Source organism: Mauremys mutica, chromosome 2, assembly GCF_020497125.1.
Source record: "Mauremys mutica isolate MM-2020 ecotype Southern chromosome 2, ASM2049712v1, whole genome shotgun sequence".
NCBI lineage: Eukaryota > Metazoa > Chordata > Testudines > Geoemydidae > Mauremys > Mauremys mutica.
In genome coordinates, this window is record NC_059073.1 from 101,374,895 (window position 1) to 101,446,983 (window position 72,089).

Below are 72,089 nucleotides of genomic sequence, written 5' to 3' on the forward strand. Positions count from 1 at the left end.
TTTATTTAAACAAACTGCAGTCTGTGAGGAGCTGTTCACAAACTGTTCATTGTCATTACTGTTTGTGGTGTGTAGTGATTGCTGACTGAAATCAGTGAGAGTTAGGTGCCTAAATACCTTTGATGATCTGGATTCTAGTCATGCTATTGTCTTCTTTGACTCAATGATCAGATTTTTTTTTAAATCAGAAAATAATAAGTTATGAACAACAGTTCCATTGCCAATGTAGGCCCTATAACCAGGTCATCTTCCTCCCAAGCCCCCTTGGGGTCTGGGGTCATTCAATGAAGCCCTGCCTCAGTGTCCCTTCTTCACAGCTCCTTATATAAACTCCCCCAGTCCTGAGTCCATAAAGCATCCCCCTTCTGGGTCTAGTTTTGCCACATAACATTCAAAACAGTACTGTGGATTCGCTCCTTATCCCAGGAGACAAATCAAACTGTCCAGCTTCACTGACTCATCCCTGCTTTTGGCAGGCCATTGCCAGATCTACTTATATGGAGTCTCTTCTCTGAAGGAGCTCTCTGCAGCCCCCACCCAAGGCCTTCTTGCTTGGGAACTCCGCTGGTGGCTCCGGGCCTTCCTTATTCTAACTTTCACTCCTAGTGTCTCCTAGCTTTAACAACTTCCTGAGCTCAGAGTCTTCCACACAGGAGCGTCTCACCCTCTGGAGCTTCCTTCCCTTGTTTCTTGTTCTCCTGTGGCTCTTCATAGAGGGTGTCTATTATGCCCCATGGAGAGGCTGTTAATAAGGCACAGGTGGGCTAGACCAATTCCCTTTCAAAGGGCCTTGTAGCAGCCCTGATTCTGCTACTTGTTGCACACAGATGGATCCTGGGGCCTGAGCATAGTCTCACTGACTTCAACGTTGCTGCTGTGGCTCCAGAATCAGTGACACAGAACCAAGTGAAAATTGAGACATTAGGGATGAAAAATCATTCATAACATTTGAGAGACTTCTAGGATTAGCAAATATTTTTAATGAATAATCCAGAAATCTGTGAACCACACCAGAATGATCTCACCATGTTTATTTCGGAGACATTTTTCTATTATGCAATCTGTTCTAAACTAAACGTGAATGTCTGTAATATACTAACTCTATTACGTAAGATTCCCTGTACGAGAATGATAAGGAACCTAATTTATCTAAGACAAAATTGGGAAGTTTTTAAGGGTGACCACTGTGAATGAGGATGTGTGGTCTGAGAATACCTTGTATATACTGTGTATAACACGTACACCTTAGGTATGCCCCTGTGTATACACATGCATGCAGAGATCCAAGGAATTTCAATAAACATATAAAAAAGGGGTACACATTTTACTATCTGGAAAAAAGGAAAAATTTAAACTGAAAACCAAAAGCAGTTATACTTAGTCCTTGAAAAGTTTGCTTCTAGAGGACATGGTCAATGACTTCTCTGACAAGCCTTTCTGCAAAATCAGGTGTGTACAGAATTCTTTTGCATGTAGAAGCTCCTTACAGGAGATGAAACAAAATCACCACTCAATCTGAACTCATAATTAGCATACCCAGGAAGTCCAGGGCTTCCTGAATAATTAGCATACAGCTGCTAATCACCCCATAAATTGTTGTTACAACCACACATAGCCCTGCCAATACATTTCACTAGAAAATTACAGCAATTGCATGCTCACTTTTAATTCCTTGATAGGAAGAGGATGATCAAAAATAGATGTAAAAGACAGTGAGGCCTAGGACACAGTAAAATTCTGATGTTTATTGTTAATTTAAGGGTAGATTTAGAGTTATTATTAGCCCTAGGTAAGCTACCCTGTATAGGTGAACTGCAGGAGGAGTTCTAGACAGGAGCTGTGTCTCGGGACAGCCCTTTGAGAACCACAACGCATGCCTCCCCCAAATCATATCTATGTGTATTTTTGTTTTGTACAGCATCGTTCATGCAAAAAGTTAAAAGGCAATGATAAAAAGATAGATAAACTAAGCAGTTTAGGGAGAATAGGTATAGCCTGCTTTACATGAGATTTGATAAGAGATGGTGAATGAATGAGGCAGAGAGATAGAGGAAGGCTATCCCAGATGGCAGGACCTGCATAGGAAAATGCTCTCAGTCAGAACTGGCATGAGTTTAACGGTCAGAGAGGAGGTTGCTGAGTGAAGGGAAGAAGAAGAAGAAGAAAATAGTGGAGGTGGTGACTATTCACTGACTCTATTCATTTCCCTGTTGTACCAACCTGTGCTATTAGGAATGAATGTTAAATGCTCATTAGTACTTCTGGGGCTGCTGCCAGTTTTACTGTTGTTGGCACTGTATCCATTAGTAATAGGAAAGGGAGAACCAGTCCAGAGAACATAAGAATCAACACAAACTTTCATCCAAACCATAAAATGAACCCAAACTTAGCTATTTGTGCTAGTCAAAACCAGGAAAAGAATCCCCCAAAATGGCTGATATACTGGATAGCACACTCTTTTTTTTTTTTGCATGCAGTATTTCCAGCCAGCCATCTTGACTAAAGCAGTTTGAATATACTGAGATGTTTCCTATATAAATAGTCCAAAATTTGCATGAAACCTGAACTGAAACTCCAAACCCTTTTGAGTCACCTATTGCTGGTACTAATGCCACAATTTTTTTTTCTTTTCTTCAAAGCAACATGTCCCCCTGCTTATTTGCACAGCAACTACTAAGGATTAAAACATGTTCCACATTAGACTATTATATTATCTCAGTTTTAAGTTTAAGATTTAGCAATCTGAAAACATTTAGAATCCATAGATCTCAAAGCACTTTGCAAAATTACCCACATTTTAGAGGTAGTGAAACCAGTACACAGAGATGTCTAGTGATTTGCTGTGTAGCTTTCAGCAAGCAATTGCAAACAAAGGAATAGAACTCAGGTCTCATGACAGCCAGTACCATGGATTTAAATCCCCCAGTTCCAGGAAGCACTTAATCACGTGCTTCAGTCTCAAAGTCAATGAGATGAAAGCATATACTTAGAGTTAAGCACAAGCTTAAGTGCTTTCCTGAATAGGGACAACAGAGGCAGTCCTCAATGAGGACAAGATTGAAGTATGTAACTGGGGTGCATGATGTGTCACATTGCATTCTAGATGTGGGAAATGAATTACACTATCAGGAAGCATAACATCTGCCCTATAAGCTGAGCTGTGGCAGCAGTAAATATGATATAGGAGATGCAGGAGGAGTTCAGTATGACCTAATACATTTTTCCATGGTTTATGAGTGTCCAAAACAGCAGATGGCATAAGACAAGCACCTATATAGTCACAAATTATGTAAAGTTGCTTGTTACCTTTAAAATAAATGCAACACTGAAAATAAATTAAGTAGCTTATAAATACCTAAATACAGTCACTTTAATGTGTCTATTGAGAGTAGAAAAGTCTTTAGTAAGCTGCAGTTGTTCAACACCACATCAAACCCCATAAATGCTAGTCAAAGACTTGAGACTCTACCTACACTATGGCTGAAAAGCTCCGGGAACAACATAAATACATAATAAGCATTAAAAAGCAAATAAGCAAGTATGCACAAAGTCACATTGACATTTTACTGATTCCCATCCACTTGGAAGATGAAAGCAATTAGCTTGACACCGTGCCCCCTTCTGATGTCTTTGCACAGGAAGCACTTGCCATGGTGAAACATTTAAAAACAGTGTCAAGATTAGAAGGCCACAGATATGATCTACTGTCCCCACCCCCGCCCCACATTGTGAAACCAATGTAATTCTTTGTAGGGGAGGGGTTTTGATCCAAAATAAGTGTTACAAAGCTTTTTTTCCCCAAAACATATTTATATGAATGCCAGCAACCCACACATGTGCAAGGCTACAATTATAAACTTCTCTGTCTAAACAAAGGAAGGGGAAAAACATCTCTAGCAGGGCCATCATTAGGCATACAAGGGCACCTGAAAAATTGGTTTCAGAGTAGCAGCCGTGTTAGTCTGTATCCGCAAAAAGAACAGGAGTACTTGTAGCACCTTAGAGACTAACAAATTTATTTGAGCATAAGCTTTTGTGGGCTACAGCCCACTTCTTTGGATGCATGTAGTGGAAAATACAGTAGGAAGATATATAAATACACAGAGAACATGAAACAATGGGTGTTACCATACACACTTGTCATAAACAGATAGTTAAGGGTTAAGGGCTCTTTTACCTGTAAAGGGTTAACATGCAGTACCTGATGACCACCTGACCAGAGGACCAATCAGAGACAAGATATTTTCAAATCCCGGTGGAGGGAAGTTTTTTTTCCTGTTCTTTGTTTTTAGAGAGTCTCTCTTGGGAATTAAGAGAGTCCAGACATCTTAATCAAGTCCTCCCAGGTTTCTGCAATAAATTCTTCTATTCAAGCTAGTGAGTATTAGCAAGGAACTAGTATTCTTATACTTTTATTTCTGTATTTGCAATTCTGTGTTTTGCTATAGAATTTCTTTAAGTCTGTACTGTATTGCTTTTACTGAGAAAGAAAGGAGGGGGAATTCTCTCCAGAGATTGATAAGTTTAGACCCTGTATATTGTTCCGTTTTGGGTACAGAGACAGTGACTTTCTTTTTATTCTTTAATAAATTCTTTTCTATTAAGGACTTGGTTGACCATTCCTTGGGTGGATTCTCAGGGAAGGGGAGGGGGAGGTATCCCTCTGTAGTTAAATCCCGGTATCTCTCCTAGGAAAAGGGAGGGAGGAGGAAGCAGGGGGGAATGGTTTATTTCTCCAGGGTGTAAGAACTCCATGGATTTGGGGCTCTTGGGATCCCCAAGGATTTTGGGGAAGGACTGTGTCCCAATCCACATTCCTGATTGGGTGGTGGCAGCTTTTACTAGATCTAAACTAGGATTTTAGTTTAGAGATAAATTTCATGCAGGTCCCCATATTGGAACCTAACAGCTCTAAGTGGGGGTGAGACCTATGACATGGTGGGCAGCGGTGAGGAATTTTTCTGAACCAGAGAGCCATTGCTATTCTCTTCTCCTAAAGCAGGACTGCAGGTTAGGAGGGAGAAATACCCCGAAGGCAAACAGACACAGGTTTTCTAACTGGTATTGTTAGAGGCAGTTTTATTTTCAGCTGGGCTAAGCTGAAAAGAGCTATTCTCTTCTTCTAGAGCAGGAAAGCAACCTGAGAGAAGAGGGGGGGTTACAAGTATTCAGTTTCTAACTGGTATTGTTAGAATGAATCTTCAGCAAGGTTGGCTGGAGGGAATAAAGTTTTCCAGCAGGCTTTGTTGGAAGCAGTTTTTCTGGTTGCTTGGACAGGCAGCTTGAGGAAAAGGGAGTTTTAAAGCAGTTTTTCAGGGTTAGAAGAAATCTTCAGCAAGGTTGGCTGGAGGGAATTAGGTTTTCTGACAAGCCTTTGTTTCAGGAGACCCCATACTGAGAGCTACTTAGCAAGGGCGAGAGACACTGGTTAAACCGGTTTGTCTTGCTCTTGGGAGGAGGAGGAGGGAAGTTTTTTTTTCTTTCTCGGTCAAAAGCACAGTCATCCCCACAGAACACAATTTGCAAAACAATAGATTTGATTTTTCTTTGTTTAGTCGATGATAGACAGGGTTAGGAACTGAAGCAAGCAACACAGACAGTTCACTGACTGCAGAGGGGTGTGGCCAGCACTACCAAACCACCCAGATATATCACTGACTGCAGAGGGGTGTGGCCAGCACCAGAAGACACACAATCATGAGTAATGGTGAAACAATTGACAAACTCGACCTGGCCAGGCTGGAGGCTGAAGAAAAAGAAAAAGAACATCAAAGACGGATGGAACTGCTTAATGCAGAAATGGCCAGGGAGGAACTAAAAGAAAAAGCCAAAGAGGCTGAGCACATGAGACAAATGCAGTTAAAAGACAGAGAAATGGAGAGCCAGAGGGAGGCCCACTGGCAGGCTTTGGAATTAGAAAAGGCTAAGCAGCATGATCCTACCAATCCAACCCCTCTTCCAACTACTGATCAACCTTCTCGGAAAAAATTTCCCGCCTACAGGACAGGTGATGACGTTGAGGCCTTCTTAGAAAACTTTGAAAGGGTCTGCATTGGGTACAGGATCCCGGAAGACCAATACATGGTAGAGCTGAGGTCACAGCTCTGCGGATAATTATTACTGGTGGCAACTGAAATGCCTAGGGACAACATGAATGACTATAGACTGTTCCTAACCAAGGCCAGATACAGAATGGGCATAACCCCTGATCATGCCCGTCAGCGTTTCAGAGCCCAGAAATGGAAACCAGAGGTGTCATTTCCAAAACACGCCTCCTACCTTGAAAAGCATTATTTTTCCTGGTTTTCAGGAGCCAATGTTAAATCCATAGACGACCTAAACCTCCTGATAATGATGGAGCAGTTCTTGGATGGTGTTCCTGAGGACATTACACGCTACATACAAGATGGAAAACCAAAAAATCTCACTGAGGCAGGGGAGATTGGAGCCAAATGGATGGCAGTTGCAGAGAACAAGAAAGCTACTGTCAAGGGGAGCGAATCGCACAGGGTACACACCGACACTAAACCCTACCATCGAGGACCAATCAAGCCCACACCTACAACCCAAGGACAGCCGCAACCTACCTCTTCTGCTACCTCACCAGTCTCCAGTAATCCTCATCGGCCTAGTGACCCGTCAACTGGGCGATGTTTTAAATGTAATGAACTGGGGCATATCAAAGCCAAATGCCCAAAGAACCTAAACCGAGTGCAACTCCTTGCACCTTCACACCAGAGAAACCCAGACCTAGATGTCTCTCAAATACCCTTCCACCGTAGGGAAACTTTGAGAGTGGACGGAAAGGAGGTTATCGCATGGAGAGACACTGGAGCACATGTGTCAGCTATCCACCGAGCCTTCGTGGACCCAAAATTCATCAACCCAGAGGTCAAAATCAAAATTTCTCCATTCCTGTCAAAATCGGTAAGCTTACCTACAGCTGAATTGCCTGAAGACCAGTACAAGGACTGGTCAGGAAAGTGGACTTTTGCTGTCTATGACAATTATTCCATCCCCATGCTACTGGGGGAAGACTTGGCCAACCATGTGGAGCTGGCCAAGAGGGGGGGAGTGGTCACCCGCAGCCAAGCCAAACAAGCAGGCACTCCCATCCCTGTTCCTGAGCCATCCACCAGGACCCCGTCTGTGTTACCACAGACCCAGACAGAGGTGGTGGAACTGGATCCCATGCCAACAACTACAGCAGCCATAGTACATCCAGTCCCAGGACCGGAACTGGAAGAGCAACCAGCGGCAGAACCAGCGCCAGCACTGACGCCAGCGCTTGCAACTCCACCGCCAGGGGGTGCCAGCGGGCCTGAACTGGCAGAAGCAGCAGACAACCCTACCCAAGAGGCTCAGCCTGAGTCTAAAATATCACCTTGTGCACCAGCGGAGAGCAGTCCACAGTCAACGGAAACAACCTCATCACCTACATTGCTTCCAGAGGAACCAAGTCCAAGTCCACAATCTACGGAGGAACTGGTGTCTCCAACCTCAAGGGAACAGTTCCAGACTGAGCAGGAAGCCGATGACAGCCTTAAGAAAGCTTGGGTGGCGGCAGGAAGCAACCCACCGCCTCTCAGCTCTTCTAATCGATCCCAGTTTGTTGTAAAACAAGGACTTTTATATAACAAGATTCTTTCTGGTGGACACCAGAAAGGCCAGAATCCTCAAAAACAGTTGGTAGTTCCAACTAAGTACCGGGACAAGATCTTAAGCTTGGGCCATGACATCCCAGTGGTCATTCTGGGGTGAACATAACCAAGGACAGGTTGGGGAAGTCCTTCCACTGGGAGGGGATGGGCAAGGACGTTGCCAAGTATGTCTGGTCAAATGCATAAAAAGTGTTCTTCAATGTCAAATACCTTGTTGTTTACATACTTAGTAGTACAGTTGAACCCTGTTATGTCGCCGGCCTAGGGGTTTGCCAAAAAGCGTCGAGATAACCGATGATCGAGATAAACCCCTATCCACCCCCCCAGCCCTGAACTCCCCTGCCCTCTCTCCAACACCCCCTCCCTGCCCCCTTACCGCGGTGCCTGCACGTGGCAGGATCCGGCGAAGCGGGATGGGGAAGCGGGGCCGGGCGGCCGTGGACGGGGACCCGGAGCCGGGCAGCCAAAGAAGCGGGACCCGGTAAGCGGGCCGGGCGGCAGGCGAAGCGGGACTGGGTAAGCGGGCCGGGCAGGCGGGCGGCAGGCGAAGCGGGGACCAGGTATGCGGGGTCGGGTGGGCGGGCGGGGACGGGCAGGGACCAGGTATGCGGGGCGGGCGGGCGGCGAAGCGGAGCCGGGCGGATGGGCGGGCGGCGAAGCGGGGACCGGCGCGGAGCCGGGCGGGGCGGGCGGCAGGCGAAGCGGGGACCGGCGAAGCGGAGCCGGGCGGGCGGGCGGCAGGCGAAGCGGGGACCAGGTATGCGGGGCCGGGCGGGGCCGGGCGGCTGGGGACACGGTGGGTCGGGGACGCGGGGAGCCGGGCGGCTGGGGACGCGGGGAGCGGGTGGCTGCGGAACCGCGCGGCTGGAGAGCCGGGGAGCGGGCGGCGGGGGACACGGTGGGTCGGGGACGCGGGGAGCCGGGCTCGAGATATTAGGGTTCGGCGAATCGACATAACGGATGAGAAACCCATAAGACAAAGAGGGAGTTTGGCGGTTCCACTTGTAAAACGTCGACTTAATAGGATTGGCAAGTTAACCGAGGTCGAGATAAATGGGTTCGACTGTATATGTAATAGTGCATGTGTTTTGTTAATCTGTTTATTTTAAAGTTCTAGAAGGAAATCACCGCCAGTGTGGTTCCCCCACTGTCTGCGATTTGGGGGGCGTGTCATAAACAGATAGTTAAGGGTTAAGGTCTCTTTTACCTGTAAAGGGTTAACATGCAGTACCTGATGACCACCTGACCAGAGGACCAATCAGAGACAAGATAATTTCAAATCTCTGTGGAGGGAAGCCTTTGTCTGTGTTCTTTGTTAGAGTGTTCTCTTTTTGGATCTATGAGAGGCCAGTCATGTCTCCAAGTTCTCCTGGAGTAGTTTCTACTATTTAATAGTGAGTATTAATTAGAAAGGCGGATTAGTCTTATAATTTGATTTCTACATTTGCAATTGTGTGTTTGCAGAAGGAAATTCTTTATTCCTGTTTGCTGTTACTTTGCTTTTACTGAGAAAGAAAGGAGGAGGGGGAATGCTCTCCAGGTTTATAGGTTAGACTCTGTGTATTGTTCCATCTTGGATTACAGAGACAAGTTACTTTCTTTTTTATTCTTTAATAAATTCTTTTCTATTAAGGACTTGGTTGGTCTTTCCTTGGGTGGATTCTCAGGGAAAGAGGAGGAGGGAGGTATCCCTCTGTAGTTGGATCCCGGTATCTCTCCTAGGAAAAGGGAGGGGGGGGGAAGCAGGGGGGGGAATGGTTTATTTCTCCTGGGTGTAAGAACTCCATGGATTTGGGGCTCTTGGGATCCCCAGGATTTTGGGGAAGGACTGTGTCCCAATCCACGTACCTGATTGGGTGGTGGCAGCTTTTACCAGATCTAAACTAGAATTTTTAGTTTAGAGGGAAACCAGTGCAGGTCCCCATATTGGAACCCAACAGCTCCAAGTGGGGGTGAGACCTATGACAACACTATAAGGAGAGTGATCATTAAGATGAGCTATTATCAGCAGGAGAGAAAAAGAACTGTTTGTAGTGGTAATGAAAATGGCCCATTTCCAACAATTGACAAGGAGATGTAAAGAACTGTTGTGGGAGGTTGGGGGGAATAAGCATGGGGAAATAGTTTTACTTTGTGTAATGGCCCATCCACGCCCAGTCTTTATTCAAGCTGAAAAATTGGGGCACTCCTGGGTCTTAGTGTCCACCCGCCCACCTCTTCCTATCCCTGTTCTGATCTGACCCTTCCTGTAGGCTCCCACCTCAGCTGGCTCCTGTAGTCTGATGAGTCTTCCTCTGGAGGGGATCTAGTACTTAAAAGTGAAAAAGCCTTCCAGACCTATTAGCACAACATTGAAATGCTTAAAGAGCTATTCAAGCAGTAATGAAGCCATTTGCTAACCCCCTGCTATTTACTCAGAACATAGAATATCAGGGTTGGAAGGGACATCAGGAGGTCATCTAGTGCAACCCCCTGCTCAAAGCAGGGCCAATCCCCAGATAGATTTTTGCCCCAAATGGCCCCCTCAAGGATTGAACTCATAATGCTGGGTTTAGCAGGCCAATGCTCAAACCATTGAGCTATCCCTCTCCCTGTAGGATGTTAGTTTAAAATTTGCTTTAAAAATATTTCATTAGTGTGTTGCTGATGATCATAAAATCACATCTCTAAAAAAACTTTGCACTGATTTTTAGATGCACAATCTGAGTATTCATCTTCAGCCTTAAATTCTTGGATCTTCAGACATATAGTTTTTAAAATAAATCCTTCAAAAGACCACCCTTATCTGAAATACACATGTAAGCCCAGGGTGCCATCAGGCATGTGGTCATCAGTTTAATAACACTGCATAGGGCCCCAAAAATCCTACGGATGGCCCATATCACTAGGGAAATAGATTTCAGTTTTCAAAGAATTATTTTAATCTGAGTAACATTAAGCTTCCACTTTTCAATTGTGGAAAGTGCCTTAATAGTAGTCAATTAAGCTAGATATTTCCAAGAACTGGTTTCCCTGTGAATCTCTATTTATGTCCAAACAGGTGTGCCAACACAAGAGCAAGTTAAGAGTGAAACTGGCAGGAGACACAATGTGCTTTCATTTATACTTATGTGACTGAGAGCAGAGTTTGTTGGACAGGCTTTTATCTCCTGAAGATTATGGGGTAAGTGAAAAACGTGATAAAGAGAAGTGCACTTCAATACATCTATCTCACAGTCCTCAAGAGCATAGCATTTTTGGGGGGGAAGGAGTTTACATCATGAACAGAGCACTGACTGCTACTAACAAGGAGTGTAGCGTAGGAAGGGGTAATTTTCAATAGTTGGACACCCACATAATTTTATTTAAAAAATTACTAACAGTCTACAGAAACAGGAAGTGGTAGGCCAGCTCTTGGCAATAAGAGAAACAATAACTAAGGGATGTAACTCCTACTATTTTAGTCATAAAATGTGTATAAAAGACCTCTCTAGGGAACAAGACAATTAAAATAGAGCAAAATAATTACAATTATAAATAGCAGAATTTGATTTTTTTTAATAATTTCAACAGATATCAAAGGTTATTCTTAACCTTTTTTTTTTTAAGAGTGTTGATTTAAATTTTCACAGTTGCAGCAAAGTGACTAACAATTATTTAACAATAATAGATACTCAAAAAATTGAAGCTATATAAACTTAAAACATACATTGTCAGTATTGCATATCAAATATGCAATATAAATATCCTTAAATCAACAATACCTGTTTTTACTATTCATTCACTGGGCCATTTGGAACAAGCTTGATTCAAAAATCTAAATCACTGCATTTTGACTCTCATAAGTTCTCAGGCAACATTTTTCTTACTTTGCCTATGTCAGCAACCAAGTCATGGGTGGTCTGATCTGACTGGTGGAACAACAGTCCTGCCTACCAGTTAGAGCTGAATCAATCTGGAATGAGGTCCTGGAGTAAAGCCAAAGGTTGGAACTGGGATTCAGAACCAAAGGGTAAGCAAAAAAATCACAGAAGACATAGCCAAGAGTCGGAAGCAAAAGCATTCACCAGAGTCACAATCAGCAGGCATAGCCAAGTATAGGAGCTGGGAGTTAGAAGCCAGGCAGGGGGTGAGTAGCAACAGAACCAAAGGCAGCTGCAGGTGAGGAGCACATAGAACAGCCACTGGGCGGCTGCTGCTGCTGCTCCTGAACTTAAGTAAGTATCAGCCTGCTGACTCTTGCAGCCAATCATTTGCCTCAGTCAATCAGACAGCTACTATCAGGGAGAGCTATGCTCGTTATATTGGCAGGACACCGGCTTTGCTGGAGGCTGGCTCCTGAGCATGTCTACACTGCAATTAAACACTCATGGCTAGGCCATGGCTGCTGACTCCAGCTTGCCAGGTTTGGCTACTGGGCTGTGAAATTGCAGCATAAACATTTGGGCTTTGGTTAGAACCTAAGTTCTTGGATCCTGTCAGGGGAAAAATTAAGAAGAAACTATTAATATCTGGAGTTACAGTAGCATTTCAGTATTCCAATAACATTATTACACAAATATTAAATCTAAGCCATTGGCAGCGATTTTTAGGCTACCTCCATCTCACCAATCCATGTTGAAGTCTTGGGAAGGTTTCTTCTTGAGTCTTTTCTGTTCTTTAGCTGTCTGTGGCAGCTTGCTTATAAAGATGGACAGAGTGATGTAAGTGTAGGCTGATTGTCTGCTACCATGCTCAGAGAGAAAGGGGCACTCACTGTAGCATTTTACACCTTTCTACTTTCTGTTTTCATTAAATAATAGGAAAACACACCTTCTTCAGGCTTGTTTAAATTTAGCTGGCTGATGTCATCTTTTCATGTTTTTGGAGTCTTTTGGTGACACAATCAACACCTGAATATGCAGACTGCTTAATGAGTATGCAACATACTAGTGGAGGCAATTTAGATATTTCTTGATGGGGATGGGACCAGATTTCACTCACTGCTGGACAGTGGAAGGTGCCCAAATTTGAGTTGTGTTGTGACCCGATGTGCAAGGGTGCAATGCCACTCATTGAAATTTGGCCCAGCTACCTCTCCATTTGTACAGAGGGGAGCTCGGGTCAAATATCAGTGACACTGCAGTACTGTGAACCACTCTGGCAGCAGCTGTACTGATTTAGTATGGGACCTCTGCTTAAAAGTGGTTGTATCCCCCCGGGTGACTCCACAGCCTACTGAATTTCAAGCGAGTTCAAAAATCTTGAAGCCCTCCTTCCTCCCCCTCTCATCCCCAGTTGGTGCTACTTCTACACACTTCTCCTTTGGTTTTCTATGGCAGGAAAGCAATAGATAGTTTAGAACTCTTCCTTTTTTATTCAGTCCACATTCTGAATTATTCCTTCAATTTTACTAGAGTTTAACAAGAAACAAAATTTATTTTCAAAAAAGTCCCAAAACTCCTGTTCTTTTATATAACAGTTTTTTTAAGATCTCAAAAGTCTTTTAAAAATTCAGTAATTCAGTTGGATTCTTAGCTTAAATAGTTATTAAAGAAGTTGCTGATTTTTCATAAAATTTTTTGGAGAGATGATTCTTCTTGTCCTCCTGAGCTGGGTGAGGGACTTGCTTGAGAAACCATAGCACAAATTCCAGCCTTCACAGCTTATGGACACCAGTGATGTTATCAGGCTCCCAATTCTGCAGATTTTATTCTGACATTCTTCTATCTCTGCTCCTTGGTCCAATACCTTCCTCATTAGCTCTTCATTTACCAGTCATATACTCACCTACAAAACACCTGCTTACATCTACACACATTCATAGACTTGGGCCTACAATGCAGGTTGGAGGTGGCAGGTGCTTTTTGTTCCTCAAAGAATCTTACTAAATGGGACAAGCCGTGACCTTACCTAAGTCTCATCCTGAAGACCGGTGTGGCGAATAGTCATCAGGCACTCCCTGAAGATCCAGGGTCCATTTAACTCCAAGGTGAATTCTCAGGGTTGGATTTAAGTAACCTATCTGACTGAACTTTGTTTTATCCTTGTAGCTTTACTATTTAGCCATATAAATCAATATAACTAAAGCAATGACAGTGGAAGGACATGTCAATGTCCTTCAATCCTTGCTAGATGGTACCCACTCCACAGGATGACAGGCTTCTTCATACTCCACATCTATTTTGCCAGAAAGGGTAGCACTTAGTTGCAAGATTGAGACTGATATGCACAATTTGAACCTGCATCTATATTTTGAATATCCACAAAGTCCGTACATGTTTTGATCTGGGATTTTGGCATAGCCCAAATTACAGGTAAGGGCCAGTTTATGAAATTTGTATCCAGATCCAGGTTCAATTTCAAACCCCTTCCCACATCAGATAGGATGTTTTGTTCAGGCTCGTATCTAGTATCACATCACATTAACATTTCTCCAGCTAGTCCAGGATTTTACAATCAGATTATCAGGCAAGAGGTTAAAATTTAGCCATAGTGTTGTTACAAAAGTATACTGTGGCAAGAGGCTTTCAGATTACAAAGATTGAAAGTAAGTGGGTAGTCTGCATTTGCAAAACATCATTGTTCTAACTTAAGTTCTCCAGTTTTCAATGTTTATTCTGAACATATTTTGAGTCCAGCAAATCTTTTTTTTCCCCACAAACAAGGAACTCTGCCAAGTCCTGCTGTTTTTCCATAACATTGTTAAAAATACATCTGAAAATATACTATTCATATACTTCTTCCTTGCAGTTGTGGGTACAGCTAATAATGGCTCAGATGAAGATCAAGAAAGTTTTTGAGTAGGATTTTTGTTTGCTAGTAAATACAGTTATATGAAATACCATCTTTATTCAAGTTGAGGAGGAGAAAATTTCCATTGTTATTTCTTTATATTGCTGTAGCACCCAAAATATGCAAGGCACTTTCAAAATACGGAGGAAGCCACCATCTCTGTCCTGCAGAGCGGGTACCCTAAAAAGCATCAGCCCAAATGGGGGGAAATTCTCTGCTTTAGTCACATTGAAAACATAAATGTAATGAACATGCATTTAGGAAGCACGAAGAGGTAATAAAGTATCTAGTTAAGATTTTCAAAGGCAGTTAGAGATTTTAAATGCTTTGGTCTTCAGACGCCCAACTTGAAATACCTCAGTTTTTTACAGTGCTCAGCATCCAAACTCTGGAAAGTAAGCTCCTTAAAATATCCCCAAAATTAAGGGACATAAAATCTCTAGCCACTTTTGAATATCCTGCTCCCTGCTTTTGTGCACTGGATTTTACACCTCTTGGAATAGCCAGTAACTAGATTTTATTTGGAGTCCAAAGTGACCTCTTTCTGGAAAAGACATTGATGTAGCTCATTGAATCCGTTTACTCTATAATAAGCCCACAGGAATTTTCTGTCTCCCTCACTCCTTACTGCATTTCTGGGAGGCCCATTCTGCTCTTCATTTGTTATGGTTTATTATAAAAGGATTGGTGCTTTACGTCTGGGAACAGCAATCCAGCCATCTGTGCCAGACAGGACCAGATAGACCAAACATCAGATTACAGGAATCTTGTCTGTGTAGCTCGGCTCTGATGATCAAGATGCAAAAATAATTGGCCCATATCTACAGACCCATATTTTTTAAAGTCTGGTGATTAATTAACAAGTTGATAATAATAAAACAACAGTACTTAGCACTTATTTTCAAAGCACTGTAAAAAAAACCACAACAAATTAATGCTTCCTAATAAGTGGTAAGCACAGGCTAAAATGTAATTTGAAGAATCAGCACTTAAGGCATGCAATAAAATACAACTCTCTAGTGACTCTCTGGGTAATGCAGCTTTAAAGCATATTGCAGCTGCTTGTGCTTGAGATAAAAATTGACATTTTTTTTTTCTAATTCATTAAGGGCCGTCTGCTCCCACTGAATTTAAAACTCCCACTGACTTCAATGGGAATGGGCTTCGGCCCTCTGTTGGGATAAAAATAACTTCTGCTAATTTAGAATTTTAGCTTCAGAGTAAGTAGGTTAAGGAAGGAATGCCTGAGTGACTTTCAAAATGAGGTTGATTGAATTGACTAGTCCTCTTCTGGTGCATGTGCTGCCTTGATTAAAAATAATTAGGTTTTGCCAAAAATTTTCTCAGTTGTAACCAAGAATACCTAGGAACAAGTGTTCAGTTGGCTTATGGCAGACCCGTGTACAAATCCTATTAACAAATAATAGGATTTCTGGCCTGAATTGCCAATGGCTGTTTTGAAAATGTATGTTCTGAATTCTCACTGCACACCTTGGTTGATTCATTTCTTGTCTTTGTCCTTTTACAACCAAACTCTGTTACATACAACATTTCAGAAGTGACTAAAGTACATCCACTCTGTTTATTTTTCAGATTATAGGATTTAGCAACAACACTTCCGATTCACAGTTCCTGCCTTTGCTAAAGGAAGCATCCATCAATAATTGCGGCATGAGAAGCAGGTGGTTGATTTTTTTTTTTTAAGATACATTTTCTGGTATGAAATGAGATTACAGCTTTTTGTGTCGGATAAAGCAGATCATATGATCTCCTCAGTTTACAAAAAGTATTATTACATCATTTTAGAATCTTCATCTGTGAACAGTTTGTAGATGTGGACCCTTCACTTGCTATCTTTATTTTGAGAATTTGATGCTTTTAACTTTGAAGATGCTTAGATAACTATTTTAAACATTTTTACAATGGAAGCTGGATACCATGTGCTCTAAATATAGTCAACTGTGCATGTAACTTTAGAATGGATAAGATATTGCATGTCAGCCTCAAGAGAACAAAAAAGTACAAAAACTACAGGAAAGAAAAATGGTGTTTTAAAATTATAAATGTGTACTCTCTTTTTAGGGGATTTGTCTGCCAGCCCACCCATTAGTCAAACACATAGGACTTATTCTGCAGGTAGAGGTAGGGTGACCAGACAGCAAGTGTGGAAAATCGAGAGAGGGGTGGGGGATAATAGGAGCCTATATAAAAAAAAAAGACCCAAAAATTGTCAGGACTGTCCCTATAAAATCCGGACATCTGATCACCCTAGGTAGAGGGCCAGGGGCACACACACAATAGAACTGAAGGTATCTAATTCACTGGTGATTTGTCTGCTATCTGTTTCTAGTCAGTAGATGGATTTTCATGGATCACGTGTCATACAAACAGTTAACAAAAAGATAAAATCCCATAACCACTAGCCCTAATTATATTGCCCAGGGTAAGTGAAGCACTTGTGTCAGAGGCCCTTCTTGTGACAGGAGCTGTGCCTCATCAGTTCCCATGGATGTCAGTGAGAGTTGGTGAAGTAGAATGCCTTGCAGGATAGATTCTTCACTTTTATCCGTCACGGTGTGGCAAATACTTTGTACTGGAATAGGACTAGGCAGCATATGTGTTTCCACCTGCTGCTGGCTCTCCAGGGTATTGCAACAGCTGTTGGTCTTGGACCTTTAACAGGGTGTCCACTGCAGGAGGGGATGGTAAGAACAGGAAGGGTTTGATCCAACGTTCCCTGAAATCAATAGGAGGTTTGCCATAGCCTTCAATGCTATGCATCAGGCTTGTGCTCACACTGGTATAGTTTTCAGTAGCATGCCTGTTTTTCTGAGGTCAGCTGTTGTACAGGAGGAATTCTTTGTCTGGGCTGTAAGCCAAAAATCAGTAGTTGGCAAGCAGCAGCAGCAGAGGTGACAGCAGGTTCCTCTGATTTACATCCAGCTGAGGAACCAGAAGAATTGGTGAGATTGGGACCTGTAGGAGAGATTGAGGCCAACTTTCCCTCGGTAATCTTTCCTTTTTTTTTTTAAATTATATTTGTCATTTTTGAAGCTAAGCTTTATTACAGACTATTAGCCTGTGGCAGTGAGCTGAGCAGAAGTGTCTTTGTAAAGATGGGAAACACACATATACTGAAAGAGTGACCATTCAATGAAAAGTCTTTTTAATGTAACTTTAGCCTGGTTATCAAATTTGGAACAATTGTTGAGGTAACTTGAGATGTAGTGAAATGAAGTGTGTGTCAAAATCAATGTACCTCATGCTAGACCCTATTACATTTTTGAACAAATAGGGTTTGAGTTTTTCTTTCCTTCTCATTAACTGAAAAATAATGGCTTCACAGTTAGAAAAGTGCAGAAGGGAAAATTTAAAATGAGTGGCAGTTCACATTGTGCCTAGGTCCAGACCTTAGAAAAATATTCAAAAGCTACCAGAGACATTTATTTAATCTCTCTCATTAGCTTTTATGAACACCTTCTGAGTTTGTGGAATCAATGTAACAGGTTGTAAATGATGCATGAAATTAAAAATTCCAGTTCACCCTATAGAGTTTCTCTGTGTGGCTAGGAGTGTGCTGCTGCAATGTTTGCTAATATTACCTTTGCCAGATACGTTCAGAAAATGAAGATGCCTCAGTCAAAATAAAGGTAGTAAAATATGTTTTGCCAATTGTAATTAGTTGGTGTTACTAATACTGTTATATATAGGATTAAAGAGTTCACAAACACTAACAGAGCCTTAAAACAACCCTGTGAGGCGGGCATCATTATGCCCATTCCACACTCAGGCAAACTGATACATAGAGCAATTACCTGAACTGCCTCAGTCATGCAGAAATCTGATGGCAGAGATGGAAATAAAAATCCAGTATTCCTAACATATGGTACCACACACTAACCACCACCCCATGTATAATTCATTGATGCCTAAAAAACCATGGCAGATAGTACAAACATATAACCAACCGATTCCATGTTTTTCCGTATAGTTGTTAACTCTGATAATTAAAGTAAAAACAAGACTTTAATAAAGTGTCTCATGCAATTTCCAATAAGAATATCTAGAACTACATAGTGAGAGCTGTACTTTCTAAGCAATATAGATCCTGATCCAAAGCCCTGTGAAGGCAGTGCGATTATTTCAGGCCCATAGTCTCCTGTTATGCACTAACATCATTAATGGAGTTGTGAACATAGTGAGACAGCAGAGTCTTATAGTGTTTTAAATGGATTTTATCACTCTAGGTTCATTTGGGGGATTTGCTGATTTTTTCCTCCACTCCCCCCCAGTTAATCACCCTCCAGGCATCTAAGGCTACCTCACTGGTAGGCTAAGCTCTTTCTCGCCAACAAACTCAACCCTCAAAATCCCACTAAGGTAAAGGCTTTCTACCAACAGAATCACATTCAGAAAGGGATAAATAAATGAGATCACAAGATACCAAGTGGGTTTTGAAGCAATGAGAAGCCTTTACAGACTCTGTGTAACTGTCTTAATTTGCTTGTTTATGCAGGAATAAAGCATGCATATAATAAAGGTATCAGGTAACTAAACCCTTCATTGCTAGTCCCTTTTCAACTCCTGCTCCGTTCTTAGAGTACTAGTCACGTCTACACTTATCAGGGATCGACATTGCAGCGATCGATGCACATAGGGTCGATTTAGCGGGTCTAGTGAAGACCTGCTAAATTGACCACAGATCACTCTCCTGTCAACTCCGGTACTCCACTGGAATGAGAAGCGTAAGGTAAGTCAATGGGACAGTGGGACACATAGCTGGAGTCACGTAATTTAGGTCTACTTACTCCCATAGTGTAGACAAAGGCTATATCTCTATGTGGTGCCTAAATTTAGATAAGATCTTTGAATCAGGGACAATGGTCTCAAACTTGGCCCTGGCTTTCATTGGTTTGGGCTGTGGAGGCAGTGCAAAGCAACTAGAAAACTGCCCTAAAATGATAGCCCTGGGGTTTCCCCTGATACAGGGGAATCTTTGAGTGATGCAAAGCATGGGTCACTGAGAACTGGCTATGTGGCTTTGCACCACCCAATGATTCCCCAGTATCAGGAGAAACCCTAGATTACCCTTTTAAGGCAGTTTTCTTGCATTGCCTCAGTGCACTGTTTACACAGAGGATCAATACAGTCCAGCAAGATCTTCCATATCTCATTAAATCAGTCTCTATTATCTTCTATTCTATAGTGTGTTCCATGGATGCTATTTTGATCATAATTTTTAACTAGTTTCACAGCGGGATGCTTTGTTACCCTTCCACTGTCAAAGGACTAGTATAATGCCAGAAACCTATTTGCTCCAGTGTATTTAGACACTGTCAAGTTAATTTTAACGTTTTGTGTTCAGTTGAGATAGGCCAGGTATATTTAAGTGGTCTTTCATTATGCAGTTAGTACCTTCAAAGGGAACTGATTCATGCCAGCATTTGATTAGTTATTTTCCTTATGTTCCTTATGTTCCAGCAGTCTGATAGTATTTGCTGAAATACCCTCTTGCGTAGCAGCACCTGTTGGTAGGTCAGAGTTCTAACCTGCACAGACTGTGAAACAACCAGTGTATTGCATTCGTTTGTAATGTGTTTAAAGCAGAAGTCTCCTGTGGCATTGTAGCCCCTTCTCTGTGGATTGCTAACAGTCTTCTAGCTTATAGGTTTTATTTACTAGTCTGCTCCCACAAGTTCTGAAGAGAATCATATGTTTGTTCAGTAACTTAAGACATTTTACTCTAGATTAGTGCTAGTTTTGTAAAGTTGTCAAAAGCAGGCATCTATTGGGTATGCTCAAAACCTACATTTGGACACACAGTGTTCAATTTTATGCACAATACATATTTTGCATGCAGGTAGCTGTTTCTACATATACACTCTCTACCTGTATAACTTTTTTTCCTGGTGTTTAGCTTTTCTTTTGACATGTATAGATTTCTTTTTCTTTCTAAAATTCCGTCTGATTTCTCCTGTAGTGGCATACGATAAGTATGTTTTTGTCAGCGGGTACAGTACTTGTATTTAATTTACAGTAGGTATGCTATTACATTGACATAAATCTCATTTAGTGACACCTTTCTTAAAGCAGGACTAAAAATGTGAAAGAACCCTGTAGGCTGTTTAAGAATATTTCAAGACTTCATGCCATGAAATCTTTGGGTTCTGATACTTATATGACATGCCTTGTTGCCGCTCAACACTTTTTATATCTACTGTAACCTTTTCTAAAGCACTCCTGCATAACAATGAAGGTGAACATGCACAAGGATATGCAGCTTGTCCAGACATTCAGTGTGCAGGGTTGACATTTTCATCTTCTGGTACAGGAGAAAGCAGGCAAATGATTAAAGCAGCTGCTTTAATTGATTCCCTCTTATCGAATTCTTGTACAACAAAGGCGATTTCTTACTCTGAGCATTTCTCTTTCTTGTACAAGGGGTAGAGCGATTATTAAAATGAATGATCATTGTTTGATAGATGCCATGCTGTGCAGCCTTTTGCTGTGTATATGTCTCATTTACAATACCAGTTCTGAGAAAAAGAAATCAAACAGCAAAATGTAAGCATCGATTCTTCTCAGAAGTAACAATTTGATTGACTGTTAGATCTTTATAGCTCTGCATGTCCTGAAGTACCTAAACAGAAATGAACCACATTGTAATTATGCAAACACATAAATACTGGTGTGACGATGAGGTTCTGGCGGGACCCAACTGAGCAGGGCCGGCTCTACAGTTTTTGCCGCCCCAAGCAGCGCGCCGAATTGCTGCCCTGGGCGGGGGGCGGGGGCAGTCCGTGTGCCCTTAGGGTGGCAGGCGCGTTTCCGCGGCGGTGGCAATTCGGCGGCAGCTTCTATGTTTAGCTGAAGCCGCCCTGTACAGCTAAACATAGAAGCTGCCGCCGAATTGACGCCGCTGCGGAAACGCGCCTGCCGCCCTAAGGGCACACGGACTGCCCCCCCCCACCGCGGTGGCAATTCGGTGTGCTGCTTGGGGGCAAAACAAGGGAGACTGCCGCCCCTTGCAGAATGCCGCCCCAAGCACCAGCTTGGAATGCTGGTGCCTGGAGCCGGCACTGCAACTGAGAGTGCCAATTCAGGACCAACTGCTTAAACAGGGCAGTTACAGCCCTAGGCTGGGGTTTTTCCACCTCTAAGGCAAACCAAACCGGCCAGACAAAAATGACTTCGGTTTCACCCCACTGGCTAACCACAAGTCACACAAGCAATTTCCTTAGACACTCCAGTCTCCCAGTATCACCACCAGTCCCACTCGTCCTGGGGATGAATGGTTATAAAAACCAACACCCCAATAAAAGAAAAAGGTTCTCTCGATCCCAAAGAATCAAGCCCCAGACCCAGGTCAATATACACATCAGATCTTACCCACAAATCACGCTGTTGCCAATCCTTTAGAATCTAAAATCTAAAGGTTTATTCATAAAGGGAAAAAGGTAGAGATGAGAGCTAGAATTGGTTAAATGGAATCAATTACATACAGTAATGGCAAAGTTCTTAGTTCAGGCTTGTAGCAGTGATGGAGTAAACTGCAGTTTCAAATCAAGTCTCTGGAGTACATCCCCCGTTGGGATGGGTCATCAGTCCCTTGTGTAGAGCTTCAGCTTGTAGCAAAGTCCCTCCAGAGGTAAGAAGCAGGACTGAAGACAAGATGGAGATGAGGCATTAGCCTTATATAGACTTTTCCAGGTGTAAGAACCTCTTTGTCCTTACTGTGGAAAATTACAGCAAAATGGAGTCTGGAGTCACATGGGCAAATCCCTGCATACTTTGCTGAGTCACAAGGCGTGTCTGACTTCTCTCCATGGGTCAATTGTGTAGCTGATGGTCCTTAATGGGCCATCAAGCAGGCTAGGCAGAGCTAACACCAACTTGTCTGCGGTGTCACCCAGAAGCAGAGCACAAATACAAAATACAGACAGTATAGAGCCAATACTTATAATTTCAACTACAAAATGATACAGACATACAGACAGCATAATCATAACCAGCAACCCATAACCTGGTCTTAGACACCTTGTATGACCCCCTTTACCTAAGATTTGGTGCCACTACAGGACCTTGGTTGCAAACCATGTTCTATATGGTCCCAGTTTATATCAATAACGTCACAACTGGGACATACTCACTCTGTAGATAGGAACATGTTCCACTTGGGGTAGTTTGTTGGTGCAGTTGCTTCTCTAATTCCACAAAATCTATCTGATCAACCTGGAATATAAATATCAGCAAAGAGACAATACACTTGGTAATAATGAAAGCAGAGCTATGTAACAGGTATATCAGATATAATTTGGAAAATAAAGCACAACAGCCAATCAAGTCACAAAACTGCTGATGGCTGTTAGAGAACAAGAGGGTAAAACAAGTGATCTGTCACTCCTAGGTATTTCTATGGCACCTAAAATGAGCCCCTGAGCGCAGTGTTGTATCTGATTTTAGTTGCAGTACTTCTAGGTTTTTACAGTTTACTTTCTAACAAAACCCCTAAACTGATAAGCCCATACACCAGAAAATGGGGGAGAGACTATAATATATGTCAATAGGATCAGATGTACATACACACAAAAAGACCCATGATGGGTTGTACAGGTCCTTTGGTGTGCCTTGGAATGAACCCTACAGAAATTCTGCACCCTATTCCACTGAAAAACCTCTAAGAAGAAGAACCCCACCGAGCCAGCTATCAGCCTATATTTTTGTGTTCACTGCCAGCAAGAATCCAGTGTGAGTTTGGAGAGACACTCTCACCCATTAAGTGCAGCTGAGCCTACTTAGTCAGCACCTTACAAAGGAGCTGAGTTACTCTGGTTGTGGAAAGAGACAAGAGTTTTGCTAGCCAGAAGACAGAGCAGGTGGCTGCCTTGTTTGCCTAGTCACTATTGCCAATACCAAACATTCAGCTATTGAGTCTGGTTCCCAAAAGTAATGAGAGTTGCTTAAATATAATCTTTATTTGGTTTCTGCTGTGTGAACTTTTAAGGTTCACCTTTTCAAGGTTTTAAAAAAAAATTTTATTTTATTTTTTTCTCCACAATCATGAGGCCTGGAAACTTTTTTTTTTAAATGACAGCTAAGATTTTCATGTAAGCATCTGACTCCAGAAATTGGGGCTTAAAAAAACCAGGTTTTTAAGAACCCCACACAAAATATCATGTGGCTCACAATAAAGTTGCATGACTTTATCTATTTGGTTTGTGTTGTGGAATTTACTGGCTCCAAAGCCATATGGAATTAATACAACTAGATACTTCAGCTTAGTTTGTGGTGTTTTGGTTATACCATACCTCTTGCAGTGAATCTGAACCCAGAAAAAAGTGTAAAGGGGTTATTTTACTCTGGACTTCAGCCCCTATGAACTATCTTTCTCTAGTTACTCAGACCTTGATCATGACACAGTAGTTGTACAGAATGAATTCAGTGGGCATGTACAGGTGTAAAGGATGATAGAATTTAGTTCATTATGATAAACTTCAGAGTGTGGCACTAGCCGTGGAAAGCTTTTCTTGTGCATAGGCATGTTGACATCGATGTAAGGCAAACATTTATTTACTCATTATCCTCTTGCCAGCTGTGGAGCTGATTTAAATCTTTTTAAAAGTTGTTTGTCAATGGAGATTCTTTTGAGCTGTGGTTTTTCTGCACCTGTTCAGAGGAACATCTGCTAGGGAGAAAATATTTGAAGATGTCAGCCTGGCCCCAAATTTGTGTTAAGCATGCAAGTTGTTGAGTCACTTTAATTAGTGACTAGTTAGTATTCTAATAGAGAGACTTATGAATCGCAGAATTATTTTAATTCAAAATTATGCAGGGGCCACAAACAGAATCTTAGATTGCTATACCACTTTACTCCCACAACTTCTCCAGCAATCTTTCAGTGGCATATCCATGCTTTCTTTAGAGAAATTCTTCCCTGGTCTCACACAAGTCATTAATCTTTTAAATGATGGACCTGATTATCCGGTCCAGATGAGAAGCATTGGCATAAATCAGGGAAGTGAGGGGTATCAAGATGTAATTTGCAGCCCCCTTAACCTTACCAAGTGTGGTAAGCTAGTGTAGCCATTTGTAATTAAAGACCAGTCTGGCTGCTTGAGGTATGCCCTCATTTTACAGTCACACACTTGCGGTGGCAGCTGGATGGAGGAAATGGCCACAAGAGGCTACCTCCCGCCTGATCCCCAGTGCAGGGGGAACCCTAGAGCAGCTGTGATGGTGGTTTTCAGACCGGTTTGTAGCACCTGACCCATGTAAAACTGCCTTAGTACACCAGAGAATTGTTGCTGTTCTCATGAAGCAGTTTCTACCACAGCACCATACTAATCTTTTAAAAGTGGGTCAAGACTATTTCACCTACACAGCATGGTAAAGTGCTCCACAGGGATGTGATTTTTAAAGCAAATTAACATGCTGTAAATTAGTTGGTCTATGTGCTTTAACACAGCACTGTTGGAAACAGTACCACATTCAGGTGCACTAGGGAACCTTTAGTGCACACCAGCAAAGCCTATACAGCCCACTTAACATGTTACTGAGCTTTGGAAATCATATCTCCTTACAGCACATTACCCCAGTGAGCAGACATACCTTTGCAGTTGCCCCCAGTTATGCAGGAAGACTAGTCACTTAAAATTGTAGCTCATGAAAAGTCACATAGCAGATGAAGTTCTAACTCTGCCCATGTTATTTGTATGAATTTTCTAACATTAAACACATGATTTGTTAGTGTCTTGAATTACCACCTTGATTCCCACGCTGCCATCCCACATTGTTTATATGTGGCCTAAGGGACAAGGCTGCAGGAGTCCAATACATATTCTGAATGATTTAAAAAAATAATTTTAGACTTAACAGATATTTCCATACACTACTTCAATATATTTGAGCATTTTCTCTTAAAGCATTCATGTGATTGCACCCGTGTTTGCTAGACCCAAATGCACAAGTAGGATAAGAGAGCCAAGTAACATGAAATAAAGGATTGAAGTGCATTTATTTATTTCCAATTTTTCAACTAGAAGGGGCAGCAGATTAAAGTTGTAGCACTGAAACCACCATTGGAAACGGAACAGGTGCATGAGAGAAGCATGAATACAAATAACCTAAAAATTATATTATTTCACGGTTGAGCCTTGCTTTCTCAATTAAATCCATTTAGTAAGATGCAAAGGTAGCCTAGAAGCCCTCCAGATATAAATCCCAAAGGGGAAATAAAGGCCTACATATTTCATTTTAGTCTAGCATTTGTCTGAAATGGAAAAATTCCCCTTTCGGATCCAGGCTGTTCAACTCCCTGGAACATATTTCCCTTTACCTTGGTCTGAAACAGTCTGAATCATGACCTCTAGGGTACACTGCATACCCATCTAGGTGGTAGGCTTCAGAGGTCATGGTAGGACAATGAGAACTAGCATTTGGCTGAAGAGTGTCATGAGGCACACCACTCGCATAGTGTCTCCTGTCGGTTACCCTGGGGATTAGCTCTCAAGGCCAACACTCCTATCCAAAGTTTGCACACCATCACTCCAACTCTCTCCCTCACTGGTCTACAGCTCCTCACTCCAGAGCCCACAGCATCCTATTCATGCTCAGCCCTCTGGCCAGGTCACTCAGTGTTTATCCCTCCTAGGGTAGCAATGATCCTTCACCCTAGCAGTCTTAGGCAGTCTTCCCTTACTCTGTCAGTAACTGGCAGGGTAACCTGGGCCTGCACTCCACTCTGGATTCCAGTCCAGGGACCCTCAGCTCAGCAGTTCTGAGCTTTTCTCTATCTCAGCCCTCTCTGCTCCTTTCCTGGCCTGCTTCCTACCACACCTCATTCCCCTTCTTTTTATGGGTGTACCACTCCAAAACCCTCTTCCCAGAGAGTGGCTGCTTTTCTACACCCTTCCTTCTGCAGCCCCTGTCTGCTCCCAGCTACTTGGCTTTATACAGGCCCCGCCCGTCACTGCCTAGCTGAGCCTGCTTTCAGTTAGTTCCCTGCTCCCTGGCTGCTCCTTCAGGTGCAGCCTATAGTGTAAATTGGCCTGTCTGACCACCCCATTACACATATATGTAATTTTCTTGGTTGGTTATTCTGACTATAGGGTTGGAGGTTAAATGGATGGATTAATAAGGATTTTACTTGAAATATCTGTGAAGAAAACCTAGGCTAGAATTAGATGCTTTTTATATTTCATTTTATTTATTTGCACGCTACAAGACAAATTGTTACCTGTACCCATGCTGCGAAATACTGTACTCTTTGAGTAGTCCCATAGACTTAATCTAGCACTATGTATTTTAAAATACCTAGGAGTATACAAAATCTATTATCTAATATTTCCTGAAAGAACTGCCTCCAGGAAAACACTTTTTTTGTGCAGAGAATAACCAGTTCTGTCTCTGAAATGTTATGTCAACAAATATTGTTTCTTTTATAGAATCTTCTGGTAGTAATGGTTAGTGAGAGATAGGGTGTTTTCCAAATAGTAAAGAAAGTAGAAAAATGAGTGCTTTAGCCAAAGGTTGACAGATGACAGAATCCTTATGATTCCAGATCAACAAAATAGTGTTCAGTGTGATTTGTTAGTGATCTCCTGCCGATAGACATGCTGAGGCAACACTGGAATATTTATTTTCAAAATAGGAGTGCATTAAGCAGTTGTAATATACAATCAGTTTATCAATACAATAATGATGTTTATTATGTCACCTGATTACGTTGAAAATGTAAATGAAATAAAATACTGTATAGCTATCCATCAGTATTACATTCTTAGTGGAACCCAGCAGGACTTGCAAATAAAACATGAAGGCCAATTAATTGGCAACAAATTTAGAAGGCACAAATCCAGTATATCAATTCCACATCCATTTTAATATGACAAAGTAATGTGAAGGTAAAGCTAGTTTAAAAGTGAGGAAACACAAAGGTTGAGTTGAGAGTCATAGAAAAACTCATTAAACACTTCACACGTGGGAGGATCTTGACATGTAGGTTAAAGAGTGAATTTAACATTGGTTCAGTAAAACAGTTAAATATGGTAACATGTAAGTCACAGCATATAAATAAAAATGCATCTAATTATGGTTAACATTTTCAGCACTAGGATTGGGTTTATCAATTCTGGGTGCTCAAAATAAGGCATCCCAACATGATATTCATCAGTGCTAATCCCTCTCAGCTCCCATTGATTTTGATCAGACATGTGGGTGCTCAGCATTGTTGAAAATTGGGCTCAATCTGGGCCTCCCAAAATAGAGACTTCCAAAATCTGTGGGCACTTTGTTGAATTTTGACCTAAGTGTATTCTCTGTTGGAAAGAGTTTCTTGCAACATCAGAAAATTTAAGTAGAGCCTACCAATTTAAATAAAATATGGTAAGAAAACGTCAATAGACATATTAATGACACACTTTAAAGATGCCACTGGCATGACTTCCATCGCAACTGAAAATATGGACACAACCTTGAAAGAGAAGAAAAGGACAACCTAGGAAAACATTACACAGAACAATAGAAAAAGAAGCCAGATCTGAGTATCATGTTGATAGAAGCCTGAACACACCAGCACAAGTCCAAAATAAATGGTGGAAACTTTTGGACATCCTTTGCACTTGACGGTGTGGAAGGATTAAAAAAAGAAAGAAATAGATATCTGAATTAATTAGAAGTATGTTTAGGCCACCTGGTGGAAAAACACACCATTACATGTAACAATAGTGTCAGGTTGTGGGAGGAAATGGAGGTGGGGATAACTCTACCTGCTTTCTACAGAAGGTTTCTAACCACCAGAGGAGTGAACTTCTGGAACAACCTTCCCAGGGAGTAGTGGGGACCAAAAAAACCCTAAGGTGTAAAGACTGAGCTTGATAAGTATACAAAAGGGATGGTATAATGAAGTTGCCTACAATGGCATATGGCCCATCTATGACTGTTATAAGCAAAAATCTCCAATCGCTGGAAATGGGACAGTAGATGGGGATGGCTCTGAGTTACTATGGAGAATTATTTCCCAGGTGTCTCACCCACATGCTCAGGGTCTAACTGGCCACCATATTTGGGGTCGGGAAGGAATTTTCCTCCAGATCAGATGAGGGACCCTATGTGTTTTTTGTCTGTCTCTGTAGCATGGGGCATGGGTGACTTGCTGGATTGAATTAAAGTAAACGATGGATTCTCTGTAACTTGAAATCTTTAAATCATTATTTGAAGACCAGTAACTTAGTCAGAGGTTATGGACCTATTACAGGAATGGATGGATGGATGAGCTTCTGTGACTTGTAATGTGCCTGAGGTAGACTAGAAGATCATGATGGTCCATTGAAGCCTTAAAGTTTATGAGTCTGAGTCTATAAGAAGCCCCAGAGGCAAGCAGTTGGGGAATGCAGGTAATCAAAAGGGGTCGTCCCCGCCAGACATGGCTGAAATAGAGCTTCTCACTTCTTCACACTAGCACCACCACAGATGAAATCCCATGACTAAAAAAAAAAATCACAAGGGTTGACAACGCTGTACTCAGATGTCTGGTAGTGCATTCCATCTACCATGCATTTTAAGGCAAACACTGAAGGTGCTCCAAGCTGTAGGTTCCACAGGCTCTACCCACCAATGGGTTCCTATAAATACTCACATATTTTGAACAACAGAGTTACTTCAGGGTGCTAGAAAGTCAAAAGGAGCATAAACCTCAGACACAAGGACTTCAATAGCCACAACAAAAGATTAAACTGACATTTCCTTCTCGAGGTCTTAGAAGCAATCCAGTACAGTCATATAATGTAACTCCTCCTGCCTGAAGGTTATTGTCTATCCCCATGCTGCAGCTACTACTGGCCCCTGTCAACAACAGGGTCTATGAGTGTGTTTCATTCTCAGCCCTCCACTCTACTGATATAACACCCATACAATTCCCCAAGTCAGATCATAAATACATTATAGAGCTAGTGCAGCCTGAATTATCTGGAGGGTTTGTGAAATATAATCCTCTCTGCCACATCCTCACAACTGCTTATGACATGAAGAGCCAAGATTTATTACTGTCTAGTCCAGTGTACTCCCGCTGCATCAGTGTGATTATATCCTCCTTGATGACTTTGCATGTCTTAATCTTGTGAATGTGGCTACTGTGGAGGTATTGACTTAAGGTAATGACTGGCTAAAGGTAGATCATGTACAAGCATATTTGTAAAATAAATGAAAACCCAACCAAACCTGTATTTCAAAAGATTTTTTTTCACAGCAGGTTTTTAACTGGGCAGGATTTATACACAATCATTATCCAGCAGTGGGGCATATCATTGGATAATCGTTTAAAAACCTATGTTAACAAGCATAATCATCATCCAAGGAACAAATTGTTTAGATTGACATTTGCATTGTTTCATACTTAGAAGCCACAGTCATGGAGCAAGAATCTATTCTGCTAGGTGCTGTACAAATAAACCAAAAATATAATCCTTGGGGAAACAATTGAGTTAGGATTTACCATCAGCCCATGGGTACTAACTTTCCATTTTACTTTACTATTTTATGCCTAAGCCCCCTCATATTAATCATAGTAAGCCTCCCAAACATGAAAACATCTCAGCTGTCTGTGTTCATAAGTTCTAATCAGAAGCAGTTTCCCATTCCTTGTCACTCCTCCAGTTCGTTGTCAAGAGTGAAAATAATAAAGTTATCTGGGTAATAGTTCCACAAGCAGCTATCACCAGACTATATCTGGTTTAAACCAGCAGCAGTAGTTAGTTAAGAACAGTCTCTCAAAAAATACATTAGAGGAGCTTGGGGGGCTACAGAGGGTCACTGCTTCTGCAACCTGAGCTTTAATCAGTTTAGATAATGAAGACAAACTCAGTATTTATAATACATGAAGGAGCCATGAGAATCTATATGTTACTCACACAGATGTTCCACCCATCCATTAATTTAACCACGTCATGTTCCAGAAGATCATTGGCGTAATATCAGAGGGGTCGCCGTGCTAGTCTGGACGTGTAAAAGCGGCAAAGAATCCTGTGGCACCTTATAGACTAACAGACGTATTGGAGCATGGTGAATACCCACTTCGTCGGATGCATAATGTTATGCTTTGCTGGGGTGCTCAGACCCCTATGCCACTGTGTTACCCCTATGCTGCAGCAAGAGAGCTTTGCTAGAGCTTAAACTGCGTGACAGGGAACTGACAGTCTGTCCACCCCACCAGCAAACTGTCAAGACTCGGCCAGTCTTAACCTCACCCTGCAGGTAACATTCAGGCCTGGTCTACACTGTGGGGTTAGGCCTTGTCTTTGTATCTTTGTAAATGTCTTCACTTATGTCGTTGGGTGGGAACTAAACTCAAGTGCCTCTCAATACCAATTTAGTAACACCACCCTCCCCAAGTGGCAGAGTTAGAGTTGATGTAATTAGGTCACGTGGTGTCAGTGTAGACACTGCATTGCTTATATTGACTGTTACTGTTTCAGGAGCCGACCTGCAATGCTCCACACTGACAATACAATTGATACAAGCACTCCTGGTCAGGACATGCATCATTGACAAAAGGAGCCAAGTTTGCGCACACACAAGAGATTTAATAACTGCAGTGGCTGTATATAGATGTAGTTTAGACACAGCCTCAGTGAACCCCAGTTTCTGAAACACCTGGACGGGCATTCTTCTGCAGTATCCACCCTGTATCACTGGACACTCACAAAAAGTATCATGCCCTCTGACCCTCCCACACCACAGGGTCCTAAGTCTCCAGCCCGAGCCCAGAAGTCTACACAACAATGAACCCCATGAGCCTAAGTGGATTTTTTTTTTTGCTATGTAGACAAACTCTAAGAGGGTTTCTCCCCGCAAGAGGACAGACCAAGTATCTACTACTATCTTCTCTGAAGCATTCCATAAGGAATGCACAGCTTTAAATTTTTGTGGGCCCTAGGGTGACCAGATGTCCCAATTTTATAAGGACATTCCTGATTTGGGGGATTTTTCTTCTATAGGCACCTATTACCCCCCACTCCCATCCCGATTTTTTACACTTGCTATCTGGCCACTCTAGTGAGCCCACAGGAACAAAAATGGGCTAGATCACTTGATAAGGCCCCTGGAGATTGAGGGGTACCTGACACTACTGTAACAACTTTACTTTCCTGAATAGTGCATGGTGATATAACCCCTGTGATGAATCTGACCCACTTTCTTTATATTACAGACACCTACTGCACCTTTCTTCTACATTACTGAAGTCATTAGTGTAGCACAATTACTTCAAGGAACCAGAAAAGGATAAAGGCCATAATTAAAACCAGATATAATCTCCCTAACCTACAGCATATGATCAGAGAATAATGCAGGCTTAAAGGGAGCTATACTTGTACTGATATATCCTAATGATTTGTAGACCTTTTAAAAAGAGGATTTACTATATCAAAATTGCATTAAAATGCTGAATTTAAATAACTGTTTTCTCCTTTCGTAGATTCCTATTCAATTAGCGTGTTGTCTAGGCTAGGATAGGCATACTGATTTTGATGTAATCTTAATTCTGTAGGTCACATTATAATCACGTTTACTATTCCTTTAGTTTCAAAGGTCTGCTTTGATAAAAATCTGCACCCTGGCTGTCATTAGTCAGTCATCAAGTTTGCTCTGTATTAGCACTCACGTGGTGCAGTGGCTGATAGAAATACTGTAATGATCAGTGCAGACAGTACCGCTACCAATAGATGGTGCTTTATCTTAGTGTTAAATTTTTGTCTTGTATGTTGTTACGTTCTTGTATCTGATCTGTGGGTTTCAGCAGAAAGTTTAGTCCTGTCTGGGTATGCTGGAGTCATTACATGCAGTGTTTCAATAAATCCCTGTGATTCAATAAGCAATATTACAATACATATCTTGTGATTCAAAAGCAATTTTGAAACAAATTCTCTACTCTCATACATACATTCAGCAAGATATGATTTTATTTATTGGTGGGTTTTTTATACCAACATTACACCACATAACAAGGAAACTCAGAGCATGAAGAACAAATCCCACAGCATATGCAAGTTCAGAAGACAAAAGAGAATCACATATCTGCCAGTCCACAGAACACAAAGATTATAGAATCATAAAAGCGGAGGGCTGGAAGGAACCTCAAGAGATTATCTAATCCAGCCACTCAAATTGAGGCAGGATTAAATATAACTAGACCATCCCTATAGATTTAGGTAACCTGTTCTCAGGGATCATCTCCAAGGATGGGGATTCCACAACCTCCCTAGGTAACCTGTTCTAGGTCTTAACTCAGTGTTTCTCAAACTGGGGTCACCCCTTGTGTAGGGAAAGCCCCTGGCGGGCTGGGCCAGTTTGTTTACCGGCCCCGTCCACAGGTCTGGCTGATCATTGCTCCCACTGGCCGTGGTTTGCTGCTGCAGGCCAATGGGAGCTGCTGGAAGCAGCAGCCAGTAAGTCTCTTGGGCCTGGTCTACACTAGGCGTTTAAACCGGTTTTAGGAGCGTAAAACCGATTTAACGCCACCACCGTCCACACTAGGAGGCACCATATATCGATTTTAATGGCTCTTTAAACCGGTTTCTGTACTCCTCCCTAACGAGAGGAGTAACGCTAGTAGCGGTATTAACATATCGGATTAGGGTTAGTGTGGACGCTGATCGACGGTATTGGCCTCCGGGAGGTATCCCACAGTGCAGCAGTGACCGCTCTGGACCGCAATCTGAACTCGGATGCAGTGCTCAGGTAGACAGGAAAAGCCCCGCAAACTTTTGAATATTTCCTGTTTGCCCAGCGTGGAGCTCCGATCAGCACGGGTGGCGATGCAGTCCGAAATCAAAATAAAAAAAGAGCTCCAGCACGGACCATGCGGATGTGATCGCTGTAAGGGCAGGCAAATCCGTTCTATCAGCGCTCCGTTACAGAAGATGAAATTCAGAATCCTTTTTTTAAAATCTCCAGACAGACGCCATAGCAGGGACTCAGCGCACTGCAGCGTGACAAGCGTAACGGAAAGCCAAAGAATCAAATGGACGCTCATGGACTGGAGGACTGAAGCTATCCCACAGTTCCTGCAGCCTCCGAAAAGTATTTGCATTCTTGGCTGAGCTCCAAATGCTTCTAGGGTCAAACACAGTGTCCGCGGTGGGTCAGGGCATAGCTTGGCAATCTACTCACCCCCCCACCCACCCCCAGAAGCGAAAGGGAAAACAATCCTCTGACTCTTTTACATGTCACCCTATCTTTACTGAATGCTGCAGATAGACGCGATGGTGCAGCACTCAACACCAACATCCTCACTCTCCCCCTGCCATGGGTGGCTGATGGTACAAAAGGACTGGTAACCGTCCTCGTCATCAGCCTATTGGCACATGGGGCAGTAACCATGCTGACTAGCATCCGTCAGGTCGATCAAGGGCTCCTGGCTCTAATTTTTTCTGGTGGATGGTGGATGGTGCAGTATGGCTGGTAACCATCGTCATCATAGCAACAGGGCGCTGAGCTCCATCAGCCCCCACCCTTCATGTGTAAAGAACAGATTCAGTTGCCCCTGGACTAGCAGAGGGATGCTGGGCTTCTCTCCTACACACTGCTTAATGTCCTGTCTGGACTATCATAGCAGCTGGAGGCTGCCTTCCACTCATTTCTCACTAACAAGTCACCATGTCTTTTTATTCCTGCATTCTTTATTACTTCATCACACAAGTGGGGGGACAATGCTACGGTAGCCCAGAAAGGCTGGGGGAAGAACGGAATCAACAGGTGGGGTTGTTACAGGAGCACCCCCTGTGAATAGCATACATATCAAGTTTCTGCAGGATCTGACACAGAGCAGCTGTGCTCTCTGGTTCTATGATACAGTGGTTATCTAGTACACTTACCTATATTCTAGGCAGGACTGATTCTATTTTTAGATACCAAAAAGGAGGGATTGACTCAGGGAGTCATTCCCAATTTTGGCTTTTGCGCCCCTGGCTAAGAGCAGCCAGGGGCACTTATGACAGCAGCAAATGGTACAAAAGGACTGGTAGCCATAATCATCCTCACCAGTTCCAATTTATGGAAGGGTTTGGATGGTGCAGTATGACTGGTAACCATCTCTGCTGTCATGCAAAAGCAAAAGCATGCTTCTGTGTAGCGCTGCTGAATCGCCTCTGTGAGCGGCATCTAGTACACATACGGTGAGAGTCACAAAAGGCAAAACAAGCTCCATGATTGCCATGCTATGGCATCTGCCAGGGCAATCCAGGGGAAAAAGGCGCGAAATGCTTGTCTGCCGTTGCTTTCCCAGAGGAAGGCGTGACTAACGACATTTACCCAGAACCACCCGCGACAATGATTTTTGCCCCATCAGGCACTGGGATCTCAACCCGGAAGTTCCAAGGGGCGGGGGAGGCTGCGGGAACTATGGGATAGCTAGGGAATAGCTACCCACAGTGCAACGCTCCAGAATCCGACGCTAGCCTCGGACCGCGGACGCACACCACCGAATTAATGTGTTTAGTATGGCCGCGCGCACTTGATTTTATAAAATCTGTTTTACAAAACCGGTTTATGCACATTCGGAATAGTCCCGTAGTGTAGACGTACCCTTGGCCTGCGCCACTTCCAGTGGCCCCCATTGGCCTGCAGCGGCGAACTGCAGCCAGTGGGAGCTGCGATTGGCTGGACCTGCAGACAGGGCAGGTAAACAAACTGGCCCGGCCCACCAGGGGCTTTCCCTACACAAGCGGCGACCCCAGTTTGAGAAACACTGGCTTAACTAAATGTATATTTAAGTATTTAGCTTTTGGGTATTATTCTAAACCTGTCAGTACCAATACTAGTGCATGTTTGATTATTTGGAGGGATGTAAAAAGCTTTTTTCCCCTACAGGCAGCAGTATCTCATGGAAAACAGCCATAACCATAAGCCACTCTGCCAGCACACAGCAACTTGCATGCGGAACAGTTGCTTAACACTGAGTAGAAATCACTAGTAGTTCTACAAATGGTGCATGAGATCAAAGTACATTTTCTTCAAATTTCAAATGTACATGACATACATAATTTTACAGCACAGTATTTCCATCTTCCAGATGAATGATCTGCATAGGGGCAGCTGCGGCAGCAACAAGCTTTATTATCCAGTATGGTCTTCCCATCCCTCTGCTGATTTGAATGTAAGTGTGGCTTCCATTGTTTTTGGCCACACCATCCTCAATTTCACTTAACGTAGTTACATAGCTGTGATGCTTTCCTGTCCAGGAAAGGCCAGCTTCTTCCTTCGTTTGGTTACAGACTATAAAGCACAGCATTAATGAGTATCCATAATTCTTTTTGTAGTGTTAATACATACAATTCACAATGATATTAATCACCAATGTGTCACAAGCTTTCATAAAACAACTCATTCATTATACCTTTATAAGACAGTAATATTGTATATGATCAGCTGATTCAATTGCATATCACTTGAGGTTCAAACCCCATGTCTTTATAGCCAAGATAAAGTTTCTCTTCCCTGGTAGGGTGTAGATGCTAAGCTGTCTCCTCTCTGTCTTGTTAGCTTTGTTTATCTAATATATAAATTGACCTTAATTATGTTTGCCTGATTACTTGGTGGATCAGAGAAGCAAGCATTCCTTTCTCTAAGGCAGACCTGTTTACCAACTCCTCTGACATGCCTGGCTTAAACACATCTTAGTCATAATTGCAGAAGATAGACATAACTCTTAATACACACTCAGTACATATGTCACACAAGCATATTAATGATCAGCGAGTTATTAGTTTTCCAGTGATATATTGCATGCCAATTTTTGGAAATATATCATGACAACAATGTATTAAGTATAGTGAGTATGTCAGGCTTGATGAAAGTTCTTGACACAGAGTAGTGAAACACAAATTGGCCTCTGTGTCACAGTGATCATTATCAGCCTCAATATAATTGTGTCAAAGTATTACCGTATAATTAAAGCTAGTATCCCCACTATGGATCCATACTTGTAACACTGGCAAGGTCAAAAGCAGAAAAGATCAGAATTAGAGATAACATTATAGCTATTGAATCCACTCTGAGGTCAAACTGGGGAGTCGGGGGGAAGCAATGGTACTTTATCAAGCTCCCTCCAATAAATTAAGTTCTTCCCAACTAAGAGGTCAAAATGAGACACCACCAATAGAACTTTAGATTGTGCAGATGTTCACAATGTGATCCTGCATGCTCTGCTTATCCCTGTCATTGTGTGTACTCTCCTCTAGGGCGCCTCCTCCTGGATGCTCTGAGGATTGGGTCTTTCCAGGTCTAACCCCCCCTTTTGTTTCATGTTCATGTTCCCTGGTGCCTCTCTCTCAGTCTATGCTACTCAAGATGCTCTTTTCATGGATTGGCCTTCCAGCCAGGTTACTGGGAGGTTTCCCTTTCAAGGGGTTATTAAAGTCCCTCCATCCAAAATGGTAGTCTTCTCCTCCCCCCTCACTTGCAAGATTATGCCTGTTCCCCAATGGATGGCAGGGGAACCCAGGCCCAGCCTCTACTTTGGATTCCAGCTCAGGGACCCTCTAATTAGCCCTCAAGGTCTGCACCATCTTAAATCTTGCTGCCATTTCCCTGAGCCTTTTCCTGCACCCTCTCCCATAGGTGCCTTCCTTCCCTCTCTACTTTTCCACAGCATAGCTAGAGGTTCCCTCATTGCAGCCCTGCCTGTTCCTTCTCAGCTGGGCTCCATCGTAATTCAGCAGTTACTTCTGCCACCTAATTCACCTCAGCTATGGCCCATCTAGTTAATTGGCCCCTTCTCAATCTCATTAACCTCTTCTAGATTAGTGAAGAGTGAACACCCCATCACATGTCCTTTCTCTATGAGGTTGGGATGGTCTCCTGGGCTCCTTGGACTCATCAGTGGGACTTGGATAGAATCATAGAATCATAGAATTCAAGATCGGAAGGGACCATTATGATCATCTAGTCTGACCTTCTGCAAGATGCAGGCCACATAAGCCGATCCACCCACTCCTGAACTAATTCTCTCCCTTGACTCTGCTGTTGAATGCTCCAAATCATAATTTAAAGACTTCAAGTAGCAGATAATCCACCAGCAAACGAACCCTGCCCCATGCTTCGGAGGAAGGTGAAAAACTTCAAGGGTCACTGCCAATCTACCCTGGAGGAAAATTCCTTCCCGACCCCAAATATGGCGATCAGCTGAACCCCCCGCATGCGGGCAAGACTCTCCAGCCAGACCCTCTGGAAAAGGCTAACAATATCCCAACATTGACCCTTTGTACTAATTACCAGTGTGGCACGTTATTGACCTATTGACTAAACCCGTTATCCTATCATACCATCCCCTCCATAAACTTATCCAGCTTAATCTTAAAGTCATGGAGGTCCTTCGCCCCCACTGTTTCCCTCGGTAGGCTGTTCCAGAATTGCACTCCTCTGATGGTTAGAAACCTTCGTCTAATTTCAAGCCTAAATTTCCTGACTGACAATTTATATCCGTTTGTCCTCGTGTCCACATTAGCACTGAGCTGAAATAATTCCTCTCCCTCCCTGGTATTTATCTCTCTGATATATTTAAAGAGTGCAATCATATCTCCTCTTATCCTTCTTTTGGTTAAGGAAAACAAACCGAGCTCCTCAGGCCCTGTCCTCAAGTCTCCTTTCATACGACAGGCCTTCCATTCCTCGGATCATTCTAGTGGCCCTTCTTTGTACCCGTTCCAGTTTGAATTCATCCTTCTTAAACATGGGAGACCAAAACTGCACACAATACTCCAAATGAAGTATCACCAACGCCTTATATAACGGAACTAGCACCTCCTTATCTCTACTAGAAATACCTCGCCTAATGCATCCCAAGACCGCATTAGCTTTTTTAACGGCCACATCACATTGCCTACTCATAGTCATCCTACGATCAACCAGGACACCTAGGTCCTTCTCCTCCTCCGTTACTTCCAACTGGTGCGTCCCCAGCTTATAACTAAAATTCTTGTTAGTCATCCCTAAATGCATAACCTTACACTTCTCATTATTGAATTTCATCCTGTTACTAATACTCCAGTTTACAAGGTCATCCAAATCTCCCTGGAGGATATCCCGATCCTTTTCCGAATTGGCAATACCTCCCAACTTGGTGTCATCCGCAAACTTTATCAGCCCACTCCTACTTTTGGTTCCGAGGTCAGCGATAAATAGATTAAATAAAATCGGACCCAAAACCGAACCTTGAGGAACTCCACTGGTAACCCCCGTCCAACCCGACAGATCACCCTTCAGTACGACCCTCTGCAGTCTCCCCTTTAACCAGCTCCTTATCCACCTCTGGATTTTCATTTCGATCCCCATCTTTTCCAATTTAACCAGTAATTCCTCATGTGGTACCGTATCAAACGCCTTACTGAAATCAAGATATATTAGATCCACCGCATTTCCCTTGTCTAAAAAATCTGTTACTTTCTCAAAGAAGGAGATCAGGTTGGTTTGGCATGATCTACCTTTCGTAAAACCATGCTGTAATTTGTCCCAGTTGCCATCGGCCTCAAGGTCCGCAACCACTCTCTCCTTTAAAATTTTTTCCATGACTTTGCATACTACAGATGTTAAACTAACAGGCCTGTAGTTACCCGGGTCACTTTTTTTCCCCTTCTTGAATATAGGAACTATATTAGCTAATCTCTAGTCAAACGGTACAACCCCCGAGTTTAGAGATTTATTAAAAATCATCACTAACAGCCTTGCAATTTCACTCGCCAATGCCCTTAATATTCTAGGATGAAGATTATCCGGGCCCCCTGATTTACTTCCGTTAAGCCGTTCAAGTTTGGCTTCTACCTCAGATACCGTAATGTCTACCCCCATATCTTCATTCCCATCAGTCCCTCTACCACTATTCCTTAGCCCTTCATTAGCCTCATTAAAGACCGAGGCAAAATATTCGTTTAGATATTGTGCCATGCCAAGATTATCCCTAATCTCCACTCCGTTTAAAGTTTTAAGCAGTCCCACTTCTTCCTTCTTGGTTTTCTTCCTATTTATATGGCTAAAAAACCTTTTGCTATTGGTTTTAATCCCCTTCGCTAGGTCCATCTCCACCCGGCTCTTTGCCTTCTTCACTGCTTCCCTACACCCTCTGACCTCAATAAGGTAGGTTTCTTTGCTGATCCCTCCCATTTTCCAGTCCTTGTACGCTTTCTGTTTTTTCTTAATCACCCCTCTGAGATGCTTGCTCATCCAGCTCGGTCTAAAACTGCTACCTACGAACTGTTTTCCCTTTCTCAGGATACAGGCCTCTGACAGCTCCTGCAACTTCAACCTGAAGTAACCCCAGGCGTCTTCCGCCTTTAGATCCCTAAATATGTTAGTCCAGTCCACTTCCCTAACTAGTCGCCGTAATTTAGTAAAGTTAGCCCTTTTGAAATTGTAAACCTTAGTCTCAGATGCAATTTTGTTTATCCTTCCATTTATTTTGAAACGAATTAGCTCATGATCACTCGAGCCAAGGTTGTCCCCTACAACTATTTCCTCAACAAGGTCCTCGTTACTCACCAAAATCAGATCTAAAATGGCATCCCCCCTCGTCGGCTCAGCAACTACTTGATGAAGGAATTCATTAGCTATCACGTCTAGGAAAAGCTGAGCCCTATTATTATTACTAGCATTTGTTTCCCAATCTATAACCGGGAAGTTAAAGTCTCCCATGATCATACAGTTCCTATTAGTATTTACCTCCTTAAAAACATTAAAGAGCTCTCTATCCAGGCTAGATCCCAGCGGTCTATAGCACACCCCAATCACTATTCCAGGGGACGCTCTAGTAGTTTTCTTCCCCAATGTCACCATTGCCCAAACAGACTCCGTATTATCCATTGCATTGCTAGTTGGATTCCCTTATAAGAATTTGTATAAATAGGCCCTCTGCTAATATGCTTAAGATGTTAATATATACTTTCTGAAATAGTACAAGTTATTTGCTTAAACCTAATCAAGAAAATAATTATTTGAGTCATAGTCTATGAGAAAATAAATTAAGCAAATATGCTCAGAGTGAATAATTTTAATCAACACTAATCATACTGGAAGTGCTGATGGTGAAGCACCATGAAAGATTCCTAAATCCTCATAGCCCTTGCCCCTCTGGTATGAGCAAGGATTTTAATGAATACTTTAAACACCCACAACAGTTAAAAAAGGAACTGGAGTTTTTTAAAAAATTCTCATCTCTGACTATAATGAGCCAATCCTTTTTGAAGAGGAGAATCCTTTTGATCTTCAGGAAAAATATGTGTTCTCTTTGATCATATAGGACATGCTCTTGGCCATTTTTTTTACATTTATAGCTATACACACAACTCCATAGGTGTGCATAGTACTTTACAACTATAAAGATAAATAGACACAGTGTTAGCATTGACGAGTTTTAGGGCTTCTCCAAATGTGCCAAATAGACATTCTTGGAGATTTAAGTCCTGTGCTTACCAACATGTAAAAGAGGGACAGAGCTCTTTTGCTAACTCGTTATGTTAGGATGAGTTAGAACCCTGTATATCGAGACTGTTAAATTTAGCTGACTCATTGAGGCAGGTGAAGATTGTCAACACCAACCAGAATATAAGCATGGTGAGAATGGTTATCTAGGGAGAGGGAAGTTTTGTAATTTTTGTAGTTTTCCTGATTTGCTCATGGAACAAGGGCTGCTGTTTTTTATGACAATAGGATAATTCCCAAAACTGGATCAATTGAAGGATAACTCTAAAACCAGATGGAAATGGCACTGATGGCAAAAATTACATGTTTGTACAAATTTGTGAGCTCAGTGTTGTCTCACTACACTGGTGTTTTTCCTAAAGCCTGGCTTGAGTGCATTGTAATTACCTAAGTATCTCAGCTTTCCACTTAAAAATGAAGCAAGTTTCTAGCCTTCGTGGTGTGACAGGTTCTCCGGGGTGCAATCTGGAATTGGGATATCCCTGAGCCCTCTGGCTTACCAACCTGGGCTTCCTTTTACATTGTGATGCTGTTGCTAAGCGACGAACCTCTGGCAGGTACTGCACTCAAACAGATATCCACAGACAGGGACACACCCGGCTGAGTTACATGAATGCTTTTGCCAGCCACTCATGAACTAACAATAGAGACGCTCCAGCAAATTCCCTCCCAACTCCCCAGCCCAGGACCTCAGAGCTGTACTGTCTTGCCCTGGTCAGACACCTGACCAGTGTAAGTTGATTACCCAGTCCGCCCTTCCTTCAATGTGGAGAGGAATGCACCAACTCTGTTCCTAAGCAGATTTCTCAAACACGTCAGCCAAAACATACAGTTTTAGGTAAAATATAAAACAGATGTATTAATTACAGAAGATAGATTTTAAGTAATTATAAGTAATAAGCATACAGATCAGAGTTGATTACCTAAGAAATAAAAGAAAAATCACAATCTGAGTTCTATAAACTAGACAAGATTTGAATCAAGCAGTGTCTTACCCTCCTTCAGCCTGGGACCACCTCCCCAGGTTAGTCTTTGTCCTCCAGATGTGTTTCCAGGTGTTGAGTTGTGGGGGGAATGAGGCCAAGTGAGGATGTCACTTCCCCTTTTTTACATCTTCTTCCAGCTTGCTGGAAAAATTCTTTGCTATGATGTGAGTCAAGCAGTCTCCACTATCTATGTGCTAACTCTGAGAAGTCTCCATTATATACAGATCCTGTGACAGTCCTTAGGAGTGTGCCATAAGCAGCATCTGGCTGCTCCATTGTTGCACCTGAAAGGCTCATTGTGGTTGTTCCCAACTTCAAAATACTTGCTCATAGCAAAACTACATAACTTCCCATCCAATGATAGCACATACAATCCAACAGGATATTAATGTTCAACAGATCAAGACTTTTAAAATGATCTCTCGCAAGGCATACTTTGTACAAAACATATCATAATTATATCACCATGGTAAATATGGGGGTGCCAGGGTAATGCTTTGGAGTACAGAGTGCCAAACATGGTTTCAAAGAAAAATTTGAAGACATGAACATTAAAAGCTACAGTTCAAGAAAGCAAATAAAAATAACCAAACGTTTTTTTTTCCTTAAAATCTCAGTGTTTAAACCAGTCTCATGATTTTTAAATGCTTGGAGTTGGTGATACTGGAATTTCATAATGCTATTACTCACAAATAGTTGAAAATTCACTCACACAGTTCCTAAATACTCTGAATGCCTCAGTAAGAGAAAACCTTTGGAAAATGAAGCAGGATTGGCTAGCTTTCAGTAACAATGTTCAAGTATGGATTAGTACTGGTAATGTAATGATATAGGCAAGGAATTGACTACAAGTCACTTTTATATAAATATGACATAAATAGCAACCCTGCAGATTATTACTGAAAATTTATTCAACCGGCTCTTCATTTTCAGGACATACCTGTACTAAAAAGAGCAATGTTTAGTTTTTATTTTTCCCTGTAATCATCACTCCAAATCCTTGATCACCTTTGCTACTGATGGTCCACAAAAAGGTCCTGATCCTTCCAAGAGACTTATGCGCATGTCATAAGTGGTACAACTTGCAGTTCATAAATAAAAGCATATGAATAAGTTTTGATGGAATGGAACTTTAGTGACACAGTTTTGCTCCAGCAGGAAACAAGTGCCTTTGATAGAAGAGAGGACATTATACCTCTCTGAAGCCTTTCTATCCCTGGTCTCATCTGATGACAGTTTGCCCCAACTGCAACTACAGATCACCTGTTGGTATTATGTATCAGAGGGGTAGCCGTGTTAGTCTGGATCTGTAAAAGCAGCAAAGAGTCCTGTGGCACCTTATAGACTAACAGACGTATTGGAGCATGAGCTTTCATGGGTGAATACCCACTTCGTTGGATGCAGGACTCTTTGCTTTTGTTGGTATTATGGCATTCTTGTGACAGAATTCGTAGTACCCATGGAAAATGAGGTCTACACCTGGGCATTATCAGTGTATTGCTAGCAGCAGCAACTGTGACATCACACCATCTCTCCAAGCAATCTCAGGAAGATATTAAAGAGTAGGCATGATAGGATGGATCCTAGAGGAATTCAGAAGGTGAGAGTTTGGGGAAAGATGAATAGTTGCTCATCACCTTCTAGGTTTGTTAGAAAGTAATGATTGCAGCCAATGTAGTCTTGCACCCTCTCCTCTACATACATCAGCTGCACACAAAGTTTAACTTACCAAAAACTGCAGAGAGGCCAGATAGTTTGAATATTGGAATATGACTTCTGTCTTTGGCATGAAGAAGTCACTTTCTGCTGTGATTAGAGTTTTCTCCATTCTCCGCCCCAGTCCACAGCCTGATTGTGGCAGCCCCACATGGAGTTTGAGTGACACTACTTTCTCAAGTATCAGAGGGGTAGCCGTGTTAGTCTGGATCTGTAAAAGCAGCAGAGTCCTGTGGCACCTTATAGACTAACAGACGTATTGGAGCATGAGCTTTCGTGGGTGAATACCCACTTCGTCAGATGCATGTAGTGGAAATTTCCAGGGGCAGGTATATATATGCAAGCAAGAAGCAGGCTAGAGATAACGAGGTTAGTTCAATCAGGGAGGATGAGGCCCTCTTCTAGCAGTTGAGGTGTGAAAACCAAGGGAGGAGAAACTGCTTTTGTAGTTGGCAAGCCATTCACAGTCTTTGTTTAATCCTGAGCTGATGGTGTCAAATTTGCAGATGAACTGAAGCTCAGCAGTTTCTCTTTGAAGTCTGGTCCTGAAGTTTTTTTGCTGCAGGATGGCCACCTTTAAATCTGCTATTGTGTGTCCAGGGAGATTGAAGTGTTCTCCTACAGGTTTTTGTATATTGCCATTCCTAATATCTTACTTGTGTCCATTTATCCTTTTACGTAGGGACTGTCCAGTTTGGCCGATGTACATAGCAGAGGGGCATTGCTGGCATATGATGGCGTATATTACATTGGTGGACGTGCAGGTCTACATTGGTGGATGTGCTGGTGAATGAACCAGTGATGGTGTGGCTGATCTGGTTAGGTCCTGTGATGGTGTCGCTGGTGTAGATATGTGAGCAGAGTTCTCAGTGATTCTGCCTGTTGAAGAGGGGGCAATAGTGGTCATCTTTTTCTGTGTAAAGAGAATAAGAAGCAAGTATTGTGTCAATAATGTTCATTAAAATTTAGTGTACTTGTTAGTTCAACAGTATCAACACTAAATGAAAATCATTAAGTACCTTAATACGTGATAGTTTTACGCTTAATGTGGACACAAATAATAGTAACAGTTGATGAGAGAGAGAGAATTAACATCATTAATTTTAAAAATAACTGCAGTGAAAGAAATAAAATAACAGAGAGACATACAAAGCAATATCAATCAAAAGCTGTGCTAATTACATTGACAATAAAGCAGAGCAATAGTGAAGAAAAATGCATGATTTTAAAGCTATAAATCATTACTGCAGGCAGCTTTCATGGTAGGACAAATTGTTCCTCACATAATAAAAGATAGCTTTATCTTTATAGCAAAATACATTTGTAATAACTGAAAGTACCTTAGAGGAGATCACATAACTCTAACCAAGAAGTGAGAGAGTCCTGTAGTAAGGGCCCAATCCTGCAACCACTGGAAGATTTGCCATTGATTTCAATAGGAATTGGAACTGGTCCAAGGTTTGCTAATGGAAGAGCTCACAGAAAAGTAAAGGCACTATGCATTTGGCACAATAGTTAAAATAAATAATGTACCATCCTAATTGCCAAAAGTGAAAAGTTGAAAGCTGAATCTTAATTAATATGAATCCTTCTTCAAACACCTGCATTAGTTACCAGCAATAAAAACCAGACAGCCACAAATGGCCCTGCATTGCTTGTGCATCCAAAACTCCCAATGACATCAATACAAATTTTAGGTTCAGAAAGAATGATTATAAATATCTAAACAGGGACCTAGACTTCATAGTTCATAAAATTCTAGTGCTGTCTCTAAAGATCTTACTAAGCATGTATGTGTTCTTACATTATCGGTGGCATAGGCAGTGACGCTGTAGTTAGGGTTCTTGACACTTCCCATATAAGACTTGGTTTTCAGTTGCTTATAACTTTAGCTGTTTGAGCTTTTCTGTGATGTCTGCCTTAGGCTGATTTTTTAGGAAATTTTTCAGCAAATGTGGTTCAGCCATTTCTCATGAAGACATTAAGGAAAAATACATTCTCCCCATGTTAAAGAAATCCTGACAACCATCTCATTGTAGCTCTGGTAACTCCTATGCTTTGGCAAGTTTTGAAATTTGACAAGGGGCTTGTCCTGGTTCTCAAGGATGTCCCTTTCATTGTCCCTCTTAAAATCCGTCCAAATGTGGCCAAGTTATAAACCCCTAAAAATCTGAGGTCACATATGTTTAGTAGAGACTTAGAATTCAGCAGCTAAATTACCTGAAGAGTCCATCTGTACTGAGCATGTTTCATCCCAGGACTGCAGGGGCTGAGCAGGACTTTCCCTACAACTGGTCTTCTCAATTGCTGTGGGCTACAACCACAGCATCTAAAAGAAAGGAGACTGTCTCTCATGTGCTCTCCATGTTCCCACTGTTGGGGTCTGGACAGCAAGAAGGGGGAGGAAGCACCTGGCTCAAATGCAGAGGGATGCGGAGCTGGGCCTGGGTAGAGGGGTGTCAAGAAAGGAGACTAGGAGAAGGAACCAGGAATGGTTTGGTGAACTGGAATGAGGATTCAGAGAGGAAGCCGAGATTGGGAATAAGATGAAAAACTTAAAATGGCTGAGGATTGGCTAGAAGACCAGCAGTAGCAGGGGTCAGGCATGGGGGGAACAGGGGTAGAAGGCTCTACAATCACTAGAGAACACTCCCCTCAGGATCCTGAAATAGAATCCAGTCTGAACATTCTTTGCATTTCAGGCTCTTGGGGGGAGTGTGGTCTGGGGCACAGACCCTTCTACCTCTGCCCCTCTCCCCTGCCTCCAGCTCCTCATCCCAGTCTCTGTGTGAAGGCAGTCCCAGTCCTTGCCTACCTGGGCTCTTCATTCAATCTCCATTTTCCTTGTACCCACTCCCTACCCCCACACCTCTTCAGGCTTCTTGTCCCATTCCCCCCTCACTCCCTTTGGGGCCTCCTTCCCTCATCTCTCTCCCACAAACTCCCACTCCTAGTTTCCCCCCAGGATCCTTGGTCCAGCCTAGTCCTGGCATCCCCAGGTACAGGTCTTGTCCCCTCTGCATTGAAGTCAAGTTGCTTTCTCCTCCTGACTGACTGACCACCAGCAGGGAGTCATTGTGAGCACAAAAGAGACAGTTTCCCCACCACAATTCCTGTATCAAGTGCCACAATGGCTCCAAGATGGGAGCTGTAATTGGTGAGAAAATCATGCTCAGCCCCTGGGATGGAGCATGCTCAGTGCAGACAATATATTCAGAGAATTTGTTAAACTCTAACATATATCTACAGACCATGTGCAAACAGATTTTTCATGAGGATCAGAACTTGACCAATTTTTTTAGAGGGGGGGCATCATGGGAACAGCAAAAGACCCATCCCTGATACTAGGGTGACCTCTCCCACACCACCAAATTTTAGATCCCTTCTCCAAAGCATGAAGGGGGCAGAGATTTTCAACAAAACTGCTATACAATTTTTTTGTAAAAACAGGGGCAAATATGTATTTTCCCTATTCTCATTAACAGAAATGGTTGAACCATTTTTCTGCTAAAACTTCCCCTAAAAAACTCGCCTAAGGTATGCATCCAGCATGGAAAATTTCAGTCCAAATAACTGAAGTCTCAATATGTCTCTTCCTTCTCCTGAACAGCTCTGTGTGACAAGTCACTCTGTTCAATTGTTCCAGCCCACTCAGTATCAGTTTCTTAGTCACAGGAGTAAATTCCAAAAAAGGGATCAAGTCCTAGGAACAGACTAAAGCTCATCTACCCTGCTCATCACAGGATAGTTTACTGGATACTTTCACTTTTGCTTGAATATCTGTAAAAATGGGTGGGAGGAATCTGGAGTAAATTGATCACACTTGTGTAACTGCCGTGTAATTGCATTGATTTCAAACAGGGACGGATAATGGGAATTGTCAGACCACCTTATCTGTAGATAGTGCTACCAGCCTCCCCTACAATTAGTGTATGTGAGAAAGATTTAATAGGAAATACAATTCTTTAATGTTGTTTCCCTTTCATTATGTGGGGTTTTATCTATTACTGTTGGATTTATCATGGCATTTTCTTCTCATATTCCAGCTTCTTTTATAATTTGGCCAAGTTTCATGTTCAATATTTTTTTGCTTATAATATATACTTTTGTGAGGAAATTAAGAGCCTTTTAGGTTTTGAAAGCCATGTAAATAAGAACAAATGTTCCCAATATTGGTAGCCATTTAAAAGAGAGAAGGGCAGGGCAAAGATGGAGCTATGGCCAAGCTCAGGGTGGAATGGACACTGTTTCTTTTCAAAAGGCGTAAAAACTGTCATTCTGTCTTGTACTAACCCAGAGCTCTTGAACAAATTCTGATTGAGTCACCCAAAATTTTGCCTAAGATTCCCACTGCACTGCTGCCTCTATGTGCAGCCTACAAAACTAGTAACTTAAAAGCCAAAAATCTGACCTTTTATCAAGATGTGTCTTGTATTTTCCCAGACTAGAAACTCAAACATTACATGCATCCGATGAAGTGGGCTGTAGCCCACGAAAGCTTATGCTCAAATAAATTTGTTAGTCTCTAAGGTGCCACAAGTACTCTTGTTCTTTTTGCGGATACAGACTAACACGGCTGCTACTCTGAAACCACAAACTCTTCTGGTTTTCCTCCCTCTAAGCATTTTTTAGTACCTGTTAAATCAGAAATTTCTTGTCCATGGACTCTGTGTGTGTGCACATACACATTAGAGAGAGAGAGAGAGAGAGAGAGAGATGAAAGAAAAGCAGTAACAGATTGTGTTTTAGCAGGTATCTTGTGGGATGACAGATTGTGAACGTGTTCCTGCCCAGCAGTACCCAACAAAAAGAGTCTATTTATATGTTATCTTAGGAGGACACACAGAAATTATCCACCAGGACGTATGCAGTAACCTTTCAATGTGTAGTTTGAAGGACAATTTTATTTTATCTTTCCATACAAAACATGAGATTAAATAAAAATAAACTAGTGGCATGTATTTTGTGATGCATATTGCACACACTACACAGCTTCACAGGCTTGTAAAAACACCATGATAAGATGATTCATAGATTCCAAAGCCAGAAGGGACCATTGCGATCATCTGCTCACCTCCTGTATAACACAGGCCACAGAACTTCCCCAAAATAATTCCTAGAGCATTATTGTGATGGCGTGCTCCACTCACTACAGTGGCACCTCCTGTTAGCCATCCTCAGGATGAGCTCTGTCATTGGGTGTGCCCTCTTCAGGTGGTGTCTCTCCTGTCATCTTCTCACCCTGTGGACTTGCCTAACTCCAGGAAATGCAGCGTCCTCTTCATGACCCAGCCACCTGGCCAGGTCACCATGTTCATAGGTGCTGGATCTAAGGGTGTTATGGGTGCTGCTGCACCCCATGGCTTGAAGTTGTTTCCATTATAGACAGGTTTTATAGTTTGGTTAAATGGCTCTCAGCACCCCTGCCCATGTTCCTCCCTTCTAGGGTTTACCCAAAGTCTTTCTATGCAAACAGTCCCAGGCAGTCCTTCTTCTGTGCTGTTCTGGTGATGCCACTTCCCCAGTGGCCAGTAGGGGAACCCAGCCTGTCGACTATTCTGAGTTCGAGTTCAGGGACCCGCACTTCTGGGCTGTACCCTCTCAGCCCTCAATACTTCTTCCCTGGACTGCTTCCTACTCTTCCTGGTCATCCCCCCACACCCATTCCAAACCCATTCCCCCTTCCTCTTCCCAGAGAGTGGCTGCTGCCTGCTTTCCTGCAGCCTTCCTCAGCAGCCTAATTAGTTGATTGGGTCCACCTGGCCTAACTCAGCTCTTGCAGGTCCAGTGTCAGGTGCACATTCCATCTCACCTATCTTTTAGGAAAACATCCAATCTTGATTTTAAAATGGTCAGTGATGGCGAATCCACCACAACCCTTGGTAAATTATTCCAGTGGTTAATTACTCACACAGTTAAAAATGTGCAGCTTATTTCCAGTCAAATTCAAGCCATTGGATCATTTTATCGCTTTCTCTGCTGGAGAAAATGAACTCTTATGGAAAGTGTTTTTTGTTTTTTTTTACTTTCCATGAATCCCAGGAAAAGCCAAAAATGCTGTTATGCACAGAGAACACACATTCAAGTTGCTAAAATATCAACCATACAACCTCTCTCTTGTTAAAGGTAGACAACCATGGGGCTTAATCATGCATTCCCTATACCTCTGGGACTCCCATTATAGTCAGTAGTGGCTGTGGGTATGCAAGGAATGTGGGATCAGGTTAGAGAAAAAAGTTGAGATAACAGGTGTCTGATGACTGTGTATGGTATCTTAAATAGTACTGTTATAATCTCAAGATACAATTTTCAACTCTGCACAGAATACATATGAGAAAGCGGATAAGTGAAACAGATGATAGTTGTATTTTTCCTCCTCTCAGATAACAGGAACTCAGTAAATCTGTGGAATGGTCAAAGCTGATGAAGTAAGGATATTGGTGTCACTCAGAAAACAAATAGACGTGATAAAAAAAAGGATGGAGTCTAATATATTATTGGCAGAAAATGATCTTCACTCACATTTTCCATTTATCAGATGATTCCAGTCATCATTCTAATAATCCAGGCAGAACTCTGCAAATGATGAAGAAATTATATAATAGAAAAGTCAGTGAACAAAATGAAAAAAAAAGTCTTTGGATCATGGATGAATATAATTGATTCTCCATAACTTTAATAAAATAAAATAAAACATTGCACTTACAAAGCAGTTTCCATCCAAAGATCTCAACACCATTTGCTAAGACTACAAGGGATTTTGTACACAAACACTTAGTTCACGGCAAACTGAGGTGTCAATCTACACTGCATTAGCCTCCTGTGCACTAAGTTCATGTGTCTCTAGTGCTTTTAAATCAACCCAGCTTTGAAATGGGTGTAGGTTAAAACACAGCAGGTAACTTTTAGTGTGGGGCAGCAGGGTTCACATGGATATTTAGTACTCACTGGGCTACTGTCTGGTAGATTTACACTCCCGCTTGCTGCAACTTAAAGTTTGTGTAGAAAAGTCCATAGTGTCATTATACACATTTTTTAAAATTGGGAACCTTCAGTTAATGGGATACAGCATCAATAAGATTTTTGGTTCAGGAAAGAATGTAAACATGTCTTAAAGTTAAACACATGCTTAAGTGCCTTCTTGAGTAAGGATGACTTCCTGAATTGGAACCATATAAAACAGGAACATAAATGAAGGGAAATCAATCATCTTGAAAACTACTACTTGGATTCACCACTTCTTTCACATTACTGATTTCTATCCCTCCTGTCTCTGACTCTTACATACTTTTGATCAGAGTGATATCATTGTGGGAGGTCAGGACTTAGCCTTGTCCAGGGATGGGTGGGGAGACTTTTAATAGGACTGAATAATAAACATGCATGTGCACTAAAGACTAAGTGGATAATCTAGCTGTGATGCTTAAGAATGAAAAAAAAAGGACAGCTGATTTCATTTCTATTCCACTGTTCGAAAGAGAGTTCACCTGACTGCTTATCTTCAGTCCAGTGTGTCAAAGTCAGGAAAATTTCCTCCTTGTTATTTTCTCTTGCTCACTGAATTTTCCAATAAAAATAAAATGGTTAAATTGTAAAATAAGTGAATTACATATTTACAAGATTTGAATAAAAGTGTGCTCCATGTTAAGCAATATTTCTTTTGTTACTATTATTTTGACCACAAGCTGCCTGGTATAACTGACCAAGGCTTATTTAGAGTCCTGCTCTGTATTTACTTCTGCAAACAAAAAAAATGAGGAGGTGGTGTGGTATTTTTCTTAATTGCAATACCATAGTTCCTCAGTGATTTGAGCTCTTAAATTTAAACATAAGGCATGGGACTGAATAAGGATTATTCTTAAGAAAAATGTTGCTTAAGAGGTTATTGTTATCCAGGCCAAAATGTGGTCTTTGCTTATGACTGTTATAAGCTATATCCACACTACACACCATTGGCGGTGGCATATAGTCTACATATAGCCACATACTGCAATGAAAAGCAGGTTGCATCCACACTGTGGTGTGTAGCTAAATGTGTCAGTGAAAGGCTCTGCCAGGGGGAAGGCAGCTGGGAAAGGCTTGAGCAGCTCCCTGCTGCCAGAGCCTTTCACTGCAGGGGGAGGTGGTGAGGGGGAGGGCAGCAGGGAAAGCCTCCCACCCACCAGAGCCTTTCCCCGTTATTGGAGTCTTTTCCTGCAGGGGGGGAAATTTTGATGAGTGGAGAGGCAGCAGGGCACTATACTGCTAAAAACAGCTTTGTAGACATGGGAGCATGGCTGGGGTGAATAGAGAGCCGTGCAGGCTATGCACTGGAATATATACCCACACTGTTCAGTCATATCTTTACTGTAAGCTGTGCCTCACGATCTACACCACTATTGATGCCACACATGTATGTACTCTACACACTACCAAAAGATGTGTGCAGTGTAGATGTACACATAGACTCACGATGGATTGCATGTTGACTGTATTCTCTACAAAATTAATGTTAAAATACATTTAAATTTGGACAGATGGAAAAATAATGTTAGGTTAAACAAGGCTAATATGGGACTATGAAAGATTAAATGAGAAGTATACACCTTTTTCAAGAGTACTATCCTCACCAAGACAATCTAAGAAGACCAAAGAAACTGAAGTCAGGTACCAAAATCTATAGCAGGGGTCAGCAACCTTTCAGAAGTGGTGTGCCGAGTCTTCCTTTATTCACTCTAATTTAAGGTTTCGCGTGCCAGTAATACATTTTAACGTTTTTAGAAGGTCTCTTTCTATAAGTCTATAATATATAACTAAACTATTGTTGTATGTAAAGTAAATAAGATTTTTAAAATGTTTAAGAAGCTTCATTTAAAATTAAATTAAAATGCAGAGCCCCCTGGACCAGTGGCCAGGACCCGGGCAGTGTGAGTGCCACTGAAAATCAGCTTGTGTGCCGCCTTTGGCACGTGTGCCATAGGTTGCCTACCCCTGATCTATAGGGAGTGATTGTACTCAAGGTACGCCAGTGTTAGACAGTCTCAGCAGTGTTAGTGTAGGAGAGGAAGAGGCTCATTGCCCAAATGCATTAAGTAACCTGGGGATAAAATAGTTGAGATCTGGCAGAGCATCCAGAGAGCTCTTCAGATGTATGCAGCGTGACATAGTGGCCTTGTCTAGACTAGGATTTCAAGGCGGGTCAGATTGAGTTACCTATCTCAATCTAAATAATACCTACTAAAACTCTAGTCACAACAAAGCAATTGTAATTTAGTATATGATAAATTGATTCTGGTACAGTTTATGTGGAAGGATCACCTGCTAAATTTCCTAAAAATCAACTCTAAAGGTCTTAAACTGAGTCTACATTAGTGATCGGTGGGGTTTCCAATAGAGTTAAACTAGCTCATTTCAAAACTGACCAGGTGAGCTAGCTTGATTTTAAATAGCACCTTTCCCCCCTAATCTAGGCAAGGCCTATGTTACTATTTAGCTCTAGCATGGCTGTGGGGGCTCATCCCTCAATGTTTGTCAAACCATTTTTTTCCTGTGACTGTATTTAAACTGAGTTTTTAAAGTGTTTCGAGTCTGGTACAAAAAGGGCTTTACAATGAGATGGTCATGAACATTTTGTCAAAGTGAAAAAAATAAAAAAATAAAAGTAACTTCCTGCCTACATCTCTCCACTTCCTCTCTGGTTGCACAAATACAAGAAAATATATTTGAAATGCCTAATTGAACAGCATCCTTACATTATCCATATATATCCAGAGAGAACCAAAAAAGTCTGTATCCTTTGACCAAAAAAAAAAAAAATAAGATGGAATTTGAACAAAGGAAGCTTTACAGTACATTCAAGGTCTGAGCTGACTGTTTTCAATACCTCTAGAAGGCATGTATGAGGACCAAAGTGATTTATATATATTGTTCTTTCAAAGGGATCAGGGGTGCAATATTATGAAACATTTTCCAACCTGTCTTTCATGGCAACAAAGCTTCCTGGGCCGTTACAATTAACCTTGATCATTATAATATTGCAGTCTTGCTGAAACGTGGTAATTATTGGCTTATATCTTTTGGTAGAGAAATAAAATGAGGTTTGTGGTCCATTTGTGGTCATTACGGATCCCATGGCACTTTTTGTAAAAGCACATGTTAATATTGGTGTTTTAGCTACAATGAAGTTTGAGTATGTTCTGTTTACTTAGTTACATTTCCCCTGGAGTTTCAATTGTCTGTGGTGTTCTTTAGTTTCTTGGTTATTTTGCTGTGTAGTGTTATTGTGCACTGTTGAAAGTCTGCTGTGTTCCATCCCAAAAGTAGCTGCATATAAGTGGTACATGCTGTTAACCCTATATGTCCCTTACCTACTTCACATATGTGTTATGAAGCTTAATTAAGTGTCTGCAAAAGATGTTTGAGCAACTCAAATGAAAGGTGCAACAGAAGTGTACCATATTATTCTAACTAAATGATCTATTGGACAAAAACCAAGCACAATGCACATCCCAATACCACTGCTAGCTCCAAGAAGACACCCCCTAAAGATATTTTATATGGCTATATATGAAGAATGAGCCATTATTTTGTGTGACAGCCCAAAACACTCCAGATCAAGGAAGTGAACTGAAAATCTTGGAGGGGATCAGCATGATTTCAGATGTCAGACAGAGACAAGCCGCTCCAGGGCATTGCCCCTCTCCAAAGACAAAATTATATCCAGAGCTGTGGTGGGACATGGGCAAAACTCCTTGGCTTTATTACAAAACTAATGAGTTTAATTTCACCAGCTTTGCTTTACTTTCACTTTGAGTTTTCAGATTTATACAAACCAGAAACTCCAAGTGAACCTCAGCAGATGAGAACAAATCAAAATTGTTGGGTTCACCAAAATTATGCAAACAAAAATCAGACGCCAGACCGCCGTAAATGCCTCTGTTATCAAAATCCCACCATTCAATAAAAATCTGTTCATGGAGCAGCTGGAGAGGGTAAAGGAGATCAGCCCATTATTTTATGTCATGGACATGCTACCAGCTAGTGTAAGAACATTAGTAAATCCAAAAGAGATTTGAAGTTAGAAATTACACAGCAGAAGATTATTTTTGTGGTTTACTAGACACCATCCAAAAAAAGAAGCTGTAATAAAGGATAATGATAAATGCTGGAGTTGTGGGGAAGGAAATGGGAAATGATTACATTTGCTGTATCTATGTCTTATGGTGCATTTCTTCTGGGAAGAAATAGAGAAGAGAATAAAAATATAATCCTGGGCAATGACACTCCTAGTGAGATGTAAATTCTAATATGAAAAGAGTCTCAGAAATTTAAATGTGGTGAAGAAAAAAATATAATTGGCTAGAAGTCAAAAAAATTGTAGTCTGATATAAAATGGGTTGACTTAGCAAACGTCAAAAAGATTTCAATGGGTATGTGAGATAAATCATATTTTTTAAAAGTGTTAATGTAATTTTAGGTTATTGCAAAATAATTTTAAAAATCTATTTATTTTTAAGCAATTCTGCTGTTTATTTGCAGCTTTCCGATTACATAACATGGATGCAGGAATAGACCTCAAGGATCAGATCTTGAATCAGTAGAGACAATGAGAGTTTTACTACTGATGTTAATGGATATAAGATCTAAAGCAGATAATCCCCTTGTTTGACATAGGATTTACTCTTGAGAATAAGGATTGCAGAATCAGGTGTTAGATTAATCTAAATATAGTAAAATTAATTTACTGATTTGTATCTATTGCATGATTACTAATTAAAGGGACAGAGTTTGAAAAGGCCCTAGTCCCTTCCTGTGTGCTATTGATATAGAAAGGTACAGCTTGTTCTGGAAGGACAGGCAGGGAAAAAAGAGAGGAGGTGTTGCCTTGTATATCAAAGATGTATACACTTGCACTGACGTTGAGATGGAAGTGGGAGGCAGACGTGCTGAAAGACTCTGAGTAAGGATAAATGGGGTAAAAAACAAGGGTGATGTCATGGTGGGGGTCTACTCTAGACCACCTAACCAGGAAGAAGAAGTGGATGAAGCCTTTTTAAACAACTAACAAAATTATTCAAAGCACAGAAGTTGGTGGTGATGGGGACTTCAACTACACAAATATCTGTGGGGAAAATAACACAGAAGGGCACAGATTATCCAAAAAAAAATGTTGGAATGTATTGGAGACAACTTTTTCTTTCAGAAGATGGAGAAAGCAACTAAAGAAGAGGGCCTTCTATTTTTGATTCTGTCAAATAGGAAGGAACTGGTTAGGAATTTGAAAGTGGAATGCAGCTTAGGTGAAAGTGATCATGAAATCAGAGTTCACAATTCTAAGGAATGGTAGAAGGGAAAACAGCAGAATAAAGGCAATGGACTTCAAGAAGGCAGACTTTAGCAAACTCCAAGAATTTCTAGATAAGATCCCATGGGAAGCAAGTCTAAGGGAAAAAGGTGTTCAGGAGAGGTGGCAGTTTTTTATAGAGACATTATTAAGGACACAAGAGTAACTATGAAAAATAGTAAGTATGGTAAGAGATCACCCTGGCTTAACTAGGAAAACTTCAACAACCTGAAATTCAAATAAAGAATCATATCAAAAATGGAAAATAGGTATAATTACCAAAGGATACACACACACACAAGCTACAAGAATGTAGAAATTTTTTTTAGCAAGATCAAAGCACAAAACAAGATTAAACAAGCTAGGGACATAAAGAGTAATAAGAAAGCATTTTACAAATACACTAGTAATAAGAGGACAGAGTAGGTCCATTACTCAATGATGAGGGAAAGGCAATATCAGAAACTGCAGCAATGACCAAAACAGTAAATGTCTTTTTTGTTTCAGTTTTCACCAAAAAAGGTTAGCAGTGATTGAATGAATAACATAGTGAACATCACTGTAATAAATGGGGTAGGATCTGAGGCTAAAATAGGGAAGGAACAACTTAAGAATTACTTAGACAAATTAGATGTCTTCAACTCAGTAGGGCCTAACAAAATACATTTTAGAATACTTAAGGAACTGGCTGAGCCATTAGAGATTATCTTTGAGAACTCGTACAGGACAGGAGAGATCCCGTACAGGACAGGAGAGATCCCAGAGGATTGGAAAAGGGCAAATATAGTACTTATATCAAAAGGGAAATAAGAACAACACAGGAAATTATAGACCAGTCAACTTAACATCAATACCTGCAAAGAAAATGGAGCAAATAATCAATCAATTTATAAGCACCCAGATGATAATAAGGCAATCATTAATGGTCATCATGGATTTGTCAAGAGCAAATCATGTCAAACCAACCCTGTATCCTTCTTTGACCGGGTAACAAGTCTTGTGGAATGGGGGAAAGCGATAGATATGATATATCTTTAGTAAGGCTTTTGCTACTGTCTCACATGACCTCATAAGCAAATTAGGAAAATACAGCTTAAATGAACCTACTATAAGATGGGTGCACAACTGGTTGGAAAATTTTACTCAGAGAGTAGTTATCAATGGTTCACAGTCAACCTGAAAGGGCATATTAAGTGGGGTCCCACAATGATCTGTCCTGGGTCTGGTTCTATTTAAAATCTTCGCAAATGTTTTGGATAATAGCATAGAGGATGCACTTATAAAGTATGATAATAACCAGGAGGGATTGTAAGTGCTTTGGAGGACAAGATTAGAATTCAAAATGATCTTAATTAACTAGAGAAATAGTCCAAAATAAATAGGATGAAATTCAGTAAGGACAAATGCAAAGTACTATACTTAGGAAGGAATAATCAATTGCACAAATACAAAACAGGAAATGACTGCGTTGGAAGGAGCACTGCAGTAAAAGAATCTGTGGGTTATAGTGGATCACAAACTTGATATGAGTCAATAATGTAATACTATTGCTTAAAAAGCAAACATTATTCTGGGATGCATTAGCAGGAGTATAATAAGCGCGACACAAGAAGTAATTCTTCCATTCTACTCAGCATTGAGAAGGCCTCTACTGGCATACTATGTCCAGTTTTAGGCACCACACTTTGGGAAAGATGTGGATAAATTGGAGAAAGTCCAGAGAAGAGGAACAAAAATGATTAAAGATCTAGAAAACACAATCTACAAGGAAAAAATGAAAAATGGGTTTGTTTAGTCTGGAGACGAGAAGAGTGAAAGAGGACCTGATAATTGTCTTCTAGTATGTGAAAGATTGTTATTAAGAGGAGGCTGATCAATTATTCTCTTTATCTACTGAGGACAGGACAAGAAGTAATGGGCTTAAATTGCAGCAAGGGAGATTAAGGTTAGACATTAGGGAAAACTTCCTAACTAATAGTAGTTAAGCAGTGTGTAATGGGTTGCAGACTCACCACTGTGGCGCCTCCTGCTGGTTGCTCAGAGAATTAGCTCTGCCTAGCTGTGCAGTGACCTCTGCAGATGGTGTCCTGCCTGTTGCCTGCTCTGCTGTGCTGTCTGGGACCTGCATTGCTCCCTGGCTTGCAGCATCTTTTCTGGACACTCAGTGCCTCACTCAGTTCTCTCCCCTTCTGGGGAGAGGCAACGACAGTCCTTCGGCTTGCACCTGCCTCAGTGGCCAACCACAACCCAAAGTCTAGCCCCTCACCTCAGGGCAAGTTGCAGTCTGTATCGGTCACATGACTTCATGGCCAGGTGCAGTGCAAGGAGGAAGGGGGGGGACCCAGGCCCAACCGCTACTCTGAGTCCTGACCCAGGGACCCTATAGCAGTAGCTTCTCTCTGCCCTCCTCCTCTCCCCTTGTCCGACTATTGTCCACTCCCCTTTGGCCTCTTGCACCTTCTCAGCCCTTCTAGTCAGGGCTGCAGCCTGGCAGGTCACAGGCGGGAGCCCTCTCTCTGCTCCCCCAAGCCTTCCCAGCACTGCTCTGTCCAAGGTGTTACCTTCTTACCTCAGGAGCCAATCCTTCTCCCTTGGGAGAGACTGCCCTCTCCTTTGCTAGGCGGCCCTTATATAGGGCCCAGTCTGGCAAGATAGGCTGAAAGAGGTAGCCATTCTCTGATTGGCTGGGTTCTGCACAGGCTTCCATCAGCCTGCTTTAACCAATCCTCTGCCAAAGTCGTATTGGAAACTGCCCCACTACACACTGGACCAAATTACCTAGGGAGTTTATGGAATCTCTGTCAGAGGTTTTTCAGAACAAGTTAGACAAACACTTGATCATCACCTCTGTTGTGAGGTGAACTGTAGTCCCTAAATCCGCAAGAGAGAATAGCAATAATAAAACTTGACTTCCAGAATTTGGGTTAACTTCATACTAAATAAGAGGGCATAGGTTTTATATGACAGAATTTATATGACAGAGCTGAGTTCAGAATCGCTGTGCAGCAAGAATATCAGAAGTGTAAGCAGAGGTTAGTTGTGAAAGTATGGGTATCATCGAAAGCCAATTGAAATCAATAGGAGTCTTTCTATTGACTTCGGTGAACTTTGAATCAGGCCATACAAAATACATCACCAGCAGCATCTCATAAATTGGCCTATGCCCCACCAGAATCCCACAGTGTACCCAAAACACTGCTGATTCTCTGACCTGAACACTGCATATAGACAGAAAGTCATAGGAGTAACGGTGAATAAAGATCCATAAAAGGATGATCAAGTAATAAATGTGTGCACAGTTAGCTCCAGCAGAGCTAGACAGGCCAGACTGGTCCTCAACTCCCTAACACTACTACAAATTTATATGCAAAGTATTAAGGAATCTGACTATGTTCTCACCCCTCCCAGATAGTTAGCAGTCAGACTTTGTACCAAACACCCATTCAAACAGACAGCTTACCCAGCCACGTGTGTTAGTTCTGGCCACAACTTTTCCCTGAGCTAATTGTGAAGCTCAAACTAGAAATAACAAATCTCCCTTTAAATATTTGATTGCCTTGTTTCTAGAAAAACAAACATGCAAATCCATGTATTATCAGAGAAAAATTATATAAAAGGGTGTGCAGTAGACCAGTCATAGCAAAAGTGCATGTACAAACCTGTAGTAAACCAGTCAAACCATTACCCAAAAGAATATAAATCTAATGATGCAGGAACCTCAAAAGTATTGGATGCTCATCAAAATCATCCAAATTAATTGAAGCCTCCATCAAGCCCCTTCCAAACCACCTCCCTGCTTCGTTCCCAAAGGCCCTATTACACAACCTTTTCCCTCAACATACTCCATCATCTCTATATGGTGTTTTCTTTGCAGTGAGGGCAAAGACTGATGAACTGCTCCCTCATTCCACCATCTGTTGCAGATGGCAGGCATCTTCACTGCTTCAGTGATTTCTGAGAGTGTGTCACACACACACCTGTCTTCTCTATCCGGATGAGAACAATCTTCCCTGGCACAATGCAGGAATATGCAGCAAAGAGCCTTTCCAGGCTGCTGCCAGCAGCTCCCAGGGATTTGGGGCAGAAACATGCTGCATAAGCCGTTTTAAGTGATTGCTAGGGATATTTCAGGTCTCAAGAAAAATGATATACTATGTAACCACTATCCATGACTGGCGCCAAGAGAGCACACAACAATTACCTGTGAAAAAGTGATTTAACATGACCTCTGGGGAACTTCCTCAGTGCATAGGGTAGGCTCAGTGACTCACAAATCCAGCCTGAAATGCCTACTGGACAGCAGAATTCTGATTGCTGGCAATAGATGACTATTGTTTAAAATATATTAAAATGGTTGATACGTGGTAGCTGATAGCAATAATACATTTGTCTGGCTAAGGATGCCAGAAGTTGGCTGTGGGTACACAGTCAGTGCTGGCAAAAGAACAGTCACAATTTACAGCAGGCAATGTGGAACTGTTTTGTGTGCATGTGAATCATTCACTCATCAAACATTTAGCACTTGGAATTGAAGATTGTTGCAAAAGATTCCACATTACTGCAGTAATGATGTACTGCAATGGGGATTGTATCAATTTGCCACAAGTTACTTTGTAATTATCTCCAACACTAATAATCATATCTTGGCAATAGAGGAATGTCAAAAAAGGTTAAATCAGCTTTAACAGTTTCACTGCTTTAAAATATATAATAAATGGAAAGCAAAAGACAGCAAAATAGTGGCTGCTCTTTGAAAGTCATCTTTCTAGGCGAGGGTTACACTTCCAATGGCATATCTAAGTATCTAATCTTCAGGCATCTTCCTTTCTTTAGAACTTGGGGGAAATATATGCTGCAAAATAATCAGAACGAGTTTTACCTAATTAAACTTAAGCCTCTGCCTCTTTCACTAGAGATTTTCCTTTGAATTGAAAATGTTGGTATCTGCTTTGAACGGGGCCATTCTATGTGGCTTATGATTAGAATGAAGAAATCAGGACCAGTGCAACCTAGTCTGGGGAGCAGGAGGCATTGTTTTTAAGGGGATAGTAATGGTAGAGTCCTCTTAGGCAACACTAAGTTTTGTCAGGGCTGCATATGAGTTTCACAGACAGAAGCTGAAGTAGATGGTGTGCTTAACCAGTGGTTTCTCAGATCATTTTTTGGCCAGTGCCACCAATTTTAGGGCTTTACTGTCTGTCTGCAAGCCCCCTATCATAGCTGGGTTTTAGAGCACCTGGCACTGCTAAGGCACCCTGGCAGAGGTTTCTGGACCAAGACCTTAACCTTCAGCTTCTGCCAGCAAAGAAGACCCTAAAGTAAATCTGGCCTTCCATCTTCATTGGAGTTACTTCAGGGATGAATTCAACCCATCGTTCCCAAAACTGAATAGTCAATATCATGGGAACAGTTCCAGTAGCAAAGCTGTATAAGCTCCACTTTGAACAACGCCTCAAAAATATCCCCAAAAATACTTTTGTTGACCAATAGAAAATGCGGAATTTATTCTGGTAAAATTGAATTACTGCTAACTTTGTGCATATATCAGAATGTCCCTAATGATTCTGTAATCAAAACAAATAAAACCACTGGATGTACGCCTCACACAACTTTTGGATATTAAATTGCCCTCCTGCTCCCATTGGCTTTTTTTTAAAAGCAAGATTTACATATTTTCTGGTTATTTACCCCATATAAACCTTCCTTATTAACCTCATTACTATTTTTTTTTAAATTACCAAAATGACCAATAAAAGCCCTGGTAGAGTGAAGCAAACAAACAAACAGCATATAATCCTCAAATCAAACACTAAGTGAACCCCATCAATTTTTTCTGGCCTACTTTTTATCATCTGAGTTTGGCCATCAGGTAGTTAATTTAAAGATGCATTTACATGTCACGTCATTCCCCTTGCTGTTTCCCAACCACATATATTAGACACCTTGGGCCAAATACATCAGAAGAGAAAAAATTGTTGCAGAGGTCAATAATAATATTTTTCTATAGAATTGCTACTTGGTGTGAAATCCATAAGTACCGATGTTCCAATGCAATAGGGTGATGAATCACACAGCCTTAATTCTTAGCTGGCCTAGACGTGATTGCTTCCAAGAGACTCATAAAAAATGATTATAAACAAGTAAAAGGTCCCTAAAGCTAATAATGATGATCTTATCAGTGTACATGGAGTTTAAATATATTATGCCACAAGCTGTGATGTTATGTGTGAGGTTATGCAATGTTGCTATTTTGTTTTATATTGTATAAAGCAAATGGAAATTAATTCTAAGTCTCCTGATAAGATCCCTTTATTCATATTTTCCCACTTGTGACAAGTTATCAAGTATTAACACTCCACTTGAGCAAGTAACATAATTTGCACATTCCAATTATATTTGTTTACCATGATAATCTATACTTCTCTGTACTATCTGAAGCAGCAAATGGACAGTGAAATTGATTAAGCAGCAGAATGAAGCTGAGGCATTTAATCAATCTCGGAAGCTATTTGTTTAGAGAATACCATAAGAAAAAAGGATACCAGTTCTATTATAGCCATTCCTATATCCACTTGTTTTACAGAGAGGTGGCTACCAATTTATACATGCAAATTCAGACTCTTTGCAAAACAAAAAACCCCACAAACACTGTGACTGTCTGTATTCCTATGTTCACCCCTTTTTCAAGACTATGTTAAATTTTGTACAAAGTATGCCTTGTGAGATATCATTTCAAAGCTCATAATTTGCTGATCATTATTGTCCTGGTAAAATATGTGTGGCAAAATTGCATGTAAAGTTATAAGATTCTACAGTATAATATTACTGAGACATAGTCCAAGTTTAGAGAAGCAAGCATAAACCAGTTCCTCAAAGACAAAAGGCAAAATGACAACTCAGCCAGGTTTCAATGAAATCAAATGGATCATCACCTTCTTTGGCAGGCAAAAGGGTGTGAGTGAGAAATTTACACCCTGGCAAAGAAACAGCTAGGTGTTCCCATCTCCACAAACCTTCTGTCTCCTGAGCTCAGCTGGCATAGGTGCTGGAACTAGGGATGTGGGGGGGTGCTGCTGGCTTGAAGTGGTTGGTGACTCTCAGCCCTCCCCCCCCACACACACACACACTATAAACATTGTTCCAGCATCTCTGTCAGCTAGAGATGATTTCCAAAGAAAAAGAGAACTATATAAAAAAAATAGATGCCCCAAAATATCGCTCCCTTCATCTCTATTCATGGCATCAATAACACCTGAAGGACAAATAAATCAATGCTGAACTGGGGGAGGGGTCCCGGCTGAAAGGATTTCAGCCAGTAAGACTGCTATAGCATGTGGTGAATCTTTGCTGAGAATTCATTTAGCTTGTTAAGTTAGGTATTAGATGCATTTTGTCTTTTATTTACTTGTAACCAATTATATCTTTTATGCCTCATTACTTGTAGTCACTTAAAATCTATCTTTCGGTAGTTAATAAACTTGTTTTATTGTTTTATGTAAACCAGTATGTGTTTGGATTGAAGTGTTTGGAAACTTCATTTGGGATAACTGGATTTTTGCATATCATTTTCTATTAATAAAACGACAGATTTTATATGAGCTTGTATTGTCCAGGAGAGAGCTGGGCAGTACAAGATGCACATTTTGAGGGGAAAGTCTGGGATAGGGAATGTACTGGTGTTGCCCTGCAATATAATATAAGAGTAGCTGGCCATAGCATACATACAGTATAGCTGGGAATAGTTTACATGCTGGAGGCTGTGTGCGAGCAGACCAGGAGTGGTTGTTCTCACAGTGAAGAAGGGTAAAAGGGACCCCAAGCTGGAGAAGTGAAGGGACACAGCTATACAACAGTCCAGACTGTACCCTGGGTAATGTCACAGACATCCTCTTTTTTCCTATCCCAAGGCACATGATGGATCAGATTGTTGTGAAGGTCATTTTACTATTAGTATTTAGTTTTGCTGCTCTCTCCATAAGGAAGTTCATCAGAATCCCTCTTTTGACCACAGAATTAATTCCTCTTTCCCATTTGATTTCATTTGAACATGAACATTTACCTTCCAACTGTTCCATCTATCCTTCTGTGTCGATGTAGGATTTCTGACACTGATGCTGATGGGTAGCGGGGTCACAGTGCCTAATTCATTATGAATTTATAGATTTTATTTTACGCACAGCATCTGGATGCCTTTTTGGTGATGGGTTCTTAAAGATTTACATTAAATAAAATGGTAAAAATCACCCCCAAAAAGGTATATCTAGCTTCAGAGAAGCTGCAAAGTAGGATGGGAAATTCACGGCTGGATTGGGGCACTACTTGGAGTTTCAGAGGGTGGAAAGAAAGAAGTCAGTTATTGAAAGCTTGTAAGAATGAGAGGAGTTGTTGGATAATTGAAAGGAAAGAGTGTGGGTGGGTGCATGTCCTTATCTGAACATGAAAAAAAGGTTTGAGTTCCTTTCAATTTTGAGAAGGCAGGGGGGAACAACCAGGGCAATCCACATTTCCCACCACCCTTTTCAAACAGTTTGCTCACCACTAGAGGCAATCTTTTATGCCAGTCTCCTACCATTTGTTTTTTTCTCTCAGGCCATGCTGGCATTCTTTCCTGAATCTTCATCAGCTGTATTTTTCTGGCTTACACTGGAGTAAAATATACAGCATTATAACAGCAACGATATTATTCTTGTATGCATGCCTTTGGCTAGAAAATAACAGGCCTACATTTTCAGAAAATTGTTTGGACATTTGCACACCAAATTGCTTCCGCAACAACAGCTTATAGTTGAATAAGTGGTCATTTGCATGAGTAATTTTGATAACTGAATATACAAGCCAGGCATTCAGGTGCGTTCACTTTTTTCTGAAAATTTGGCCTGAATGCCTTGTCATAGTTAGTTGCATCGCAGTATTACAATGTGATCCATGTGGGTAACTGCTGTATCCCTGCAGAACTTCACAGAAGTCAGAGGGATTCTACATGGGCACAGCATTTCACTGGTAAAAATCATAATACAGGATCAGGGCCTTGGAGACAATGTACCAAATTCATTCTTAGCCGCCCAAAAATGTGTTACCTTTTCCCTCTGAAGTTCTGGTCTTTCTCTAATCTTCTTCAGGAATTTTCAGGAAGGTAGTACAGGCACACCACTGATGAAGCCAGTTACTACTATAGATGGAGCCCATTATAAGACTCTGTTTTCAGTTGTTATAACTTTACCACACTCTTTAGGCTGAAATTTTCCATGCTGTGGGTCTGCCTTAGGGTGAATTTTATTGAGAAATTTCAACTAAAATAGTCCATCTGTTTCCAAGAGCAAGGTTAGGGGGAAAATATATTGTTTGCCCATGTTAAATTGTTTAACCTACCTTTTCACTGAGAAGGTCTAGTCGTTCCCTGCTTTGGAGCAGCAACTTGAAATTTGGCAGGGGTAAAGAAGTGTCAGAAATGTGTCTTTTGGTACCCCCTAAATTTGTCCAAGCTATAAGCCTTTGAAAAATCTCAGTTTGCATAGTCACAAAAACTTGTTAGAGTTTGGAGACTACATTCTCTGAAGAGTCTGTCTGTACTGAGCATGTTCCATCCCCTCAAGGCTTCTAAGTGCTGACTGAACTGCACATGTGGCATCCCTACAGAGTGACTGAGCATGCTCCATCCTGAGGTTGGAGGGACTAAGTCAAACAAAGGTTCTCAAACTGTGGTCCGCGGACCCCCAGTGGTCCACGAGCTCCATTCAGGTGGTCCGCAGATAGTTCCCTCTAAGGTGCGTGCCTAGGTGGCTGCACAGAAGACAATGAAGGGTCACCCACCTAATTAATTCTCTTGGTTTTTGCATCTCATCATCAATTGTTGGTAGTGGACCACATCCACCCTGACTGTATTGGCCTTCAACATTGGTTGTCCACTTGTAAGGTAATTCCCTTCTCTTCATTTGCCAGTATATATATTTATGCCTGTATCTGTAATTTTCACTCCATGCATCTGAAGAAGTGGGTTTTTTACCCACAAAAGCTTATGCCCAAATAAATCTGTTAGTCTTTAAGGTGCCACCAGACTCCTCATTGGTTTTGTGCATACAGACAAACACAGCTACCCCCTGACACCTAATTAATGGAGCCTCGCAGGCATGGCTCTACAAATTAGGGGCCTAAGCCCTGGAGAAGACGCACATGTAAGGTGAGGTGGTAGCCTTATGGGGAATAGGAGGTAGGTGGGAGGGGGCAGTGGGGTGAGAAGAGCGGGTGGAGAGAATTTTGGACATGCAGGGCTGCGGCAGCCAGAGAAAAAGGCAACTTTCCCCAGCTCCAGGGCTGTGGCTGCCGGGGAGAGACAGCCCTCCTTCCCAGCCCCAGCTCAGGGGTTGCTGTGGCCGGGGAGAGAGGGCACATCCATTGCATTAGAAAGGTAAGACTACTGATATGAAAATGAGTTGTGGGCTTTTATTAGTAGAACAAAAAATGTTAATTATTATAACATTTTTATATAGCGCTTTTATGCAAAGCATTTTACAATAAAAGCAGCAAAGAGTCCTGTGGCACCTTATAGACTAACAGAAGTATTGGAGCATGAGCTTTCGTCGGATGCATGACTTTTTTACAATAGTTAGCTAACGGTACAAACAACATTTGGAAAGATTATTAAGTGGTCCACTGAGACCCTCAGCAATTTTCAAGTGGTCTGTGGGGAAAAAAAAAAGTTTGAGAACCACTGGGCTAAGTAGTATTTTCTCTGCAATTGGTCCTCCTGGCTTCCAGAGGTCACTGTAGCACCAGAACTGACTGCAGAGAGATGTGGGAGGTGTGGCAGGAGCTAGAAAGTTGGGAGGAGCAGGCAGAGGGGAATAGAAGACAAGGGATAAGGGGGGATGGGTAGAGAAAAGAGAGATCATGCAGACTAGGGGTACAGGGCCAGAAGGTTGTATCACCACTAGATTATACTCCCCTGAGCATGCACAGGCATTCCCCAATTTTGAGTGTTTAACTTTGCCTCCTTAATGTTCTTTTAATATACCTTTTTTAAATAAATGATTTATACAGCCTCATAGGAGTACATAAGGTTTTATAGACAGAGAAAACCACATACCTGCAATAAATAGCTTGCAATTTATCTAAGCATTTACATTCTTGAATTCCATCTACATTAAGTAACTAAATAATTGTTAAATGGTTGTCATTAGTTTAGATCCCCCACAGACATTGCTGAAAATGATCCAATTGCTAATGAAGATGGGACAAATCCCTTTTCATTACCATGACAGAAAGCACGATTACCAGATTTCAATCAATGTTTCTGTAACTATATTGAAAACACCTTTCTCTTGCCTATAATAGCAATCAAACCATTTTCAGCACTGCTTCAAGAAGACCTGTTTCCAACAATTGTGGTTAGTAATGTCAGTGGTCTATTGTAGAAAAGACTTCAGTGTCCCAAGGGATTTTAATTGCACTGTTCAGAAGCATCCTTCCCTCTTATCTCATCAAAGTGTTTAGACCTCTCATGTATAAGTGCTGAACTACTACTATGAACAATGTCAAACATTTCTTCTTGTATTTCAGCAACATAAAGTAGCAAAAGTGAGTTTTCATTACCCTACAGTGATAGAAAGACCCTCAGATTTTTCATGTTTCCAAGGGGCAGAGGTTGCGGTTTCAGGCTACAGCTGAAAATATGCATGATGCATTTCTTAGCTAATTATTTGTCAGTATATTAATAAATCACACTGATCCCTGCAAGGCTATCTAAATTTAGCAGGATCATGAGATGTACTACATAATTAATAACATTAGATTGGATGGCTTAAAGGCAAGTGATTTCCTGCTCTTATTCGAAGTAGAGAGCATTTATCATTGCTGACCAGGAATGGAATTGCTAACATGGCTGTTGTTTAGGCATTTGTATACATGTCTTTGCCATGTATGTTGGCACGTGATTCTTTGTCTTGGGTGTAGGAAATAAAGAACATACAAAATATCTGAGGCTAGATTTTCAATGTCATTCACATGCAGTTGTGTGCATACATTTATATATACCTAAGCCACACATACAAATAACTAATGTCACCTCAGGATGGGATGCAGAGATAAAATTCCCAGACACCATTAATGACTGATTCTTGATTTAGTCCTAAGTGGAGCACAGATCTTGTCCAAGAGTTGAATATAGCTGAACTGCTCAGTAATAGACACCATAATGTAATTAAATCTTGGTGTAATCGTGAATAGTTCTCTGAAAACATTTGCTCAATGTACAGAACATGAGGAACAATTAGGAAAGGGATCGATAATAAGACAGAAAATATCATAATGTTATATATAAATCCATGCTACACCCACACCTTGAATATTGTGTGCAGTTCTGGGTGCCCTATCTCAAAAAAAGATATATTAGAACTGGAAAAGCTACAGAGAAAGGCAACAAAAATGATTAAGGGAGTGGAACAGCTTCCTTATAAGGAGAGATTTAAAAACTTGGTCTGTTCATCTTATAGAAGAGACGACTAAGATACGATAGGTGTATACAATAATAAATGGTGTTAAGAAAGTGAATAGGGAAGTATTATTTACCCCTTTACATAACAGAAGAACCACAGATCATCCAATGAAAATAATAAGCAGCAAGTTTAAAAAAATATATAAGGAAGCACTTCTTTAAACAACACACAGTTAACCTGTGGAACTCATTTCCAGGGGATGTTGTGAAGGCCAAAAGAATTACTGGGTTCAAAGAAGAATTAGATACGTTCATGGAGAATAGGTCAATCAATGCCTATCAATGCAGGGATGTAACCCCATGCTCCATGTATCAGAAGCTGGGACTGTATGACAGGTGATGGATCCCTCAATAATTTCCTTGTTCTGTTCATTCTGGGTTAGATGGACCATTGGTCTGACCTAGTATTGCTATTCTTATGTTCTTATATGCATGCACATGGCTAATGAAGGCTTTGATGGTGCAGCCTTTAAGTCAATGAGAGTTGTACTATTTAAGAAATGCATGAGCTATTCGCCAGTGCTTAACTGGCTACGAGTGCACACAAATATCTCTGAACACTATAGACAAGATCTTCATCCCCATTCAAGATGCTCTGTGCTCTTCTATCAATGAAAAGTAGCCAGAGATGCAAGAGATGTAGCCAGTTGAGGATTCTGTCCCACTTTTAATTGGGCAAATATATTTGCCACAGCTAACAATTGTAGCCCTAAGCTATGTATGTGCAAATATATGAGTGTATTTGCTTGCACTCAATTTGGAGTCTGTCCTCAGATATTTTAGATATTGTATGGCACATGAGTTTCTTGAACAATGAGAAGAAAACAAGTCATGGATATATTTTTAAATGTCTCATTTTGCTAGTCCATTGTGTATCTGTTCTGTAAGCGTTGTACATCCCGTTAAGTAAAGGCTTGGTAAAAATTATTACATTCTTAATATGCCTAACACTTTATAGCCCCAAACGTACAGAGACTTGCATGTGTGTTTAACTTTAAGTGTGACAAGCGTAAGCTCTTCAAAGCATAGGCCATCTTTTTGTTCTCTGTTTCTGTAGAGCCTAACACAATAGGGTCCTAGTCCATGACTGGGGCTCTAGGCATTACTACAGTATAAATAATAGTGGTAGTCCCATTTACTTTAATGGGTCTATTCATAGGACCTGATCCAAAGCCCAGCACTGAAGTCAAAGGGAAAAGACTCTCTTTGAATTCAGAGGACTTTACACCAGGCCCACAGCAAACAAAGTATGAGCTAGACTTTAATTTTAAGTATTTGCAGGATTAGTGCCTTAGGACAGAGTTTATACTAGATAATATCTGAGCACTTAAAAATGTAGAGCAACATATTATATGTTATGGGCCTTATATTAAAATCTAATAACAGATTAAACAAGAAAGCATTCTTTTGATAATAGGCAGAGTGTACAATGATGTCAATAGAATCTGATTCAAAAGCCATGGGAAAGACTCCAGTTAAAGCTGCCTAAGCATTTTCATTCTAAATTGCTTTTTTCAGTTCCATATAACTTACTTACATTTTCATCTTTAGAGCTAACATTTTTCAATATTTGGACTCAGCCTAACAGCCTGTGATTTTTGGAACATCTGAGCAAAAGTTGATGAGCATTTTTGAGTTTGAATAGAGTGAAAAAAAAAAGCATTCTTATGTTGGATGGTTTGAAGTTAATGGGGTAGGGAAGACACAGAACAATAGGAGAAAAAATAAATCCTGAACATCTACTTGATTGACAAAGTATCATTCAGCCAGCAGTGTGAAAGAGGAAGAAGTCCTTCACAAATAATACCATGTGATCATGCAGCTAGTGAATTATAATGCATATAAGCAAAGGGGCAGGGTTAAGGTTGTGCAGGCAAACTTATCTCAAGGATTTCCAGACTTCTAAGTGCTTCGCTTCACAACCTTAAAATTCATTTAACATAGGACTAAATGTATTCTGTACCAAAACACCAACAGCAGATCAAATAATTTGTTAAAAAAAAAAGTACAATCCTAATACTGGACAGAAAAGCCATAAAACAGAATCTAAATATTCAGATTTATTTTCAGGTAGTAATAATAATAATAATGATAGAGAAATTGAGCAAGTCTAAGAGAGGAAACAACTTCTGAGCTCCAGTGGAAACTGGGCACTGGAAGGGTGAAGGGGAAATTTGAAAATATAGATAGCTAAAGATAAGGAATGTACTGTTTGTTCTTATAACAGAAGTAAGGAAATTATGAGAGAACTGATGAGTCTGCTTGAATCCTAGGAAGTTAAAAGGACCAAATAAGATGACTATGGACATTTCAGAGAAATTAAAATGATATATTTGTGTCAATCTTTGTGACAGAGGATGATGAGTAGTCTCATGCATAGGTCTCTGCCTCAGAGAGAGCTATATTCAACAACAGTAGATCTATTTTCTATGGATATGTCTACCCTGCAGCTGTGAGTGTACTTGTAGACAGATGTGCTAACTCTGCTCAAGCATATTAAAAATAGCAGTGTAGTAGGGGGATTAATAGGTGGCAGCTCAGGCAAGCCACCTTAGTACAAACCTGCCCAGACCTTTCTGGGTACATACTTGTGTGGCAAGCCCAACCCAACACCCAGTCATTTTTAGTGTGCTGGCTCAAGCAGAGCTGATGCATGTCAGTCTACCCATGCTGGGAAACACACTCCCAGCTGCAGTGTAGACATACTGTATGTGACAGAAGGTAGAACAAGGCCAAGGTATCTCCATGAAGAGTTCTACTGAAGATGTTTTGAAAGACATTCTACAAGAGTGGGAAATGAATTGAAGAGGAATTAAAAAACAGGGAGAGAGAAGTATGAGATAGGAGGAAAGGAGACAATTTTTTATTATTATTTCATGTGTTATAAGATCATCATATAATGACTATCTCAGAGTTTGCTCAGCCTCTGATTTTATGGTTTAGAATCCTCCCAGAACCTCTGTACCAGCATTATAACCTGGCAGTTCCTAGTTACTTCCGACTCGTACATGGAGTACAGGTCTGTTTGACCATCATATGCCAGCTGGAAAGGTAACTTGCTTTGTTAATTGGAATAAGGCCTATAAACCAGGCCTATCTAATTATAAACTATCAAAAATAGTAATTACTTTCCCCCTTCTGGCTAAAACCACAGAAATATGAAAGAAGCTGAAATCTCACATTTTTTGGGGGGTGAGCACATGTTTAGCACCATGCTAAAAAAATAAGTAGTGAAATTTCATTACATTGTAGAAGATTTAGTCCATCCAGAGAGCATGGCCAATAGGAGAAAATGGGGACATCAAGAATCCAAATGACTACTTCCATAAAACTATGTGCCAGCATAAAGAAATGCAGTGTAATATTGAACTGATTCAAAATAAAACATTTGGGGCCAAATCAAAAAAAGTAAATATTTCAGTTTGGGTCAAACCAACCCAAATAAAAAAATATTTTATTCAGGTTTTCCTTAACAGAACATTTGGTGCGGGAGGTCGGGAGGAGGGGAGTCAAAGCAAAAAAACCCAACCAAACAAGCATACATTTCTTGTGGAGAATGTCTATTTTATAGAAACTGCATTTTCCCTTAAAAGATGATTGTGATGGAAAATTCCCAAGAAGGTCTAATGTCTTAATATTATTACTACTACTAATTTCTTTCATTTATATTGTGATACAGGACAGATACCCATATCAGC

The 72,089-nt window shown here is 41.3% G+C and overlaps 1 long non-coding RNA gene across 1 annotated transcript; it reads right to left on the reverse strand.

Moving 5' to 3' along the window:
* Positions 1–35,500: 35,500 nt before the first annotated feature.
* LOC123363477 lies at positions 35,501–37,266 on the reverse strand. The gene is made up of 3 exons (XR_006576770.1): positions 37,198–37,266; positions 36,350–36,396; positions 35,501–35,681 (listed from the first exon to the last, which is right to left on the reverse strand). It is a non-coding gene; the product is annotated as an uncharacterized LOC123363477 (long non-coding RNA).
* Between the last annotated feature and the right edge of the window lie 34,823 nt (positions 37,267–72,089).